Here is a 64,981-nt window from a genome sequence, read left to right as displayed (position 1 = left end):
ATCTGAAATATCGGGTTTCTACCCGGCTGCGGAGCCAAAGGACTCCCACTTAGTCGTCTCACACGACTTCTGAACGTGATCCTTCTCTGAAACTAGTTGCGACTGGTTATCATGCCAATATGGCTCTAACAACCTCCTGATTTAACTGATCGGGTCCATATGTCGCATCTTATCATCATCCAATGCAAGACTAAAAGTGATTGCTACCTAACCAATGGTAGCCTTACATCACAAACGACCTTAAGCAATCTATTGCTTCCCTGATCTCATAACTGTAGTGGCGCTCCTACAGTCTTATCACTGGCTCAACCAGATCTAATCCATCTGGGTAATACCGAAATCCAATATGTGGATTTCCATATCCTCACTGCTGCACCCGAACTGGTGGGTACTCCTATTCTTCCCGCATCCTAACAACGCGCTCATGCTATCTACCAACCTAGTGAATGATGCGGCTACACCCATAGTCTTACATCACTCTATGCTACTAACTACTAGTGAATGCTACGGCTACCCCCGTAGTCTTACAACACTTTCCATACTAACTGACTGCTAGTGAATGCTACGGCTACTCCCGTAATCTTACAACACTTTCCATACTAACTGAATGCTAGTGAATGCTACGGCTACCCCCATAGTCTTACAACACTTTCCATACTAACTGACTGCTAGTGAATGCTACGACTACCCCCGTAGTCTTACAACACTTTCCTTACTACCTGATCGCTAGTGAATGCTACGGCTACCCCCGTAGTCTTACAACACTTCCCTTACTACCTGATCGCTAGTGAATGTTACGGCTACCCCCATAGTCTTACAACACTTTCCTTACTACCTGATCGCTAGTGAATGCTACGGCTACCCCCGTAGTCTTACAACACTTTCCATACCGGTCGAACATGTACTTGTCCTAACACACAACTGAACTCGAGTCCTAATCGGAACTCTAACCTGGTTCTCGGAACCTACTATCACATGACCCTACTGTATCAATACCGCACCCATGCCTGTGATCAAAGCGTCATAGTAAACCACGAAATCATCTACACCCTTTGGCAGGGTGAGAACGGTGCCTGGCACAACCACTGTCTGAGAGTCTCGAAGGCTGTCTACTGCTTAGGCCCCCAACGAAAGGCCACCGACTTCTTGGTCAGTCGGGTCAACGGAACCACAATCTTGGAGAAGTCCCGTAAAAATTTCCGGTAATAACCTGCTAGACCCAGGAAATCCCGAATCTCGGTTGGAGACCTCAGAATCTCCCACTACATCACGACCTCTATCTTAGCCGGATCGACCAGAATACCCTTCTGGTTGACAAGGCGCCTAATAGGTTGCACCTCGCGCAACCGGAACTATCGTTTGGATAAATATATAAAAAGTCTCTCCCCCACTTAGATTTGACTAAGTCTTCACGGTACGTGCAACTTGAAGGATTCCCAATCCTTCTTACTTCACAATAGTCCATTGCTGACAACATGTGCTTACCCATGCTAGCGATCACTTACCAGTTAAACCTTAAGATCGCCCATCCTCTGAAATCTTGAAGAGTACTCTTGAATCTGGTACAGTCTGACACCTCAGACTATCTCCCATGCTGCTCACTGAAGACCTTAATCTTCACTCTAGCTGACGAATCCTCTTTTCCACTTCCAATCTTGCAGCACCACTGAACTCTAACCGAACATAGCCCACGCGAGAAATGCAATTCTCTTGAAAATCCAATGACCAACGACTTATGCATCTAACACCCGCAACTGACATTAACATCTTCATGCTACCGGTCCTTTCCTAGAAATGGTAGTGCCTTGAACTCCAAAGTTCATCCATAGACAATTGTCGTCCATATCGGAACCGTGATAGAACCACTTAACGCTAACCTCACTGGAGAACTATCGCTCTAACCCTGACCGAATATCCTCTAAATAATACCCGCATAGATCGTGACGAATATCTGGAATGATAACAGTACATGCGGAACCAGCTTCGCAAAATGCATCCCTCTATGGGTTCATCAAGGACTTTTCGGCATGCAGGATGACATATATGATCCTTGGTAATCCAAAAACTAGCAGGAAACCGACCCGAGATCTAACTTATCCAACTCACTCATAACTCCAACATGATACGTATCCCCAACATCCATCTAGTAGCAATAGAAGATGACATACCCGCAACATCTGGAGGAATACTAATCACCTTCTGCTGACATGACCAACCCCGCTACCTTGTAGTAGCCTAAACCCACGGAGTGACAAACTCCCTTGTGCACTGTCCTGTATGTGCTGCACTGACTCAGGCCAAGCTGGTCTTTCACCTGATGATTAGAAGTCATGGGTCTCTTCCCGGGACCCTCTACTATATGCACCTATCACAACCCTCTCTTTCTAGGGTGCTCCAAACCGATCTTGCATTTGAAACCTCCTAGAAATCATATCCTTCAGGGTCTGACACCCTGCCACGCTCACTAACTCACTTGCCAATGGCTAAGCTGCAACAACATGGAACATCCTCTGTCCCTAAACTGGGTCACAAACTCTTCCTTGAAGCTTCTCAGATTATCCAAGACTCTCACCGATTCGAGTATGGATCATGTGCTTTCAGTAGTACGGGCCCAATTAGGGATGAGCTTTAGAACCGGAACCAGCTATATTATAAGAATCAGGAACCGGACCGCCAGTTCTAGCTCCGGTTCCGGTTCCGGTCCCGGTTTTTCGGTTATTTTTCAAATTAGAACCGGTTGAAATATTATAGATGATATGCTATCTTCTGGAGCTTGTAAATGATTCAATACTTAACAAAATTAAGACTTTTTACATTCTAAATTGAAGTACAAACACTAAATTACACGAACCCGATCCCATCATCAACATGCTCGGGTCCCTGATCCGAACCCGATCCCGAACCAGGTCCTGATCCCCCTGCTTCATGACGTGTGACCACCATTCTGAAAAATAATAATGCAATTGTCAGGATCATATATACCCCCGAAGGGTCTCACACACTCTCCAAGTTTCCAGGTTTCATCCTATCCCTCCTTGAATCGAGTACGGATCCTCTACTTTCAGTAGTACGTGCCCATACTACCTTCCACATCTATCCGTACTTTCCCCAAGGATTGCCTCGACTTCACCAGGTCCCTTTCACCGATGCTCTTTCCACTAATCACATCCTAGGCTTCCCTAGGGCACTCTCAGACCTACTCCCCGCCATCAGCTGCATTAGGAGTCCTTACCACGTCCCCCTAACTAGCTTGTGGATACCGTTACATATCCGTTCACCAATTAGTCGAATTTGGCCAGAACCCCTATAACGCAAAGCAAGCAACATTCGTGCGTTGAGTAACCAAACCAGGCATAACCCACACAGGCCATCCTACTGACTAAATAGTCCTAGCATACAGCTCATACAACAGGCATGTAAGGCATCCTTCCTAGATCCTTAGCCCTAGCTAGCATGCAATTCTCAAAATCATACATCAGGCACACAAGGCATCCTCCTAGATCCTTAGTCCTATTCTAGCATGCAATTTTCCGAATCAAAACCATACACCATAACATAACAAGTATGGGTATCTTGGGGAAAACTTACTTGAGCCTGGCCGGTCGCACGCATCACACACTTCGTCTTTCTTAAAACTTCCCATTTTAGATTTTAGAAAACAATTTTCCTTAAAAAAATCTTTTAGTCCCTCGGTTTGAGTCCATACACCCCCGAGGGTGTGTCCGAATCCCTCAAACCAAGGCTTTGATACCAACTTGTAACATCCCAAATTTCGAGGCCAAAAATTTCATTTTTAGAATTTAGCATGTAATAAGGCGTGTTACTAAAACATTGTCAAAGTTACATTAATTATAAAACATAAGGTCATGTCTCAAAACGATATCATCGGAACAAGAAAATCAGAGTACAATCCCAGAAAATCCAGTGCGGAAATCATGTGTGTGATGCGCCGCTACGCCGCCGACTCTTTCCCCTTTGATGAAGAAGTACCTGAAACCACAATTAAAATTGTAAGCACGAAGCTTAGTGAGTTCCCCCATCATACCACATACCATTCAATGCCATCGGTATCTTTCAACCGATAATCATCTTCGGTATCTTTCAACCGATAATCATCATCGGTATCTTACAACCGGTAATCATCATCAGTATCTTTCAACCGGTAACTGGGGTCTATTCCACCCCTACTACTACTAACATATAACAACAAGGTATAAGCATATAATCAGGCATATCCGAGTACTGACGTACTCTTCGGTCCTAAAAGACCATTGTCAAGGAAAAACTATCCCTATCATACGCATAACATATCATATAGAAATATCTCATAACCAAACACGTATCCATACCAAGATAATTATCATGAAGACAATCATCTTCTAAAATACTCCTACTTGGTGGGCCGACATTGTGGCCTTAGACCCACCCTTATTGGAAGGTAACTCACCTCAAAAGGCTGACTGCTAAAAAGCTGATCCGCAAATGTCTGACAGCTGCTCCGGGGATCCCCCCCAGCTATATTCCCATAAAACACTTAATTAGACATTGATACTAATCCTAGGGTAAATGACTATTTTACCCCTGACCGATTCCAAACCAAAGTCAAGTCAAAGTCAACTTCCAGTTGACCCGACTCGCCGAGTTGGCTTGCCAACTCATCGAGTTCATATCCAGCCGATTGACCTTACTCCCATCTCTACTCGTCGAGTTAGCCATTGACTCGACGAGTTCTCTTCCTAACTGAATACACAATGGTCCTTCATCCAACTCGCCGAGTTGCATGAACAACTCGTCGAGTTAATCTTCATCCGATGAACACGTTCTGTCCTCGACTCGCCGAGTTGATGAACAACTCGCCGAGTTTTATGAAGATTGCCTTGGACCCGCCGAGTCAGGGCATTGACTCGCCGAGTCCCTCCATTGATGAGTCTGGCTTCCGACTCACTGAGTCCACCTATGGCTCACTGCTCTACTCGCCTACTCGAAAAAGGGAAAAATCAGGGACTCGCGACTCGACTCGCCGAGTTCGAAGAACAACTCGCCGAGTCGTATCCATGCAATCTCTCTACACTCGATTCTGCTTGAATCCAGTGCATTCCATTCATAGATATGGGTTCCTAGGACTCAGTTAACACGTAAAGTTTCCAACTTTACGTGTATATAATCATCCATGGGGATTCTAAGGCTCAAAACACACAAAAGGGGGTAGATCTAGGGCTTTCATGCAATATGGCCCCATAAAGGTATTAGATCTAGGCTTCTGGAACTCGAACATAGCCAGATCTAGCAGCTATTCAGCCCATTATGATCCCTATACCATTGACAAGCTTGGAAATGGGTCAAAGATAGCTTAATGGTGTTCTAATGGGGATTCGAGCATAGAAACAGAATAGATCCGAATTGTACCTCAATGAACTCTGGATTAAGTCCTAGATTCTTGCTCTTCACCTTCTTTTTTGGTCTTTCCTTCCTTCTCTTCTTCAAACTCCAAGGAACAAGCACAAGATCACTTTATATCACAAAGAGAGGGTTAGGGTTCGGTATATGATGCTCTGAGTGATGGAGGCTAACTTGGGGCGCATAAAGGGGGTTTAAATAGGGTGCAAACCCCTAAAGTTAGGGTTTCTTCCAGACTGATGGACTCGCCGAGTCCATAATATGGACTCGCCGAGTCTCCAACTTAAACGTGCTCAAAATCCCGTCCCTACTCGGCGAGTCTAGCCTACAACTCGCCGAGTTCGAGGCTAAAAAAAGGTAAAATACTCAGATAAATCATACATACCAGGAACCAGGTGCTACAATATCGAAGTTGATTGTCATTTTGTTCATGAAAAGCTGCAAAATGGTTTGATTTCCTTATCTCATGTTCCAACTACCAAACAATTAGCAAATATTCTAACAAAGCCTTTGAATGGTGTTCAACATGGTGATGCTTCTTTCAATCTCAGGTTATCATCATACCTTCCAGCTTGAGGGGGGGGTGTGAGAGTTTATTTCTATCAAAGGATATATTTTGTAATTTTTCTGAAGATCAGGGTTTAAACTATAAATATTGGTAGTTAGTTAGTTAGATGAGCTTGTTAGAGATGGTAGTTGATTTCTGTTAATTATTCCATGCATATAAGTCTTTTCCTTTGTAAAAGTTGATTGATTCGATTCAATGGAATATAGAAATCTTTCAATCTCTCTCTCTCTCTCTCTCTCTCTCTCTCATCAATGATTCATTCATTTCTCAATTACAATAGATTTTCACTTACAATCCTTTTATTTACGTTAAGATGTGATCTTACCTTTCTATTTTTAATAACTTTTATTATTATATTAAGTTAAATATATCTACAACAAAAACTATATTATACTTACAATAATTTACATCTTTAAATTGTAAGAACATGATTTAATATTTTTTTTTTCAACTTATTCGTTCTCATTTAAGATTAAAATACATCATTTGGTGTATAAGCATTTGATTTAATGTGTATTGGATAAATAATGACACTAGTAACTATAGTGTGTGTATATAGTTACTAACAACCTACGTACGCCGTTAGTGTTAAGAGAAATGTCTTTCTACACTTTTTTTGTCTTATTGTGCAAGCACGAGTATAAAAACTTCTTTCTTCTACAACTCACCACATAACCATTTCAACTCCATTTTTACAGAGAAACTATCAATGAAGAACAACAATTCCGATCAACAACACTGTCCAACTAAAGCAAGTTCCAATCCATGGGGACTTTGCGCCTTACAGTTTAACGTTTGCAATCTTCCTAGTAACAATCATAACTATTTCAAAATTTGTCTGGGTAAACAATGATGTATCTACTCTTTAAAAGCTCTACACAGATTTCATGGCATTTGCATATTCATCGTCGACGGTACGCTGCTCCTTATAGGTAGCTCTCAAAGAAGAGATAAGTTGGTGTGGTATAGAGATAAAATTATAAGGATCTCTGTTTTTGCTGCATCAATCGGCTCCTCACTCTTTTCCTTTTATAAGGCGAAACACAACACATTTGGTACGATCGTTATTGGTATTATCATCAAAATTTTGGGAAAATTTCACATCTTCATGGCTACTGTTATCGTGATTGACATTATCATTTTCAAATCTATCGTCTCCTCAAGGCGAAACACAATACTTTTGGTACGATCGTTGTTGGTATTATCACTGAATTTTTGGGAAATTTTCACATCGTCATGGCTACTCTGATTGTAATTGGAATTATAAGGACTCCACCCGTTTAAGAACCAACAATTGAAAGAGACAATGAAGGGCCAACTAATCCACCCATAAATGATAATCAACCATGAATGTACAACCAGCTTGAGGAGGATTGGGAAGCTTATTTAAGTGACATAAATTAATGTTGATTTAAGTTTTTCTATTAATTAACATTTTGTTTTCCTTCTTGTTTTCCCTAAATGCTTAGCATATTGTCATTCCATTTGAATCTCTTCGTTTGTTTGAATCTTAATGAAAAAACATTCATCTTTTAAAATAATTGATTATATAGTTGAGTTTGTGATGAATGAACATATTGATAAATAATTTAAATATTGTTTTTTTTTAAAACTAAATATTGAACTTGTCTGTGAGAATAAAATTCATTAGACAGTTTGAAGAAAATAACTATTGCGATGGCTCATGGACATATAGAAACGATGATTACTAAACTATTGCATAATTTTTACAATTTCAAATTTTTTTTACAGTTGAACCACGTACAAACTTGATAAGTAAATAACTAAAAAATATGTAGGAAAATATGTTTGAATTAGAATTATTTTATTTTACGTAGATATTAAACAAGGATAAATATATTTTTATACATCAAAATGATTGAACTTAATATCTTTTTTTATAAATCTTATATCATCAGTTATTTTTATGAATCTTTTATTTAAAGTTTTAATTTTATAATTTTATTTTTATATGAAGCATACATAAACATTATAATATTGCAGAATATGAAACGCTTTTGGATTTATTAATTTAACTTTGCCAGTTGTAGTTAGCCTCTTAAAGTTTAGAATTTTAAACATGAGATATTAAAACGAGTGTGTTAAACAGGCTAATTGATACATAAATTTTTAACTAGTTTAGAGATTTATTGATTTTCTGAATTTAAAAGATAGTTGTTATTGTGAAGAAAATGGTAAAAAGTTTACAATTTCAAGATTACCGTGAAATAGAAAAAAGGTTGTACATTTTATAGATGTGCTATTCGACACTTATAACTTTAATTGGTGTAGGAATTTGTTGATTGCTGGATTTTGAAAGAAATTTTATAAAAAAAATTTAAATTTAAACCTATAAAGATAATTTAATTTTAATATTTTTATAAAAGAACAACTTTATATATTTCATTCTCTTAGGCTAATGGATGGTGTTCTTTTAGAAATAAAGAGATGGTCACATCAATCAATAAGTTTTCACAAGCCTTAAGAAATAGTAAATTCCTAATAAGTGGGGAGAAGTATATATATATATATATATATATATATATATATATATATATATATATATATATATATATATATATATATATATATATATATATATATATAGAGAGAGAGAGAGAGAAGGATTGTGAGGAAGCATAGTGTCATGGGACGACTCAATCACCGTGTGTCATTTAGTGTTACTTCAACTAAGTCGGGATTTACTACGTTTCCTTGAGATGTAATAATGACTTGGAAAACAAGAGACTAAAGCTTTTATATTTACTACAAACGAAAGAGAACTTGTAATATAAGAACTCAAGAGAATACATAGCAACTTATGATGGTTTGGAGCAAATGAGCTCCTCCCCTGTTTATACTTCTTCTCTCCTCTCTAGGGAAGTTTCTAAAGATTACTCCATTAGTCTTTCATTCATGACTATTCTATAGTTTTCTGCTAAACTACATGTATTTACAAGACTATGAAAGGTGCTAGATCTTTCTTCAATGTCCTAGAGATATCTAGGATGTTCCAAGGTCTTTTGGTCCATTCTAGCACTCTCTCGAGTAGTCCGAAAGAGTGTAGAATCTCTAATGTGACATTAGCCTCACTCACGGATAGTCACATAGTCACAAGACAAAGTCGGTTGGGTAGTTAACAAATGAAGCTATATAGAGTTATAGTAACTAGAAGTTAATAATAGCATCATTAATAATGAAAAATAAAAATAAATAAATATAAAGATACTATTATCATTATTATTAGTAGTACTATTTGTTGTTTTCTTGTCAATATGAAAGATAATAGTATCCTGATGCACTTGAACAATTGTGGAGTGATAACCTAAAAAGAAGACAAAATGAAAAGATAATAAGCCAGTATAAGAGTTATTTTTCTAGAAAAATGAAGAGTGTGTTTGGTTGTGGAAAAATTTTCAGTTTTTCATGAAAATTTTCAAATGAAAATGAAAATTTTGAAAACTCGTTTGGTTAATTAGGTTTGCAAAAGTCTTCCAAGAAAATGAAAACTTTTTGTTTTCCAAATTATATGTAAATTAGAAAAGTGATTTTTATTTTTTAAAGTTTTCTAAAATTTTAAAATAGAAAAAGAAAATCCACCAGTTTCAAACAAAAATATTTTCTAAAATTGTCATTGAAAACTAATAATAAAAACTCAATTCTATTTTCTAAAAACGTTTTTTTAGAAAAACAAAAACAGTTTTCCACAAGCAAACGTACCTTAAGAGTTTTTATGTTTTGTCATTATTATCGTCATATGTAATTATTACCATTAACAGTTTGTATTTTATAACAAAAAATGTTTCAGATTTAAAGTGATTCGTGGTTACAAATTAATTATATTGATACAATTAGAAAACTGAGATCTCAAACAATGACCACATTTGAATAAGATTGCTTTGAGAAAGGTTTGTAGAGCTAAGTTCAAATGAGAGTTCAGAGAAATACGTGAACCTAAAAACTCGCTTTTAGATCAAATTAATTCGACGACTGTGATTTGTAAGCACGCCTAGTAGTTTGTAACCGTTTACAAATCATTATCGTCGAATGAACTTATCAAGGAATGTGATTGATTAGGTTTTTGGTTCTCACAATTTATTTGAACTTGACTCAAAGATTGTAATGATAAAATCAAGTTATATTTTGAAAAGCATTTCTAAGTTCATTTGTGCCAACAACTTGTTAAACTGTGTGGTTTTTAAGATATACAACCTAAACGTTAATTTTGAAATTACTTATATATTAATCCTAAAAGTAATTAGTAAATGAGGGGAATGCATAATGGTATATGCGTATTTTTGTGAATACAATTTGCACATAGCTAGAAAGAGAAAACTAATTCTTAATAACCTACAAAGGATCGATGATTAGATAAATATTCAGGAATCATGAAATGTATTTTGAAATTGATAATTCATTTCAGGTTTACAGAATAATAGTAATGAGAAAAATGTATGAGTTCTACTTTGCACACATGGACACGAAGAAATTGCTTGAATTTAAAAAATATTGAATGTACATGTGGTACTGATTTTTCCGCAAGTTCCTACACCATCCAAACATATTTGTAGAGAAGTGTAAGCAAAAACACTATGATAGAGTATCTACAATGCATAGTTTAATTGAAAAATATACATTTAATGAATTAAACTCGGTTTTTTAAGTTCAAATTATATGTTCAATTGAACTTTTTTGTAGAGTTCAATGCATTAAACTTTATATATACATCTAGTTGTTTACTATATTCGAAAAACTTGAACTTTCAAAATCAAAGCTTTCTCAAGTTTCTCTACAACCAATCCCACTGAGGGTCGTTGTTTCCGATCATTCTGCAAGCACTAATATGCAATATCTGAGACCATATTCTAGGAATCAGAGGCCATTTGTTTCTTCAAATCATGATCAATTATATCATTCAAATTTCCTTTTTCATAGCAGGTCTGGGCTAGTTGGGGTAAGAATCATTGTTCACCGTCTATGTTCGTTAAGCACACACTCCCATATAAAATTTCAAACTATACAACGCCAAATGAATAAATATCTGACTCTTTTGTGAGGATACTTGTATTCATATACATATGATCGCAATAAACTGGTGTTCCATTGTAACACCGTAAATTTCAAAATAATTTTTCGCATAATATAAAAACATATTCATTTAATTTTTCATAAAACATCAGTGTTTGAAACTCCAATCAATGTCATACAATAAATCCCAAGATCACATATCATAAAAATCCCATGTGTGTATACTGATCAAGCCGACGCCTTCCCACGGTCATCACTAGTACCTGAAACAATAAACACCAACACTGTAAGCACAAAGCTTAGTGAGTTCCCCAAAATACCACACATAACACATATTAGCCACTCGAGGCTATAACTCTGTGGGTCCGTAGACCCTACTCTGTGAACCCTCTGGTTCTACTCTGGGAACCTTCCGGTTCCAACTCTATAAGCATGCACAACATAAATCACATAGAAATAATGCAGTACAACACATAACATACATATAGCATACAAATACTCTGTCACATAACTCTGGTTACCTACTCAAGGTAAAGTATAGTGAGAAGACTCACCTCGTGTATCTCGATAACTCGCGAATCCTAGAAATCACTCGCGCTCGATCCTCCGAGCTATAATCCTCCTATAACATCATATACCTCTAATTAACACTTTCACAACTAAGGTTGACTACCCCTATCAAGTCAACACTGGTAAACTCTAGTCAACGGTCAACTTTGACCGGACTCGGCGAGTGCACTAAAGCGACTCGGCGAGTCTATACGTGTTCACTGACTCCCTAGGATCCTCTCTTGACACGTCGAGTACTTCCCTGACTCGACGAGTTCCACTTGGCATGAATCGCGGGGCCACCACGACTCAACTCGCCGAGTCTCAAGAACAACTCGGCGAGTTCCAGTTTGACTCAGTCCACCTGTCAACCCTCTCTGACTCTCCCTGACTCACTGAGTCAACCTTAACTCGGTAAGACCACTCGCTGAGTGGTTATGGACAATCTTCATGCTACTCGCCGAGTCTGTTCTTCGTACTCGGCGAGTCTAAGCCATGCATGAACTCAAACTCACTCCTGAGGTCAGATCCGCTCTAGTAACTCATAGATCCAGTCCCTCCAAGCACATTCATCATGTAAAGTTACAATCTTGGCTACCATGCATCGCCTACAAGGCTTCTTTTGGTGAAATGACATCTAAAATGGTAACCTAAGTCCACAACTCAAAAGGAAAGGCATAAAGCAGAGCATTTGGGATTCTCTGGACCTACTAATGTCCAGATCTAGGTACCAATTCCCCATGGGACCTCTCACACTCCAATTACAAGGTAAACAAGGCATGAAGAAACCCTAGATTTGACCATATCAATAAAAACACGAGAATAAGCTTTGAATATTACCTCAAATAGCCTCCTCTGTCGAAATGAAAGTAGATCCAAGCTCCCTAACTCTCCTAGCTTGGCCTTCCTCTTCCCTTCTTGCAAACACACACAAGGATGGTGAATAATGGCCTGTTTTCTCACTCACAAGGACTCACAGATGCTCTGGTGCTCTCAAGGTCGAAGGTAGCCGCAATGAAGGGTTATAAGGTCCTTTAAATAGGGCGCAGGGCCGGGAAATTAGGGTTTCATTAAACAGCGTGGACTCGCCGAGTCCGGACGTGAACCCGCGTCCAAATCCGCGATCCTACTCGGCAAGTCTAGGCTCCTACTCGCCGAGTCTCCTCACAATTTACCAGAAATATATAAATGAATAATACCTGGGAATCCGGGCTGTTACAATTCTCCCCCACTAGAACTAGACTTCGCCCTCGAAGTCTCGCTCTGCAAATAACTCTGGAGGCTGCTCACACATCTCACGCTCCGGTTCCCAAGTCATCTCGGACCCCTCCGATGCTGCCACTGAACCAAAACCAGGGGTACCTCCTTGTTCCTCAGAACCTTTATTTTCCGATCTCTGATTGCCACTGGTCTCTCAGCATAATTCAGGCTCGCATCCACCTGAATATCCTCTAATGGAACCACTGTCGACTCATCGGCTATACACTTCCTCAGCTGCAACACATGAAAAGGTTCGTGAATCTGCCCCAACTCTGCTGGCAAATCCAAACGATAGGCTACCCGGCCTACCCTCGCGACTACCCGGAATGGACCAATATATTGGGGCCCCAACTTGCCCCTCTTCCTAAATCGAATCACTCCTTCCAAGGAGAGACCTTCAGGAGCACAAGGTCGCCGACCTGAAACTCAAGCTCGGACCGGCGTCTGTCTGCATAACTCTTCTGACGACTCTGAGCGGTCAACAACCTCTGTCTGACCTGCTGGATCTGCTCTGTCGTCTGAAGCACGATCTCTGTACTACCCATCACGCGCTGTCCAACCTCTCCCCAACAAATGGGGGTCCGACACCTCCTCCCATACAACAGCTCAAAGGGCGGCATACCAATGCTTGAATGATGGATGTTGTTGTAGGAAAACTCTGCCAAGGGAAAATATGCATCCCAACTACCCTCGAAATCCAGCACACATGCCCGGAGCATGTCCTCGAGCGTCTGAATCGTCCGCTCACTCTGACCGTCTGTCTGGGGATGATATGCGGTACTAAAATGCAGCCTAGTACCCAACTCCTCATGAAACTTCTTCTAGAACCTGGAAGTGAAATGCACATCTCGGTCTGAAACAATCGAGATCGACACCCCATGCCGAGATACCACTTCCCTCACGTACACCTCTGCCAATTTCTCTGCTGAAGAACTCTCGCTGATAGCAAGAAAGTGAGCGCTCTTTGTCAACCTATCCACAATCACCCAAATTGCATCAACTCCCCTGGTAGTCCTTGGCAATTTGGTGATAAAATCCATGGTGATCTGTTCCCACTTCCATTCGGGAACCTCCAACGGCTGCAACTTACCATGCGGCCTCTGGTGCTCGGCCTTAACCCTACGGTAGGTCAAGCACCTCTCAACAAACCACGCAACATCCCTCTTCATACAGGGCCACCAATGCTCATTCCTCAGGTCCAAATACATCTTAGTGGCCCCAGGATGGATCGAAAATTTCGACCGATGAGCCTCTTCCATCAAAATTGTACGCGTTCCTCCCACGTACGACACCCAGATACGCCCCTGAAATGTCATAAGCCCCCGACCATCGATAACGAACTCTGAAACCAAACCAACAACCCACTCTTTCTTCTGCATCTCAGGTTGCACAGCCTCGGCCTGTGCCCCACGAATGGCGTCCAACACTAGAGCGATCACAGTCAATCTCAAACATACATCCCGCAACGGGGTGCTCTCCGCCCTGCGGCTCAGTGCATCGGATACAACATTAGCCTTGCATGGGTGGTACATGATCTTACAATCATAATCCTTGACCACATCCAACCACCTTCTATGTCGCATATTTAGGTTGGGCTGATCCATCAAATATTTCAAACTCTTATGGTCCGTGTATATCGTACACCGAACCCCATATAGGTAGTGACGCCAAATCTTGAGGGCGAACACCACTGCCCCCAACTCTAGATCATGGGTGGGATATCTCATCTCATGCGGCTTCAGCTGCGTCGATGCATATGCTATCACATGCCCTCTCTGCATCAGCACCGTCCCCAACCCCAAAATCTATGCGTCACAGTATACCACAAAGTCCTCCATCCCTTCTGGGAGGGCTAACACCGGGGCTTCACATAACCTTTGGCGAAGTGTCTCAAAGGAGGCATGCTGCTCGGGGCCCCATGAAAAAGCAACACCCTTTCGGGTCAACCTGGTGAGTGGCACTGCGATTTTAGAGAAATCCTTGATAAATCTCCGATAATACGCTGCCAACCCTAGGAAACTCCTGATCTCGGAGGGTGACCTCGGCACCTCCCAACTCATCACCTCCTCAACTTTGGCCGGGTCGACCAATATCCCTTTCTGGTTAACAAGATGTCATAAGAACTGGACCTCCCGCAACCAGAAATCACACTTGGAGAATTTCGCATAAAGCCTCTCCGATCTCAGAACTCCGAGAACCTCTCTCAAATGCTCGTCATGCTGCTCTCTAGATCTCGAATATACCAGAATGTCGTCGATAAATACAATCACCGATCGATCCAGCATCGGCTTGCACACTCGGTTCATGAGATCCATGAACACTTCCGAGGCATTGGTGAGCCCAAAAGGCATCACCACAAACTCGTAATGCCCATAACGTGTCCTGAACGCTGTCTTCTGGATGTCCTCATCTCGCACCCTCACCTGATGATATCCAGACCTCAAATCGATCTTGGAGAACCAAGACGCTCCCTGCAACTGATCGAACAAATCGTCGATCCTCGGCAACGGGTAACGGTTCTTGACCGTCAGCTTGTTCAACTCCCGGTAGTCAATGCACATCCAGTGTGAACCATCCTTCTTCTTGACGAACAAAATAGGCGCTCCCCACAGCGAGCTGCTCGGCCGAATAAACCCCTTCCCCAGCAGCTCCTGAAGCTGCGAGGATAACTCTTGCATCTCTGGAGGTGCAAGGCGATAAGGCACCTTAGCGATAGGCGCGGCCCCCGGAACCAAATCGATACTAAACTCCACTTGCCTCACAGGAGGCACACCCGACAACTCCTCAGGAAATACATCAGGGAACTCACGCACTACCGGAACCTCCTCAACAGACCTCGGTCTCTCAGAATCCGCCCGCGTATCCATCACATATGCCACAAAACCCTTACAGCCCTGCTGTAGACACTGCCTTGCCCTAGCGGCCGAACAAAACGCTGATCCAGAACGTGTACCCTCGCCGTACACCGTAAGAACTCCCCCACTAGGGTCTCGTATGGTCACCAGCTGTCGCTCGCAGTCGATAACCGCACCGAATCTGCTCAACCAGTCCATGCCCACAATGACACAGACATCACCCATCACAATAGGAACCAGATCAATCGGGAACTCAACACCGAAAATCTCGACTACGCACCCTCGGAGAACCTCCATGGCATATATCACCCTCTCGTCAGCTATGGAAACTCTCAGAGGCCGACTCAATGCCTCACGACTAACACTGATATGCTGACTAAAAGCCAAAGATACAAAAGACCGACTCGCACCCGAGTCAAATAACACCAAGGCAGGTACCGAATTCACAAAAAAGTACCTACGCACAACATAATATAAGCATAATATCACAACATCAAAATAAATACACGAAAGAATACATACTAGCCACGACGTCGGGTGCTGCGCGGACCTCCTCCGCGGTCAACTGAAAAGCTCTCCCTCATGCTCTCGGCGCCTCGGCCTTCACTGGCCGACTCTCAGTAGCTCTAATGGCGGCAGGGGCAGATCCCTGAGGTGCTCCTTAAGATGACCCTCGTAATTGCGGACACTCTGCCTTCTGGTGTCCGGTCTGGTTGCAGTGAAAACACACCGCAAACCCCTTGGGGCAGTCCTTGGCCATGTGCCCCTCCTTGCCACACTTGTAGCAAGATCCCGCTCTACAGACTCCATCATGACCCTTGCCACACTTCCCACAAGTGCGGCCCTTCTGGCTCCCTGGTTTGGGATCAGCGGGCTTGGCCCGCTTGGCTGCCGGCTGAGACTGTGCCGGTAGCCGATCCCTCCCCTGAGACTCCGCCTCCTCCCTGGCCTGAGTCTCTAGCTCAATCTCCCTCTTCCGGGCATTTTCCTGAAGCTCGACAAATGTCCGATACGAGGAGTTCGCCGCGAACTCCCGAATGTCTCGCCTCAAGATACTCAAATATCGGCTCATACGTGCCTGCTCCGTGGACACGTGCTCAGGGCAGAACATCGCCCTCTCATGGAACATCCTGGTAATCACCGTAACAGACTCAGTACCCTGCTTGAGGGTCAGAAACTCCTGGGCCAAACGCTCCCTCTCCACCTGGGGAACGTACTCATCCCGGAACATGGCAGTGAACCTCTCCCAGGTCACTGCCGCAAGCTCAGCAGGCGTAAAGTGCGCCGTCACAAACTTCCACCAGTCCTTCATTCCCAAGCAAAACTGGTTCAATGCGAACCGAACCCTCAAATGCTCAGGAGTTGAGCAAGTGAAGAAACACCCCTCTATGTCAGAAATCCATCTCATAGCCGCCACCGGGTCCTGGGTCCCATCAAACTCTGGTGGTTTTGTGTTGCTGAACTCTCGGAACAGCAACGCATCACCACCCTGCGACCTCACGGCAGCAATAGCTGCGGTAGCCGTTGCAACAGCAGCCTCAGAAAGAGCGGCATAACGCTCGTCGAAGGTCTCAATCAACGTGGTCTTAATAGACCCGAACATCTCTGGTATCTCTGCCCTGATGGCCACAGCCACCTCCTCATGGATGATCTGGCGGATCTCCTCATCACTGGTCTCACTGCTCTCAGGCATCAGATGTGTCCTCACCATGATATACCTCTGAAATACAACATACGATAAATTAGAATCCATTCGAGCATACTCACACTCGACAACTCTTCCCTCCTTGATCCTTGGTATTCCAAAGATTCCTACTTGGGCTGTACACCGCTCCGGTGCTTTCAGTAGTACGGGTCCAATACTACTGTCCGCACCATATCAGAATACACCCCAAGTCCTCCTCTTCGGATACCAAATTCCAAGTACTCTATCATGCACAATCCACTCTCTAAAAAATCTCTCATAAGCCCCTCGCTGCTACCTACTCACTCTCAAGCATCTCATAGCAGCTCACTTCTCCCTAGGCTAAGGCATCACAAATCAGGCCACTCTAGTCCTAATAGGAGTACCTAGCCTACTCTAGCATGAGAATACATCATATCAACATCAATATCACATAACATGAGGGTATTTTGGGAAATCACCGTTCGGGCACGGACTGATCGTACACACAACTCTGCTCTGCGTTCTTCCAAAAATCTTTTATTCTTTTTGAAAATACTGCTCAAATCCTCAGTTTGAGTTCAAATACGCCCGAAGGTGTACTCGAATCCCTCAAACCAAGGCTCTGATACCAACTTGTAACACCGTGAATTTCAATATAATTTTTCGCATAATATAAAAACATATTCATTTAATTTTTCATAAAACATCAGTGTTTGAAACTCCAATCAATGTCATACAATAAATCCCAAGATCACATATCATAAAAATCCCATGTGTGTGTACTGATCAAGCCGGCGCCTTCCCACGGTCATCACTAGTACCTGAAACAATAAACACCAACACTGTAAGCACAAAGCTTAGTGAGTTCCCCAAAATACCACACATAACACATATTAGCCACTCGAGGCTATAACTCTGTGGGTCCGTAGACCCTACTCTGTTAACCCTCTGGTTCTACTCTGGGAACCTTCCGGTTCCAACTCTATAAGCATGCACATCATAAATCACATAGAAATAATGCAGTACAACACATAACATACATATAGCATACAAATACTCTGTCACATAACTCTGATTACCTACTCAAGGTAAAGTATAGTGAGAAGACTCACCTCGTGTATCTCGATAACTCGCGAATCCCAGAAATCACTCGCGCTCGATCCTCCGAGCTATAATCCTCCTATGACATCATATACCTCTAATTAACACTTTCACAACTAAGGTTGACTACCCCTATCAAGTCAACACTGGTCAACTCTAGTCAACGGTCAACGGTCAACTTTGACCGGACTCGGCGAGTGCACTAAAGCGACTCGGCGAGTCTATACGTGTTCACTGACTCCCTAGGATCCTCTCTTGACACGTCGAGTACTTCCCTGACTCGACGAGTTCCACCTGACATGAATCGCGGGGCCACCACGACTCAACTCGCCGAGTCTCAAGAACAACTCGGCGAGTTCCAGTTTGACTCAGTCCACCTGTCAACCCTCTCTGACTCTCCCTGACTCACTGAGTCAACCCTTAACTCGGTAAGACCACTCGCTGAGTGGTTATGGACAATCTTCATGCTACTCGCCGAGTCTGTTCTTCGTACTCGGCAAGTCTAAGCCATGCATGAACTCAAACTCACTCCTGAGGTCAGATCCGCTCTAGTAACTCATAGATCCAGTCCTTCCAAGCACATTCATCACGTAAAGTTACAATCTTGGCTACCATGCATCGCCTACAAGGCTTCTTTTGGTGAAATGACATCTAAAATGGTAACCTAAGTCCACAACTCAAAAGGAAAGGCATAAAGCAGAGCATTTGGGACTCTCTGGACCTACTAATGTCCAGATCTAGGTACCAATTCCCCATGGGACCTCTCACACTCCAATTACAAGGTAAACAAGGCATGAAGAAACCCTAGATTTGACCATATCAATAAAAACACGAGAATAAGCTCTGAATATTACCTCAAATAGCCTCCTCTGTCGAAATGAAAGTAGATCCAAGCTCCCCAACTCTCCTCGCTTGGCCTTCCTCTTCCCTTCTTGCAAACACACACAAGGATGGTGAATAATGGCCTCTTTTCTCACTCACAAGGACTTACAGATGCTCTGGTGCTCTCAAGGTCGAAGGTAGCCGAAATGAAGGGTTATAAGGTCCTTTAAATAGGGCTCAAGGCCGGGAAATTAGGGTCTCATTAAGCAGCGTGGACTCGTCGAGTCCACTCTTGGACTCGTCGAGTCCGGACGCGAACCCGCGTCCAAATCCGCGATCCTACTCGGCGAGTCTAGGCTCCAACTCGCCGAGTCTCCTCACAATTTACCAGAAATAAATAAATGAATAATACCTGGGAATCCGGGCTGTTACATCCATCAACATTTTTAATTAGATAAATTTCATTTTCATTTGCATAACCTATCTTGGAAAGACCCATATCTGAAATCATAGCTTTCTAGTTGTGATCTAATAGAATATTCACACTCTTTATATCCTTGTGGATAACTCTATGATTTTCTGCAACATGGTTATGAAGATAATCCAAACCCCATGTTGGTCCAATACATATAATTATTTGTTGCTTCCATGTTTATGGAAACGTGGTATTAGACATATCAAATATAATAAATAAATATTCAATTTTAATATTGTAATTAAACAATAATCCAAATTAGATAGAAGATTTAAATATTCAGATTTATCCAGATAAAATAATATTTTAAAAATGATGTTTATCCCTAGATTTTCAAAATCAGTAAAAATTCAGAAGAACCTGAAAACCAGTAAGCGCGCTAGGCTAAGTAGATGGGCGCATCACACTTGTGATTAATATGTTTCTTTTGATTTTTGTTTGTCACAAAGTTTTGTACCATAACATAAACAATTAGTCTTTGAGACCATTATTAGGGATTGTTGACATGGAGTAAACATTACATAGGTAGCAGAAAAATCAAATTTGATATACCTAAGTGTACATGCTATCTAGGATCTATGTTTTACTATTATAGCATCCTACTTTGAAAAATGACATAGAGTAAAATTTACTAACCTCTTGATGACTTCCTTGTGATCTGTACATGCCAACTTAGTTACAAGATGAAGGATGCGATGTAACGCCCGTAGATCCGGGCTAGTCAATTTAGAGATAATAGGGGTCGAAAACGACTTTTCGACAAAAGATTATTTATAATAAATAATCTTAACCAAGTTGTATAATATGTCTCAAGGGTTCTGTACATATAAAGAACGCCGAAATCTGAGTTATAACGAAGAAGTTATGGCCTGTCGAAGTTTTCGGCAAAACCGGCACGACATCGGGAGACGTAAATAGTGAATTTAAGATAGATGACTTTTTAGCCTTAGGGATCTAAATGAAAGTTGTAGAATACGTCTCCACCTATGCGTGGATATAAAGAACATCAAAAACGGAGTTCGTATGCAAAAGTTATGGCATTCCGAAAATTTAGCTTTAAAAAAAACCCTAAACAAGCCAATTCACGACGTGAGAATTATGACGCTTACGAAATTCTGTCATAATTCGGAATCTAGAAGCTGCGAGAGGATAAGATCCAATTCACGACGTGAGAATTATGACGGTTACGACATTCTGTCATAACTCGGAATCTAGAAGCTGCGAGAGGATAAGATCGAATTCACGATGTGAGTCTTATGACACTCACGACGTGAGTGTCATAAAAACTTACTATAAATAGCATGCGAGCCATTCCGAAAATCTCACACCTTTCTTCATTTATTCTCTCTAAACTTTGTCTCTCTAAGGGTTTTAACCCTTCCCTAAGCCTAGGTGATCCCCTAGCACCCTAAGGAAGCCCCGAGGCCCTCGGAGTCCCGAGAAAAAAAAAGAGTCTTATGGTTTCGAAACACTGCTCCAAATAAAGCCCGCTTTTTTTTTTTTTTTTTTTTTTTTTTTTTTTTTTTTTAAATCCGCTGTAAGTGAGCTACGCTTACGCAATTTTCAATATAACTTTCAAATAATTATAGTAATGTTATTAGGTCCTTAAAATAATTATTTGGGCTATTATTATGAGTTATATTGAGTGTTATTTAACGCTTATATAATAAGAATAATAGTCAGACTATTAATTTGTTGCGGTTATCGTTAGACTAAACCCTAGTGGTATTAATACTAGGTTTTAAAATTGTTTTGAGAATATCGAAGCGCTGTCCGAGTGCTGAGTCACCACCGTATCAAGTGAGTGCATAGTTACTTTCATCTTACACATAGATATGAAGTATTTTATATAAATTAAGTGCTATGTGTGCATATTATCTGAATACTTGTTGTCTATGTTGGATGAACGATTTTATACATGTTTTAAATGATTTAAACTATATATGTATTTTATATCTACGATAATGTTGGGGTAAAACATGGGTAGATGTAATAGATGGAATATGAGTTGGATGATGAGTTGAGAGGTGTTATAGACCACGAGATGAGGGTGAGAGGTGGACGATGTGAGAAGCCTTTTCCCAAACGATGGCCCCGTTATTCAGCAGAGTATGGATGACAACCACAGACTATTCTAGACAGTCCAGTGGAACACTAGCAAGCTCGCAACCTGTAGGTGTTGTGAACGATGTGTTCACCCGGTGTACTCTAAACCTAGGTGATCGTGCAGACTTGATGCCTAAACCCTGGTGATGCAGACTTGATACCTAAACCTTGGTGATCATGCAGACTTGATGCCTAAACCCTGACGACCATGCAGAGTTAGTACCCGTTGTGTAAACTGTGGCAACGATGGACTTCGTGCCGATTCCTTAGGACGATCCTTAGGAATGAGTAAACGAGAAATAACTGATTCTTAGGGTAGATCCTTAAGGATAAAGAAGATAATGGGGATGGGTAGTTGGGTTGATTGTTTGATTGTTTAAACATAATAATTATATTATTGTGGGTTGAAAACCCTATGTACTCACCAGGTTTCCCAACCTGACCCACTCAGTTTATTTATATCACAGGTGTTGATATGAAGTCACATTACACTGAGAGATTAAAGAGATGTAGATCACTAGTGTAAATAAAAGTAAGTTCTGTTTATGCTTATGTTTCTGTATTGACGATGACATCCCAAACGTTTTGAAATGAATAAAATACGTTCCTTCGAAAATGTTTTAATAACGTATTTGTCATGTTTTTCTGGGAACAAATTCCCCAACATTTTATGAAAAGAAGTACTCTGATTTTTAAAAAGCATAAACAAAATCGGTCTTTTCTGGCCGTGAAGATGGGGATGTCACATGCGACATCCCCAATTTCACGACCAGAAAAGACCGATTTGTTTATGCTTTATTTAAAATCAGTATATCCTTTTGAAGAATAATATTACAGAACTTGTTCCCAAATATGATAAAGATATTATCAAAGCATTTCCGAAGAAATATATTTTAATTATATTAAAAACTTTGGGATCTCATCGTCAATACAATACATAAGCATAAACAAAAATAATACATGCCTTACAAACATTTATTATGTTACTGGCCTATAATCCATAAATTTCTCATCTGATCATCACACTTGTGCTCTTGTGCCATTACCTGTAATACAAGAAACTGAATGGGTCAGGCTTGGGAGCCTGGTAAGCACATACGACTTTCAACCCACAATAATTAAATTCTTTATTTTCATCAAATCATTCAACCGGATTACTCGTTCGCGTTATCCTGACTCTCTGTCCCTAAAGCATCTAATTCAACGGACCTGTCCTAAGGATTATCTTCAGGATAGACAATAATGCTTAAGGGATTCCTAGTAATATATATCAATAAGGCAACCATGGGAGGGGGGGGGGGGGATGGAGTGCACCTTGTGAACACTTAGTTCAAAATCACCTACAGGTTGTGAGCATGCCATCATTCCACTGGACCGGATCATCTTTAAAGTCAAAGCCCCTCATCATCTATTTCATCTTTCATCTCTCATCATCTATATCATCTTTCATCTACCCTTCTTTACCCAATATATTTATTGGTATATAAAAAAACATATACATTTTAAATCAAGTAAAACATGTATAGATTGTTCATCTTGCATAGATATTAGGAACATAGATAATAGAAACATATAACATGTAATTATCTTAAATACTTCATATCTATGTGTAAGATGAAAATAACTATACACTAACTTGTTAAAGTGACGACTCGAAATTCGGACAACGTTTCGCTTCCAACAACTTTTCACTTCTAACAACTTTCTTTTCCTTTGACGTAACCTAGTATCATTATCACTAAGTCTTAGTCCAATATTTATTGCGACTAATTATTAGTCTAGATTCACCATTAATTCAATGTCTACTAGTATATAGATGATAAGGGACAACCAGGTAAGATCATATCGGAGGTAGGTATACTGTTTGGAAAGCCCACTTTAAACACCTCACTAAATCTAGCCTTGTCATCATCCCCGTAAGTAGATAAATTAATATAGCGACTTGGAATCACTGATAAATCTTTTTTAGAGGTTCATAATAACGATAATAAATTTAAACATAAGTTACAGTTGAAGCGTAATAGGTGTAGCTGAACTTACAGGGTTTCTAGCGAAAACATAGAACTCCGTGGTCAGAACTTTGTCGCTGAATCTTTCTTCTAAAAAGATTCTTGTAGCGCTTCAGCGCTCACCTTACTATACTAAAACTACAAAAATAGAAGTCGAATGAAGAGGGACCGAAATGCTCAAGGATAAGAAGAGAAAGACTCTTTAATCAAGAGAATGGTGCAAGAAATATGAGAGCCTAGAGCCTCATATTTATAGTAATTGAATTTTCAAAAAACACCATTTATAGTTACTTAAACGACCTTATACTTATTTAAACGACCAAACGCCAATTTATATTACTACTTTAAATAGATTTAACGATATTTTTACTAAACTAATATCAAAAGTATTCAATATTAGTCTTTATATAAATATGTATACATATATATGATTTATACTTTATTTTAATACGTAAATATGATATAATAAATTATAACTTGTTCGTAGGAACTCCATTTTTGATGTTATTTATATCAACGTGTAGCTATCGATAAGATCTACAACTTTCATTCAGAATCCGTCAACTAATTTTGATTTTATTTTTGAAGTTATATTTTAATAGGCTTAGATTGTTAAAGTCCGTTAAAAATTCATAACTTTGTCATCCAACGCCCGTTTTCGTCTATCTTTTTATCGTTGAACTCCTACTAACTAGATCCTCAACTCTCATTTAGATTGTATCGGCTAAAAATCGACCGACCTAAAATTTGATTTCTAAGTTGTATACCGTTATGTTGAATCTTATAAATATCATAACTTCCTCTAACGAAATCAGATTTAGATGTTCTTTATATGCATGTTCTGGGTTTGACGACTACTACGACTTTCATTTAGACCCCTTAGGCTAAAAAGTAATTTATCAAAAAATTACTTTTTACGATACCCATAGCCGTATCAAATTAATCACGAAACTTCAACATGTCACAACTTCTCCGTTATAAGTCAGATTGGAGTGTTCCTTATATCTTCGGAATCATTGTCACGACTACTTCAACTTTATTCAAGGATATTAGGTCTAATTATTATTCTATTTTAGACGCTTATTTTATTCCTATTTTATTATATCGTTATAAGCACGTATATTGCACATACATCACATAATGCTCAAATAATTCTCTTTTATTACATCAAATATGTTACAATTATTGACTCTAACCATGACATCATGTTATTAATGCATAGTGGGAAACGTAGAAGTTACAAAGGATCCAAAAGACAATCCCTATAATGGAATCGACACACAACACCAAAAGAAAGAAGGAAATAAAACAATCTAGGGTTTATACTAAAATCACCAAAACCCTAAGAGAGAGAAGGTGCGATTTTCATACAAGGAGAATGGAGAGAGAGAGAGAGAGATGTGGACGATTTCTATAAGAGATTGATTAATATCTAGGTTTTAACCCTAACAATCTATTTGTAGGCAAACAAAAAATATTCTAGAAGGATACAAACTCTAAGGTTTTATCCTAATCCTTTCCTTATTTCAAAATTTCCATATCCTTGTCAAAGGAATACCAAAACCCTCCATGCCCTCTTTCCAAGGGGTTATGTAATATCGTAATTAATCTCTTGGATTAATTAGTATTAAACCTCTTTAACTAATTAAATCCTTTTAATTATTTTATTAAATAATTTCTAATCAATTTATTAATTCCTTAATAAATTAATACATTAGTAATATTCGTTTCCTTATGCTATTTAGTTCATCAGGTCAACCTAAAAGGACCCTGCTATTATTGTAAATATTACCAAAACAGACTTTGGACACCATTTCCAATAATTATTGTTATATATATATATATATATATATATATATATTTTAATGTCATGTATCTCAGTTTACAATTAACAAGAAAAGATGATAGATGGAATTTAGAAGAGAAGAGATAGTGAGTGGAGTGGATCTTGTCAAGTTCCTTATTAATGATATTGATGTAATTCATATTTGCTTGCTATGGTTTGTAGGATTCTTAATGGTAGCACCTTATGTTTTAATTGTAAATGTTTTTGTGAGGCTAAGTTTTTGTTAAATACAGGTTAATCCCCGAAATAATTTTATAACCATAACTTTGAAAAAGTTTGAAATTTTTGGGGTGTTACATTATAGGTACTAGGGAGGGGTATTTATAGCTTGTGGTTGCTTGGAGATAAAGTTGATTTGAATTGGCGACAAAATAAATATAATAATTAAATAATCCAATTTGTCTATATTCAAATCCCTTTCCTTATAAAGCTTTGGACAAAAATCCTAAGCCTTATCTTAAGTTGATATTCTTCTACCCTTTCAGGGATCTAGAACCTTCCATTATTCAACTATTAAATTATTAGCATTTAGTCCTTGCACTTTGAGTTAATTCAAAATTAATTCTAAGCTAGTTTCTAATAAATTTATCATCTCATGAACATTAATAAACTATTTATTTATCTCTCTCATTACATTATAATACTATTTGGATCATTGAGGGAAACCCGAAAAAGACCTTGTTATTAATGGAAAATCTTACCAATTAGTTATGACATTACACACTATTCCAGCACCATGAGCTTTGGTCACTGGTTTTTGAAATGGTCACTCTCTTTCCAACATGTGACGTCCATTATGTTGTTTTGTCTGCTTATCATTCTTGACTTTGATCTTCCATTATCGCTATCCCTTCTATTGGAGCCCCTTCAAATGTCTTCAATACTTAGGAGTATGCTGGAAGTTTTTCTAGTACTTCTCCTACATACATCCTCACCAAGGATATAAGGAAATATGAAGTAGTTAAATCCAAAGACAATGGAAGAAGATTATGTTGAATGAAGCATTAGAATCCTAGAATCAGATATATACATGCAAAAAGATGCTTTTAGCCTGTAATAAGGTATGCAATCCATTTTATCCCCTTCTATAAGTTTGGTACTTATTTAGCTTACATAGTTTTTACAATCTACGGAAAACAACCTTCAACCAAAACCTTTCCATGTAGAATCTGAATCATGGGACCCTTAAAAAAGAAAAAAAATGAAAAAATAAGGAGGGATTGTATTTGGACATCGATTGGCTTATGTTGATTCTTTAGCATGAATCTTTTAATCTTAATTTCTTCTACTTTTTCTTTCTAATCTCTTGTTGATCTTTGCTTGTTGTGAATATGACTTACATAATGTGTATGTCACTTCGATGCTGTGACATATAATGAATTTATACTACTAAAAGTTAGAGTTAGAGATGCAATATTTAGATTTAGTGTATCGGGAGACTCTTTTATTTTTTGGCCTTATTAGTACTTGTGCTTTTCCTGTGGCTTGATGCTTGATCGGGACATCCATGGCATAACTAAAAAAAAGAAACATGTACAATTTATTTAAATGTTTTAATTTATATGAGATTTTTCTGTTGCCAAGTATTTAAGGAAAATATGTTTTTAGGAAAATAAAAGAAATTTTAAACTAGGCCAAAGTTTGGGGATGTCAAAGTCAACTGCAGTCAAAGTTGGTCAACTTTTGACAACATTAAAAATGAATTTTTATCTAACTATAAACCTTTATAACTTCTTTATACAAATTACGATTGACCTGATTATTATTACTTCATGTTATTTATATCAAATGCTTTTCTTTGATATTTTATAATCTTTATTCAGACATCCGGAAATCATCATTTCAAAGATCCAAAGTAGGCCTCTTGGGATGGTGGTACGTTTTTCACAAACTTAAAATTTTTTCAAACTTTTTTTTGATTCATGGAAACATTTTCTTTAACTTTAAACGTCCATAACTAGTTCATATGAACTCAAATTTAGTTCTTTCTTTTATATAATGGATTCTTTATCATGTCAACTACAACTTTCATTTCGTTTTCATTTTGTTCTATTTTTTTTTCTCATATTCGTTCAAGAACAATCTCAATTTTGTTGATTGCTTGTTGATATCTTTTGATTTCTTCTATAACTATCCGGATTTCGCTTTCGACGTCGGCACAACATACGTAAATATTATAAGTTATAACATTCCCAAACATTACACCGTGGAAATTTTACTTGATCAATAATGACACTTAATTCCGGTATGGAATTACCATTATGGATTTACACTTATATTTTTTACATATTACTAGAGAGATGCAGATGGAAGACAACTTTACCAACATAAATTATTGCGTGAGGGGAACGGCCGGTTGGGTACCTAAGGAATGAAGTTATATACAGTTCTACTAACTAGTGATAATAGTAACATCAATAGTAGATATAAAAATAATAAATATAAAAATATTATTATTAATACTATTATTTGTTGTTTTCTTGTCAATATCAAAGATAATAGTATTGTGATGCCCTCCAACAATTGTGAAGTGGTAACCTACAAAAAAAAAAGCAAAATGAAAAGATTAGTATAAGAGGTTTTTTTCTAGAAAAATCAAGACTTTTCGTGTTTTTTCTTATTATGGTTATAAAATGTATTAACAATTGGTATTTTATAACAAAAAAATGTTTCAAATTTAAGTGATTTGTGATTACGAATTAATTATATTGATATAATTAGAAGTCGAGAACCCAAACAATGATCATATTTGATTAAGATTGCCTGGATAAAGGTTTGTAGAGCCAAATTAAAATGAGAGCTCAAAGAAATACGAGAACCTAAGAACTTGATTTTAGATCAATTGGACGGACGTGATTTGTAAGCACGCTTCCTAGTTTGTAACTGCTACAAATCATGTCCGCCTAGTGAACTTGATCCAGGAACCTCAATCAGGTTTTTGGTTCTCATTCCTTTTCCAGCCTCATTTGAATTTGACTCAAAGATTGTAATATTAAGAAAATAAAAACAATTTATGTTTTGAAAAGCATTTCTCTAGACTAGTGGCATGAGTAAACATCTAACAAACGTAACAATAATCATGAAACATTTATTGTATTTACTTTGTAACAACCTAATATTAGAAGTTAATTTCAAATAAGGTAATAGATATATAGTTTCAAATCAAAATTTAACGGTATATAAAAAGAGATTTTTTAATATGTATCCTAAGTAAACATATAAAAAACATTAATTATAAGGAATATTACCATAATTAAACGTGATAAATATTAATTACAAATAATATTCTTTATAATTAATATATTTTACATTTAGTTATGGTAATATTACACAACTAATGTTTATAATATTTAATTATAATAATATTTCTTATAATTAATACTTCAATTCACATGGGTATCTTCTTTTGCTAGAGATGGACGGTTCTGTGTGGCAGCTCTATGGAAAAGAATTGAAAGAGCATCATTTCCGGTATGTGACGGAATCTTCCCGTGGATTAAACTGGTTACATTAAAAGTATTGGGCTTTATTTGGAGAGCGAAACAAAGTCGAATACCCCCAGCTGAAGCACTCAAAACCAAGGGAGTTACAATGGACTCAACTATCTGTGGTGCCTGTAATATGACTGATGAAACAGGTGACCATATTCTTGCAACATGCACGTTGGCGAGGGATGTATTACGAATGATCCTTCATTGGTGTGGTTTACCGGAGACGGATTTTCATTCAGTGTCGGACATAATTGATTATGCATCTAGATGAGGAAACTGTCCTAAGAAGAGGAGTAGATTAACTGCGATCTTATTTGGTACCATATGGTGTTTATGGAGAGCCCGGAATGACAGGATTTTTAAAAAAATTGTCTTAAATTCAGAGAGAATAGTGAGGGCTGTAAAATCTTTGACATATGTGTGGATTAAACATATGGGAGCAAATAATAGTATAAATTGGAGAGTATGGAACTCCTCCCTTTTATTCTATTGATGTATTGTAACTATATTCTCTACTAGCTGCTTGCTAGTGGAGTTATTTTTATTTTTATATATCACATATTGCCGGTTCAAAAGAAAAACATATTATTGCTTTTTATGTCTCCTTATGACATATTAGAAAATCTTTTTTTATATACCGTTAAATTTTGATTTGAAACTCTATATCTATTACCTTATTTGAAACTAACTTCTAATATTAGGTTGTTACAAAGTAAATACAATAAATGTTTCATGATTATTGTTACTTTTGTTAGATGTTTACTCATGCCACTAGTCTAGAGAAATGCTTTTCAAAACATAAATTGTTTTTATTTTTTAATATTCCCATATAAAATAACCTTAAGTTCATCTGTGCTAACTTGTTAAAATATGGTTTTTAAGATATAGAACCTAAACTGAAATTATTTATATATTATTGTAAATTGAGGGGAAAGTATATGGGTATTTTTGTGTGTATAATTTACACATAGAAAGAGAAAACTAATTCACAATAACCTACAAAGAATGACTAGATTCAGGAATCATGAAATGGATTTTGAAATTGATAATTCATTTCAGGTTTGATGAATAATTGTAATGAGAAAAGCGTATGAGTTATACTTTTGTGCACATGGACATGAAGGAATTGCTTGAATTTAAAAACATATTAAACCTACATACCGATTTTTCGTCAACTTCCTGCACCATCCAAACAAATTTGAAGAGAAGTGTAAGAAATCAACACTATGAGAGAATCCACAAATGCATGGTTTAATCAAAGCTTGAACTTACTTGCAAATCCAAAGCTTTCTCAAGTTTCTCTACCACCAATCCCATTGAGGGTCGCTGTTTCCGATCATTCTGCAAGCACTGATATGCAATCTTTGAGACCATATTCAAGGAATCTGAGGCCATTTGTTTCTTCAAATCATGATCAATTATATCATTTAAATTTCCCCTTTCGTAGCAGGTCTGGGCTAGTTTGGGTAAGAATCGCTCTTCACCATCTACGTTCATGAAGCACGGCCTCCCACATAAGACTTCAAACAACACCACCCCAAATGAATAAACATCCGACTCTTTTGTGAGGATACCTGTTTTCATGTACACAGGATCACAATACCCATGTGTGCCAGCAACATTTGTAATGAGATAACTCTCATTTTCATTTGCACGACCTATCTTGGAAAGACCCAGATCTGAAATCATAGCTTTCCAGTTGTGATCTAATAGAATATTCGCACTCTTTATATCCCTGTGGATAACTCTATGATTTTCTGCAACATGGTTATGAAGATAATCCAAACCCCGTGCTGCTCCAATGCATATACTGATTCGTTGCTTCCATGTGAGTGGAAACGTTGTATTAGACATACTTAGGTACCTGTCGAGGCTTCCATAACTTGCGTACTCGTAAATAAGGATCTTCTCATCATCTTCATCACAGTAACCAAGAAGGGAGACTAGATTTGGATGTTTATAGCGGGAGAGTAATTGAATCTCTGTTAAGAACTCCTTAAGACCTTGACCAGAATGGTTATTATTATTTGGTAGTCGCTTCACAGCAACAGAGGTAAGTTTACCTGAAAGTGAGAGTTCTCCTTTATAAACATAGCCAAATCCACCACTTCCGATCAAGGTTGTGAAGTTTTTAGTGGCGAATTTAATATCTCTAAAGGGTACATGGAGGTGTTGTGACTCTCTAATGAGCGACATTAAAGGAAAAATGTAGAGCTTAAGAGTGAAATGAAAAGGAAAAGACGCCCAGACAAATTATGTCAAATGAAGGAACAGGAATGTGGAATGATGAAACCAGGAGGCTGGTATTAATTGAATCATTATTGTTTTTATTATTAAATTTTTTTAGAATGTTCATCAACTGTAGACTTTCTTTAATAAACGCAAAGTAAACCCTCTTGGTACTTTTCATTGATCATACTAATATATGATGGCGATTGCACTTGTTGGAAACTATCAACAAAATTTACCAATATCGTAAGCCTAAAAAATAATATAAACTGATCAAGTGGACTGACTAAACAACCCAGAAGACTGCACGAATTAAGGAACGACTAATGAAAACCATCAAAACCAGAATCCTTTAAATGAAAACCTCCCAACACTTTGTGAAGAAGTCAAACTTACGATTGTTTTCATTAAATCTTTTAACCTGCCAATCACTAAACTATTCATAACCCCTTATGTTCTTTAGCTGACACCAGGTAGGCTTTTGAGAACAAATCAGAGTTGATATTAATTATGTTGGATATATTTTGGGGACTGCAAGTTAGACGAGAGGGTGTACATGCCCGGCGAGGTGATGAGTCACTTTCGTGGCAGCTCCTTCCCCTGCCACGTTCCTATGATCTCTAATTAACTTGAACGATGGATGGATACGTCTCCTCAATCCTCCATCTTAACCACACAATTCTACTTTTTTGTGAAGACCCATCCACCATCAAAACCATGTCGTAACACCCTTGTGCAAATTGCAAACCTACTGACTACAACGTCACTTCCACAAACCCTATGCAACGATACTTTTTTTTTTTTTTTTTTTTTTTTTTAAAGATTTTAGATTTATGATTTGATCAGTTTTAGACGTTTAGATTTATTTATTTATTATTAATTTTTTCAATTTTGGTTTTTTAAATCCTAATAGATTTTGATTTCATTTGTTTGATTAAGAGTTAAAACTAATGGACACGATCTAAAGCCCGGATTCTTTGAACTTATTTTGTTTGATGAAAATATTGGATCTTGCGATCATCTCTTATTTATTTATTTATTTGTTTAAAACATGAGGTAACTTTTGAATTTAAAGAGTTTTGTTTAAAGCTAAACGTTAAAAGTTTGTGGTGTCAAACGATAATATTTGTTTAAAATGAAACGTTTTGTTAAACACTAGAATTTAAAAGCTCTCAAACATTGTCAAACGCTTTGTGTCAAACACACCATAAAACTTAATAAAGTGATGTAAAGGATTTCAAATTGACAGTGGATATGGTCGAAAGCCACGTTCTTTGATTGTTTGTGTTGGTGACTTCATTTTTCGTTTTGAAATTGATAAAATCTAGAGGTGCATAATCAACAACTTTGATTTTTTGTGATAAAAGACTACAAGGACAATATCTGGTAGGGCGTAGCGAAGGGAGAATACGACGAGAGCTACGATAGTGGTGATGTGAGATGCGGATGTGTGACTACCGTTTGACATCCATCAAAACCTAGGTTAGTACTAAACTCGAACCCCACCTCTTGCATGTACAAAAATAACCTAATTGTAGATGCTATAATCGAAATACATCCTTAAGAACAATTAGTAGTTAGCTAGCTTGTACTAAGCAATCACATGGATATGTCATATGTGAATGCTTCAACTATGTTATAAAGTGCCCAAAGATCAAATCTCATAACTTGTAACAAAATATGATGAATCATATTGAAAAAAAATAATAAACAAAATACATGGAATGCTTAATTAAATTAATTAAGTATTTAGCTAGTTAACTAATTAAAATAAACTTAACTATAATATGATTAAATCATAAGCTAAAAACTTATTTACATTCATTAGAATTCAGATTGTGGATTAATTACATGATTCAAGTATTACAAATTAACCTTTATATATAATTTTTTTTATTTAATTTTTATAAAATATAACCACCAACATTTATAAATCATACTAATTACTAAGAAAATCCTCTTCTCTCTCCTTCTCTCCAATCAAAACTCGGCCACCTCTCTCTCTATGTATGTATTTGTGTGTGTGTGTGTATATATATATATATATATATATATATATATATATATATATATATATATATATATATATATATATATATATCTTACTTGAAAACCTACATTTCCACTTAGTTACTTCATTTCCTCCGCTCCATCCAACTTCTAACCATAAAGAAAGTTTTCTTTCACAAAAATCTAGCAATATTTTTCCTAAGACCCATGGAATTTTGAATATTCTTGGGTGTTCTTGAAGCCCAAAAACAAATCTAGGTAAGGGACTTCACTCTATCCTTCACCCTCTTCATTTACATGCAAGTTCAAACATGTTTTCTCATCATTTTCGGATTCTATGCCATTTTAGTGGCTAGAATCTTTTTGCCCCATCTTAGTGTTTGTAGTTTTTCACCAAAAACATCTTGGATGTTACAAAGATGGCAAGAATCCATGATCAAACTGAAGTGAGACTAAAGATCAACACATGCAAGCCCTAGTTAACATCAAAATCGGGTTTTGAAAAGTTTGGTTTCATTTAGCTTTGTTGCATGCAAGTTCTAGTGGTTAGAAACAAGTTTTATGCAAAACACATCTAGTATAAAGTTCTTTTTTCTCAACCTAACCAAAAGACACAAAAATCTTTGGAGTAAACAAGAATTTGAACACATTTGCTTAAGTTTATCTTTGTAAAGCAATCTGGCAGATTTAAACACCTGAATTTGGAAGACCATAACTTACTCAATTCTTAACAAAACCAAATGATTCTTTTCTAGAATTTAGCATTTTGAGTTAGTTTTCAAACCGAAGTGGTTTTACTGAAAAACTCAAAGATTTCGACGTTCAAAATATTGAAAATGCTCGATACACGCTCTTTTTCTGTCTTCAAATCACATTTACTACTTGACTATTCTTTAGCTCCTAGAATATTGTGTTTCCTTTCTTGTTTTTATGTTTTACCTATATAGGCTTTCTTTGTAATTCTTTACTCATGATATAAAAAAACAAAGAAATCAATTACTCTGAGAATCTTTATGGTATTAGAGCAATTTTATCACGCTCAGTCCACACTACACTCTAAATCGCCAAAATCCAAAGCCTGCATGGCCGGCGACGACAAAAACAAAAACAAAGGTGCAGATGATGGAAGTACTCTTGACCATAACTCTCCTTACTACCTCCACCCTTCCGACTATCCGAGACAAATGAATGTTAAGATGCATTGACCGACAACAACTATCTTGATTGGGTCCAGGAGATGGAAAACTTCTTGTTTGCTAAGAACAAGATAGGGTTTATTGATGAGACTATCAAGAAACCATAGAAGGCCAATGCCAATCACATGGCATGGATGGGATGCGATGCAATGATCAAAGGGTGGCTCACCATGGCTATGGAGAAAGATATACGAGGAAGTGTGAAATACGCCAATTATGCTACAGAAATATGGTCAGACCTCCAAGAATAGTTTGGGAAGGAAAGTGCACCCTGTGCATACGAGCTTAAACAATCTATTTCTAAAACCAGACAAGATGGAATGATGGTTTCGACTTATTACACGAAACTTCATGGACTATGGGTTGAAATGCAATCTTTTCTTCCCACTCCAAAGTGCCTGTGTAATAGTTGTACCTGTGGTCTTGGGAAGGCACTCAAGTAACTTCGTGAAAAGGAAACTTTACGAGTTTCTTATGGGTTTGGATGGAGATTTATCCGTCATTAGAACCCAAATACTTGCTATGAAGCCCATCCCGTCACTAGGAAATGCCTAGCATTTGGTAGCCAAATACGAATAACAAAGATCCAACCAGTGGAAAAAGAACCATTAATGAAGCTGTTGCATTCCAAGCATCTGTGAAGCGAAGTGTTAATCCCAACAAAGTCATATATAAAAGTGAAAAACCCACTATCACTATGATTTTTGTAACAGAGATGGACACACACACACACGAGATGAATGTTTCAAGTGAATTGGCTATCTAGAGTGGTGGCCGGGGAAAAATAAACAGGAAAAAGGAATACCGGAGGCAGCATGTGCAAAGTTAACAACAACTTCGTCGGGGACCTAAGAAAAGAACAATACAAACAATTTCTAAAGCATTTTACTCTGGAAAGTGAGACGACACAACGTGATACACCTTGAACGGCCAACATGGCAGGTAAATCTAATCGTGATGATGAATGGATTGTCGACTCAGGATGCACATAACACATAACGCATAGATCATACATTCTTGAAGTAAGAACCGTTTCAAGCAAAGAGATACCTGTTACTATACCAAATGGAGAAAATGTACCAGTTGAAGGAAGAATGAATCACATACTGGTAAATAGAACAAAAGTGCAAGATATTTTGCATGTTCCAAAATATAATTGTAACCTTCTATATGTTAGTAAATTTTCGAAGGATTTAAAGTGTTCCGTAACTTTTTCCCTGATTTCTTTGTCATGCAAGGTGCAACATCCCAAAAATACCACCCAATTTTTTTTTGGAAACTTTACTAAACCATAATATCAAATATTAGAAGATAAAAACTATGAATCGTGTATCTCAAAATGTCATAATAAATTTATCAAATCGAAACTAGTGTCAGGATCATATCAAAATATCAGAGTTTAACTCCCAGGCTAAATTGTGGTGTGTGCCATGCCATCATCCCGAGCCCTTCCCTTTGCTAGCTGAAGTACTTGAAACCAAAAACTGAAACTGTAAGGACAAAGCTTAGTGAGCTCCCCCAAACTACCATATACCATACAATAACATATAAGCACATACTGGGCCTTGCCCGCTCCATCGGACCGAAGTCCGGAATTAACTAGGGCCTCGCCCACTGCATCGGACCGAAGTCCGGAACTGTATCAGACCGAATTCCGGAACTAACTAGGGCCTTGCTCACTGCATCGGACCGAAGTCCGGTACTGCGTTGGACCGAAGTCTGGTACTGCGTTGGACCGAAGTTCAGAACTAACTAGGGCCTCGCCCACTGCATGAGACCGATGTCCGGAACTATCTAGGGCCTCGCCCACTGCATTGGACCGAAGTCTGGAACTGACTGATCATAGCATAACCTGGCTGTATACTGCATCAGACCGTAGTCCGGAACACATAACACATAACCTGGCTGTATCACAAAGACATCAAGCATACTGAACTACTGCATCGGACCGTAGTCCGGAACTACTGCTAACTAAACGGGCCATCATTGTGGCCGTAGACCCGTTCCTACTAGAAGGAAAACTCACCTCATAAGGCGGACTGTTGAAATGCTGATCGGGAACTGTCTGACTGCTGCTCTGGCAACTCCCCAACTATAATTCCCAAAAGACAGTTAATCAAACAATGATAACTAATCTTAGGGTAAAATGACTATTTTACCCCTAGTCAAAGTCAACAACTAGTTGACCTGACTCGCAGAGTTGGGCCGTCAACTCGTCGAGTCCCTATCTTTCCTTCTATTTCCTTACCCGACTCTACTCGCCGAGTTTAGCCACACTCGATGAGGTGCTCTTCCTTATTGATCTCGTGCCAACCTTCATCCGACTCGCCGAGTTATATGATCAACTCATCGAGTTCACCTTCAACATAAGAACACGTCCAGTTTGTGACTCGCCGAGTTGTATGAACAACTTGTCGAGTCTGTTCTTACGGGTAAGGAGATTACCTTGGACTCGCCGAGTCAGGGCGTAGAATCGCCGAGTCCCTCTACACTCAGATCCATGACTTAACTCACGAAGTCCTTACTCCACTCACTAAACATACTCTCTACTACTGAACCACGAATCCATGACTCACGACCTGACTCGCCGAGTCAGAAGAACGACTTGCCGAGTCCTTTGCATGCAATTTCTATTCAGTCGATTCTACTCAGCTTCAGTGCATCCAATTCATAGATCTGGGTTTCTGGGACTATTTGAACACGTAAAGTTGCTAACTTTATGTGTATCTAAGAGGCAATGAAGCAATGACACTCAAACTTGGCTATTTTAGGAGGTTACTTGACTAGAACCAAGCCATGGCTACCAAAAGGCGGCCTTCTTGAGCTCCTGGAGCTCAAGAGAGGCTAGATCTGAGATATGGCTCGATCACAAAGCTTCATCACTAGGGATTTGGGGTTTTTGAGCTCAAAACCAACAATTTGGGGACAAACTAGATCTAGTAGTACAGTAATCAAGGTGAAAGCTTTATTACCAGAAAGGATGGCTAAAGAGGAGTATAATCTAGATCTACTTCTTCTTCCTTGAGTTCTTCTACCTTCTCCTTCTTCTTCTTGCTCAACAATGCACCGAAAATTCCTTCACAAGGGCAAAGATCACTCACACACACTTCAAGGAGGCTAGGGTTTTAGGAATAAGTCTCAGGAACGGGGTGTTAAAACTCTCCCCCACTTATCTTAGACTTCGTCCTCAAAGTATGCTTCTACTGAATTTGAAAATAACTCTGGATAATGCTCCCTCATCTCCTCCTCGGTCTCTCATGTCCACTCCGAACCCTTTCGGTGCTGCCACTGCACCTTCACTTGCTGAACCACCTTGTTCCTCAAGGTCTTCGTCTTCCGATCCAAGATCGAAACTGGTCTCTCGATGTAATTCAAGCTGTTGTCAACCAGAATATCCTCCAATAGTACAACTGCTGGCTCATCCACTAAACACTTCCGTAACTGAGACACATGGAAAGTGTTGTGGATCTGGCTAAGCTCTGCTGGAAGATCTAACCGATAAGTAACCCGACCCACCTGGGCCAAAACCCTAAAGGGACCAATGAACCTGGGTCCCAGCTTGCCCCTCCTCCGAAACCTGATGACACCCTTCCAGGGTGACACTTTTAGGAGGATCATATCGCCTACCTGAAACTCCAAATCAGAACGCCTCCTATCGACGTAACTCTTCTGCCGACTCTGAGCAGTCTGGAGCCGGCTACGAACCTGCTGTATCAACTCTATGGTCTTAAACACCACCTTAGTGCTCCCCATGACTCTCTGACCGACCTCGCCCCAACAGATTGGGGTCCTACACTTCCTCCCGTAGAGCATCTCAAAGGGAGTCTGGTCTACTAATGGAAGGTACGTATCCCAACTGCCACCAAAATCTAGGACATATATCTGAAGCATGTCCTCGAGAGTCTGAATCGTCCTCTCGCTCTGTCATTCGTCTGAGGGTGGCAAGTGGTGCTGAAAAAGAGACGAGTCCCCATCTCGTCATGGAACTGCTTATAAAATCTGGAAGTGAACTGGATGTCTCGATCTGATACTACCGAAATAGGCACTCCATATGTGCCAGAACCTCTCGCACATAAATATCGGCTAACTTCTCAGCCGATATGCTCTTCTAGATCGGTACGAAATGTGCGCTCTTGGTCAACCGATCCATTATGAACCAAATCGAATCAACTCCACGTGCAGTCTTGGGAAGCTTAGTAACAAAATCCAAGGTGATATCCTCCAATTTCCACATGAGAATATCTAATGGATGCATCCTGCCGTGGGGTCTCTGGTGCTCCGCCTTGACATTCTTGCAGGCCGGGCATCTCTCCACGTACGAAGCTACGTCCCGCTTCATGTAGGGCCACCAATAATCGGGTCGAAGATCTCTGTACATCTTCGTCACCCCTGGGTGGATGGAGAACCGAGACTTGTGGGCCTCATCCATCAACACCTGCCATACTCCTCCCCAGTACGACACCCAAACTCTCCCATGAAGGGTCAACAATCCTCGACTGTCATAATCGAAAGAAGCTACTTGGCCCACGATCCTCTCACACTTCTGTCTTTCCTCCTTTAGGCCCTCAACATGTACCTCTCTAATCTGCTCCAACAATGGAGTAATCACTGTCATCCTCAGAAATATATCTCTGATCGGGGCCGCTACCGCCTTGCGGCTCAGAGCATCGGCCACTACGTTGGCCTTGCCTGGATGGTAAAGGATCTCACAATCATAGTCCTTAACCACATCTAACCACCGATGCTGCCTCATGTTTAGATTCGGCTGATCCATGAGGTACCTCAGACTCTTGTGATCCATGTAAATGGTACAGCGGACCCCATAGAGGTAACATCTCCAAATCTTGAGGGCGAACACCACTGCCCCAACTCTAAATCGTACGTCAGATAGTTAGCCTCGTGAGGCTTCAACTGTCAAGAGGCATAAGCTATCACATGCCCTAGCTGCATCAACACTGCTCCCATACCTGTAATCGAAGCATCACAGTAGACTACGAAGTCATCCACTCCATCTGGAAGGGTAAGAATCGGTGCCTAACATAATCTATGTCTGAGGGTCTCAAATGTTGCTTGCTGCTCAGGCCCCTAGCGAAATGCCACCGACTTCCTGGTCAGTCGAGTGAGCGGAACTGCTATCTTGGAGAAATCCTGGATGAATCTCCTGTAGTACCTTGCCAACCCTAGGAAACTCCGAATCTCAGATGGAGACCTCGAGACCTCCCACTGCATCATGGCCTCTATCTTAGCCGGATCTACTAATATACCCTTCTGGTTGATGAGGTGTCCAAGGAACTGAATCTCATGCAACCAGAACTCACACTTGGAGAACTTCGCGAAAAGTTTCTCTCTCCTCAGCGTCTCTAACGCCTCTCTCAGGTGCTCCTCGTGCTGCTCCTGAGTCTTGGAATAAACCAAGATGTCGTCGATGAACACTATCACAGACCGATCTAACATCGGTTTGCATATGCGGGTTATGAGATCCATGCATGTGGTTGGTGCATTGGTGAGCCCAAATGGCATCACCACGAACTCATAATGACCATAGCGGGTCCTAAAAGCGGTCTTATGTATATCCTCACACCTGACCTGCATCTGATGATAACCGGAGCGCAAATCAATCTTGGAGAACCAAGATGCTCCCTAAAGCTGATCAAACAAGTTATCCATCCTCGGAAGTGGGTAACGGTTCTTCACCGTCACCTTGTTCAACTCCCAGTAATCTATACTCATATGGTGTGACCAATCCTTCTTCTTCAAAAACAGGATCGGGGCTCCCTATGGTGAATTGCTCGGTCTGATAAAACCCTTGTCTAGCAGCTCTTGCAGCTGCTTAGACAACTCCTGCATCTCGGGAGGAGCCAACCGATATGGTGCCTTGGCTATTGGAGCCGCACCAGGAACCAAGTCAATCCTGAACTCAACCTGTCTCTCAGGAGGTATCCTAGGCAAATCTTCTGGAAATACATTCAGGTACTCTCGTACTACCTGTACATCGTCAACTGTCACCTTGCCCTTCTCCCAGGCATCTAAAACATAGGCGACGTACCCCGCGCAACCCTGCTAAAAGTAGCGCCTTGTTCTCGCTGATGAACAAAGAATCGGCCCGCGTTGTGACCTATCACCCTGAATCACTAACTCTCCCCAATAAGAGTGCGAACCCTTACTAACTGTAGCTCACAATCAATCACTACCACATTAGGGCTCAGCCAATCCATACCCACTATGACCTTATTCCCTCGCAGAGGAATAAGAACCAGGTCTACTAAAAACTACTCATCAAATAACCGCAATGAACACCCACTATGTATCCTCATAACCCTGACGATCCTGTCATCAGCTATCTAAACCTCAAGTAGACAGTCTAGCTCCCCCGAAGCTCTGCTAAACCACTTGCTAAGCACAAGCGAGACAAATGATCGGGTGGCCCCCAAATCAAACAATATTGTAGCTGAAATGTTGTTCACTAAGAACGACCTTATATACAAACACATAACCATGAGCAAGAATCAATACTAAATACAGAGATAAGAGGAAAATACATACCTGTCACCACATCAGGAGTCACTCGTGCCTCCTCTGCTGTCATTTGGAAAGCTCTACTCTTCTCCACTGGCGCCTCAGCCCGACCCTGACGGTTGTCTATAATCCTCAAAGTAGTAGGGGCAGGTGTTGCCACCTTCCTTATTGTTGCTAAACTCGAGCACTAGGGCTTTTTATGTCCCCTCTGATTGTAATGGAAGCAAATCAGATCAGCTGTTGTGGTGGTGGTGGTAGTGATTGTACAATCCCTACTCATATGCTCGGTCCGACCGCACTTGTAGCAGCCGGAGATCCCTGCCTTGCACGTCCCATCGTGCAATCTCCCACACTTGCCACACCGATTGTGGCTCTACTGTCCTCTAGATCTGTGATCCGATACCTTGGGCTTTTTGCCTAAACTCTCTGTGCTAGATGCCGCCTCTGGCTTCCTTTTGTTCTCCATATACAAATCTATCTCTCTCTCACGAGCCCTCACAATCATGTCATCCAACGTTTTATAGCTGGACCGGCTCACAAACTATCTGATATCACTCCTCAACATCTCATGATAACGGGCCTTCTTCATCACCTCATCAGCCGTATACTGAGGAACGAGAAGAGCCCTCTCCCTGAACTTGGCGGTAATCTCCGCCATAGTCTCAGTAGTCTGAGTAAGATCCTGAAACTCCCTCGCTAACTACTGCACCTCGATAACTAGTGCGAACTCGGGTCGGAACCTGGTAGTGAAATCGGTACAGGTCATCGCATCAAAAGCTGCATCATCTCCCATGACATGTCCAATCTCCTCCCACCAATCCTGTGCCCTGTCCTTCAGGAGACAGGATGCTAGTCTGACCTTGTCCTCCTCGGGACATCTTTTGGTGCGGAATGCATTGGTGACATCCGCCAACCACCTGGTACTCGCAATGGGATCCCGCGCCCCATGGTAGTCAAGAGCTCGACGTGCTCTGAACTCCCTGAAAGTTAGGGTGTGTGACCCCATCATGGCCGCCACCTCAGCATAGAATGTGCTCAACTTCTCGTCCATCAGCTACAAAATACCCTCCTTTATCCAACCGAAGATCACAGGAGTTTGCTCGAGTATGATGCGAGTAACCTCTGCCAAGAAAAACTTCCTAGTCTACTCATCCAAATACTCGGCCCCCGAGCCTGATCCCGATCCCTCATCGGCACCTGAACTGCCGACTACTGGTCTAGGGCATAAAATCACCATTCTAAAAACACATAATGACGAACTTCAGGAATACTGATATATTTTGAGGAATCGCTACTACTACAAGTTTCCTGCTTTCGTCTCAGCCTTCCTTGGTTCAAGTACGGATCCTCTGCTTTCAGTAGTACGAGCCCATACTACCTTCCACATCTATCTGTACTTTCCTCAAGAACTGCCTTGACTCCACCAAGTCCCTTCTACTGCCACTGATCTATGATACTCTCATCCTAGGCTTGCCCTAGGGAGATCTCCGACTCCATCCAACATAGTCCCCAACTGCTGAAGGCCTCCTTGTAATGCCAATTAGCCACCATATGGATACCATTACATGCAACGAGGCTCAGATAATCCTTCGAGTAAGGGACTCATCACTACAATGGTTAGGACTCAGACAAGAGCTACGCAATAGGGTCAAATCTAACACTCTGATATTATTCAACCCTGATTGCATGTGGCTTAACGTATCCACCTAATGGCTAACTTCCATCACTCCGGGTCCCACAAAGCACAAAGCAAGCAGAATTCAGACAAAGGAAACTAACTCAAGAAGGTTATATCCACATAACAAGATTTTGTACTAGCATATGATGCTAAGCTCCTACTTTCAGGCATAACCTAAACAGGATATCCTACTACTTGATACTAGCATGCAATTCTCGTAAAGCTGAAACACATATAACATGAACATAAGGCATCCTCCTAGATCCTTAGTCCTATTCTAGTATGATGTTCTACTGAAACTGACAATCATAACACAAACTTGTATGGGTAATTTGGGAGTACTTACTTGAGCTAGGTTGAGCGCATGCACCACACCCTTTTCTCTTTCCAAAGCTATTTTCTTCTTTTTAAGTTTCTTTTTCAGAATTGTTTTTGAAAATGTTTTTCTTTTAAAACCTTATACCATTTCCTTAGTTTGAGTTCAGACACACCCGAGGGTGTGCCCGAATCCCTCAAACCAAGGCTCTGATACCAACTTGTAACATCCTAAAAATACAACCCAAAAATTTTTGTCTGGAAACTTTACTAAACCATAATATCAAATATCAAAAGATAAAACCATGAATCGTGTATCTCAAAATGTCATAATAAATTTATCAAATCGAAACTAGTGTCAAGATCATATCAAAATATCAGAGTCTAACTCCCAAGCTAACTGTGGTGTGTGCCATGCCATCATCCCAAGCCCTTCCCTTTGCTAGCTGAAGTACCTGAAACCAGAAACTGAAACTGTAAGCACGAAGCTTAGTGAGCTCCCCCAAACTACCACATACCATACAATAACATATAAGCACATACTGGGCCTTGCCCGCTACATCGGACCGAAGTCCGAAACAGACTAGGGCCTTGCCCACTGCATCGAATCGAAGTACGGAACTGCATCGGAGCGAAGTCCGGAACTAACTAGGGCCTCGCCCACTGCATCGTACCGATGTCCGGAACTGACTGATCATAGCATAACATAATCAAGGCATATAACATAAACATATATACTGCATACTTCATCCTCTTCATTTACATGCAAGTTCAAACATGTTTTCTCATCATTTTCGGATTCTATGCCATTTTAGTGGCTAGAATCTTTTTTCCCCATCTTAGTGTTTGTAGTTTTTCACCAAAAACATCTTGGATGTTACAAAGATGGCAAGAATCCATGATCAAACTGAAGTGAGACTAAAGATGAACACATGCAAGCCCTAGTTAACATCAAAATCGGGTTTTGAAAAGTTTGGTTTCATTTAGCTTTGTTGCATGCAAGTTCTAGTGGTTAGAAACAAGTTTTATGCAAAACACATCTAGTATAAAGTTCTTTTTATCTCAACCTAACCAAAAGACACAAAAATCTTTGGAGTAAACAAGAATTTGAACACATTTGCTTAAGTTTATCTTTGTAAAGCAATCTGGCAGATTTAAACACTTGAATTTGGAAGACCATAACTTACTCAATTCTTAACAAAACGAAATGATTCTTTTCTAGAATTTAGCATTTTGAGTTAGTTTTCAAACCGAAGTGGTTTTACTGAAAAACCCAAAGATTTCGACGTTCAAAATATTGAAAATGCTCGATACACGCTCTTTTTCTGTCTTCAAATCACATTTACTACTTGACTATTCTTTAGCTCCTAGAATATTGTGTTTCCTTTCTTGTTTTTATGTTTTACCTATATAGGCTTTCTTTGTAATTCTTTACTCATGATATAAAAAAACAAAGAAATCAATTACTCTGAGAATCTTTATGGTATTAGAGCAATTTTATCACGCTCAGTCCACACTTCACTATAAATCCCCAAAATCCAAAGGCTTTATGGCCGGCGATGACAAAAACAAAAACAAAGGTGAAGACGATGGAAGTACTCTTGACCATAACTGTCCTTACTACCTCCACCCTTCCAACTATCCGAGACAAATGAATGTTAAGATGGATTGACCGAAAACAACTATCTTGATTGGGTATAGGAGATGGAAAACTTCTTGTTTGCTAAGAACAAGATAGGGTTTATTGACGGGACTATCAAGAAACCATAGAAGGCCAATGCCAATCACTTGGAATGGATGCGATGCGATGTAATGATCAAAGGGTGGCTCACCATGGCTTTGGAGAAAGATATACGAGGAAGTGTGAAATACGCCAATTATGCTACAGAAATATGGTCAGACCTCCAAGAATAGTTTGGGAAGGAAAGTGCACCCTGTGCATACGAGCTTAAACAATCTATTTCTAAAACCAGACAAGATGGAATGATGGTTTCGACTTATTACACGAAACTTCATGGACTATGGGATGAAATGCAATCTTTTCTTCCCACTCCAAAGTTCCTGTGTAATAGTTGTACCTGTGGTCTTGGGAAGGCACTCAAGTAACTTCGTGAAAAGGAAACTTTACGAGTTTCCTATGGGTTTGGATGGTGATTTATTCGTCATTAGAACCAAAATACTTGCTATGAAGCCCATCCCGTCACTAGGAAATGCTTGCGTTTGGTAGCCAAAAACGAAAAACAAAGATCCATAACCAGTGGAAAAAGAACCACTAATGAAGCTGTTGCATTCCAAGCATCTGTGAAGCGAAGTGTTAATTCCAACAAAGCCATATATAAAAGTGAAAAACCCACTCGTCACTGTGATTTCTTTAACAGAGATGGACACACACACGTGAGGGATGTTTCAAGTGAATTGGCTATATAGAGTGGTGGACGGGGAAAAATAAACAGGAAAAAGGAATACCGGAGGCAGCATGTGCAAAGTTAACAACAACTTCGTCGGGGACCTAAGAAAAGAACAATACAAACAATTTCTAAAGCATTTTACTTTGGAAAGTGAGACGACACAACGTGATACACCTTGAACGGCCAACATGGCAGGTAAATCTAATCGTGATGATGAATGGATTGTCGACTCAGGATGCACATAACACATAACGCATAGATCATACATTCTTGAAGTAAGAACCGGTTCAAGCAAAGAGATACCTGTTACTATACCAAATGGAGAAAATGTACCGGTTGAAGGAAGAATGAATCACATACTGGTAAATAGAACAAAAGTGCAAGATATTTTGCATGTTCCAAAATATAATTGTAACCTTCTATATGTTAGTAAAATTTTGAAGGATTTAAAGTGTTCCGTAACTTTTTTCCCTGATTTCTTTGTCATGCAAGGTGCAACATCCCAAAAATACCACCCAATTTTTTTTTGGAAACTTTACTAAACCATAATATCAAATATTAGAAGATAAAAACTATGAATCATGTATCTCAAAATGTCATAATAAATTTATCAAATCGAAACTAGTGTCAGGATCATATCAAAATATCAGAGTCTAACTCCCAGGCTAAATTGTGGTGTGTGCCATGCCATCATCCCGAGCCCTTCCCTTTGCTAGCTGAAGTACCTGAAACCACAAACTAAAACTGTAAGCATGAATCTTAGTGAGCTCCCCCAAACTACCACATACCATACAATAACATATAAGCACATACTGGGCCTTGCCCGCTACATCGGACCGATGTCCGGAACTGACTAGGGCCTCGCCCACTGCATCGGACCGAAGTCCAGAATTGCATCGGATCGAATTCCGGAACTAACTAGGGCCTTGCCCACTGCAGCAGACTGAAGTTTGGAACTGCATCGGACCAAAGTACGGAACTAACTAGGGCCTCGCCCACTGTATCGGACCGAAGTCCGGAACTGCATCAGACCGAAGTCCAGAACTAACTAGGGCCTTGCCCACTGCATCGGACCAAAGTCCAGAACTAACTGATCATAGCATAACATAATTAAGGCATATAACATAAACATATATATTACATATTGCATCGGACCATAGTCTGGAACACATAACACATAACCTGCCTGTGTCACAAAGACATCAAGCCTTCTGAAATACTACATCAGACCGTAATCCGGAACTACTACTAACTAAACATGCTGGCATTGTGGCCGTAGACCCGTTCCTACTAGAAGGAAAACTCACCTCGTAAGGCGGACTGTTGAAATGCTGATCGGGAACTGTCTGACTGCTGCTCCGGCAACTCCCCGACTACAATTCCCAGAAGATAGTTAATCAAACAATGATAACTAATCTTAGGGTAAAATGACTATTTTACCCCTAGTCAAAGTCAACAACCAGTTGACCTGACTCGCAGAGTTGGGCCGTCAACTCGTCGAGTCCCTATCTTTCCTTCTATTTCCTTACCCAACTCTACTCGCCGAGTTTAGCCACACTCGACGAGTTGCTCTTCCTTATTGATCTCGTGCCAACCTTCATTCGACTCGCCGAGTTATATGATCAACTCGTCGAGTTCACCTTCAACATAAGAACACGTCCAGTCTGTGACTCGCCGAGTTGTATGAACAACTTGTCGAGTCTGTTCTTACGGGTAAGGAGATTACCTTGGACTCGCCGAGTCAGGGGGTAGACTCGCCTAGTCCCTCTAAACTCAGATCCATGACTTAACTGATGGGTTTTATACAAACAATCCTATGTGTGCATGATACCCTAGATTTGGATTTATGTTTTGCTATTAGATACACAACATTATGAACACAAGAATAAAACCCTAAAGTACAATGCTATTTTCAAAATTAATATACAACGTTAGATTACATACCTCTTGTTGTTATATTGCAATAACAACTTAAATCTTCAAACCCTTAGTCTTGAAAGCAAGCACCACAAGTGTAGTGCCTCTAATGGCTCACAAACACCACAAGCAATTGGAGAGGCTTTAGAGAGAGAAGGGAAGAGGTGGGAATTCTTCCTTGGGACCTCTTAGGAGTATGTACTCGAATTCTCAAGGCCTAGGGGTCTTTATATAGGGTTTAGATTAGGGTTTCAGTCCTTATCCTTATCCAGTTGCTTGCCCATCAAGCAACCACAAGATAAGCCTTGAAAAAACCTTATCTCTTGGAATTTGGACAATTTAAGGATATTCTTATCCTTGAATTCGTCCATCCTTTAATAAGGATAACTATTGCCTTATCTTGCAACTATGTCATAATTAGAATTCAGCCCCTCTAGTTTAATTAATTACACTTGATCACAAAATTAATTCCTAATTAATTATTGACCAATATTAATTAAACAAATATGATTTCTCCTTTAATATATTATTCTTATAACATATTAATAAATCATAATAACCTCTCTCTCTATTTAATTTCTCCAGCCAAGTTTCTTTGGTGAAGGAAACCCAAAAGGACCATGCACAATCGGGTCAAGTACTTACCAAATATGGTTACGGGCTTAGACACTAATCCAACAGTCTCCCACTTGGATAAGTCTAGTAACCACAAATGCAATGTAAAACTCGATTGGAAATCGTAGCTCTCAAAGACGCTGTCAAATTCTGATCTTATCAGTAACCTGTCCTTTAGATAAGGGATCGTATAGTCCTCTGTTTAGATATTGTGCAGACAATCTCATGGAACTAATTGTCAAGCAGTTGGTTTCTCGATCTCAGATTCATTTGACATAGAACTTAATTTGAGCACATCAATTCAGTCCTGACCGGGCCCGGCACATAAGTCAAATCAAATCATCGAGCGGCCGTGATATCGCTTTTACCCTCTTAGGATAAAAGTAACAGATAAACTTCGACTTATATGCATTCACTTATCCACTAATCAACTATACACAACAATGCGTTTTATAACATCAATTTACTGATGCGGTTTCACATTATCAATGCACAATCAATTAGTAAATAATAAACCATATATCTAGGTTTTAAGACCATATGATATTATCGTCTTGCGATCACCTTTTTTTTATCACATTCCATAAGGTGATCCCAGCAAGCGCGGGTTTATTCCAATGCTCAAAACTTGTTCATATGCACTCATGAACGTTGCAGCAAACCTTTGCTATGTCTAACACCTTTTAGAAACTCTACATACCAATTCATGACAATCTTCATTCATACCTACTTCCAACATATGAACGATTGTGGACCATTCGAATAATTCGATTATTCTTAATAACTCAATTATTCAGGAAGTCAAAACATGCAAATTGAAACAATAGTTAAACAATTAACACAAGATAGTAACTTTACTTATAAATAATACTCCTTTATTTAATCATCAAATGTCAATTACATTTATCTATTATATGTTTCTAAAACTATCTAATCTAAACTAGTATCATCCTTCAGCTCAATGCTCCTAGCGTGCTGCAAGTGCTTAACCCTACTCAGTCCCTTCGTAAGCGGATATGCTGGGTTATCTTCTGATGATATCCTCTTAACCACGAGGTGTCCTTCTTCTACTTGATGTCTAATAAAGTGATACTTTCTGTCGATATGCCGAGATCTACCATGATCCCTCGGTTCCTTGGTCAAGGCAACCGTTCCTTCATTATCACAGAAAATTTCCATATGCTCCTTTATGGTAGGCACAACTCCAAGGTCACCAATGAAGTTCTTCAACCATATCGCCTCCTTTGACGCTTCGCTCGCTGCAATGTACTCTGATTCGCACGTTGAATCAACTACAGTTTCCTGCTTGGAACTTTTCCAAGTTACCGCTCCTCCATTTAGGGTAAAGACCCAGCCCGTCTACGAACGGTAGTTATCCCTGTCGGTCTGAAAGCTGGCGTCACTATACCCTCGCACCTTCAAGTCATCACTCCCTCCGAGGACTAAAAACAATTCTTTGGTCCTCCGAAGGTACTTAAGGATATTCTTAACCGGAATCCAATGGGCTCTGCCAGGGTTCCCTTGATATCTACTAACCATGCTTAAAGCAAAGGCTACATCAGGGCGAGTAAGAGTCATAGCATACATGATTGAGCCAACTGCGGAAACGTATGGAACTTGGCTCATTTCTGCTATCTCAGCTTCGGTACTCGGACTTTGAGTCTTACTCAACTTGGCATTACTTTGTATTGGTAATTCTCCCTTCTTCGAATTTTCCATACTAAAACGTTTTAGTACTTTATCTAAGTAAGTGTTCTAACTAAGTCCTATTATTCTCTTACTTCGTTCTCTCACTATCCTTATTCCCAAAATATAGGAAGCCTCTCCGAGGTCCTTCATAGTGAAACACCTCCCGAGCCAGGACTTAACCTCCTGCAGTGTCGGGATGTCGTTTCCTATGAGTAGTATGTCATCGACATACAAAACGAGGAAGCTAACTATACTCCCACTGGCTTTGACATATACACATGATTCATCTTCGCTTCGTACAAATCCAAACTCTTTGATTTTCTCATCGAAACAAAGATTCCATCTGCGAGACACTTGCTTAAGCCTATAAATGGACTTCTCAAGCTTGCACACTCTATTTGGATGCTTCGTATCGACAAAACCCTCTGGCTGAGCCATGTAAACATCCTCAGCCAACTTCCCATTAAGAAAAGCAGTCTTGACATCCATCTGCCATATTTCATAATCATGAAATGTAGCAATGGCTAGCATCACCCTAATAGACTTTATTTTCGCAACTGGTGAGAAGGTCTCATCATAGTCAACTCCGGGAGTTTGAGTAAAGCCCTTCGCAACCAATCGCGCCTTATATGTGTGTACATTTCCATCCACGTCGGTCTTCTTCTTGAAGATCCATTTGCACCCAACGGTCTTACGTCCGGGCACATTATCAACCAAATTCCAAACTTGGTTGTCATACGTTTCCCCTTCGGTAGTAATATGAAAACCATGAAACTAGGGTTGAACTCTAGCTCTTTCGGAACGTCTAAGAGGTAAGGACCCGTCAATCGGTTCAACCAGAGTTTCCTCCTCGGGTTGAGTGCTAGCAGTAGAGGTTCCTTTATCACTCGACTCTTGAATCTCTTCAAGCTCGATTTGCCTCCCACTGTCTCTTTGGCTTATGAGTTTTCGCTCTCGAAAAACCCCTCTCCTTGCAACGAAGACAACATTGTCACTCGGTCTATAGAAGAGATATCCAAAGGATTTCTGCGGGTAGACGATGAAAATACATCGCTCACTACAAGGTTCGAGCTTGTCGTGAGTATCTCGTCTTATGAAAGCCTCGCAACCCCAAACCTTGATATGTGCCAACAAGGGAGCTTTCCCTGTCCACATCTCATGAGGTGTTTTGGCAACCTTCTTCGTAGGGACTAGGTTAAGGATATGGGCGGCAGTCTCTAAGGCATACCCCCAGAAAGAGGTAGGTAGTGAAGCACGACTCATCATAGAACGAACCATGTCCAACAAGGTTTGATTACGCCTTTCTGCCACACCATTCAACTGCGGTGCGAAACGATTCCGCATTCTTTAAGATAATCGTGGAATTCATGACTTAGGTACTCTCCTCCTCGATCGGATCGAAGCATCTTGATTTTCCTGCCCAATTGATTCTCCACTTCATGTTTGAATTCTTTGAACTTTTCAAACGTTTCTGACTTTTTCTTGATTAAGCAAATATACCCATATATACTATAATCATTGGTGAAAGTCACATAGAAGCGGTTCACATCCTTTGTGGTAGATCTAAAGGGTCCACATACATCGGTATGTATGAGGTCCAATAAACCCTCACCCCTTTCACATGTACTAGTGAAGGGTGACTTGGTCATCTTTCCAAGTAAACAAGACTCGCATGTGTCATCTTCCCTAAGGTCGAATGACTCCGACACTCCATCCTTTTGGAGTTGGGCTATGCGCTTCTTGTTGACATGTCCAAGACGACAATGCCACAAGGATGCTTTATCCATACTATTAGAAGAATCCATGCATAAAACATCATTTCCTAGGTTATCTACAATCATAACAGTTTCATAAATTCCATTACATAGTATTGCTTCAAAATATAAGACACCATTTAGATAAGCACAAATAGAACCATTCTCATTATTAAAAGAAAATCTAAATCCTTGTCTAAACAAACCATGAAACGAAATGATGTTTCTTGCCATTTCTGGCGAATAGCAACAATTATTCAAATCTAAACATAAATCATTACTAAGCACTAAAGAATACACTCCAATCTTGGTCACAGGCGACGATCTTCTGTTCCCCATGATTAGATTTATTCTTCCATGCTCCACATCCCTATTTCTTCTTAGTCCCTGCAATTCAGAACAAATGTGGTAACCACACCCGGTATCAAGAACCCAAGAAATAGCATGAGGTGAATCATTAGATTTAATTGTATAAATACCTACGAAAGATGGCTTGATCTTTCCTTCCTTGATAGCTTGTAGGTATTCTGGGCAGCTTCTCTTCTAATGCCCTATTTTGTGGCAATGGTGGCACTCTGCCTCCTTTGGGTTAGGATAGGGGTAGCAGGATCAACTTTGGTTCCACTAGAAGAGGCACCATCTCGAGACTTAACTTTGCGATGGTTCTTAGACGAAGCCTTCCTCTTCTTTCCTCTTCCTTGCCTAATGGCCAAAACAGGAGTAGCGGGTGGATTGGGAGTTGGTGCAACAGACTTGTCCTTGAGGTTGCTCTCAGCAACCCTTAGGAGACCTTGGAGTTTGCTCAGGGTGACCTCTTCCTTGTTCATGTGGTAGGTCATCCGAAATTGGTTGTAATACAGAGGTAAGGAATGAAGCACCGTGTCGATAGCCAAATCTTCCCCAAAGTCGACATTCAACTTGCGAAGATGATCGACATACCTTTGCATCTTTTGCAGGTGCACGGTTAAAGATTCTCCATGAACCATCTTAGCGGAGATCATGTTAGTGAAGATCTCATAACGTTCCTGCCTCACGTTTTGATGGTATCTCTCCAATAAGTCTTGGTGCATTTTGTACGGATACATGTCCTCATAGGACTTTTGGAATTCGGAGTTCATTATGGCTATCAAGATGCAATGAACCTTCATTGCATCACGTTCATGAGTCTCAAAAGCAGTCATTTCAGCCGGAGTAGCGATTTCTGGGTTGATCTTCTCGAGCTTTTCATCAAGGACATACTCCTTGTCCTCGTAGCGAGCAATTGTGCGAATGTATCTTATCCATTCGCTAAAGTTCGTTCCATCGAAAGTAACCTTTTGGCAAAGGCTCATCAATGTGAATGAACTCGCAGCAGCGTTGTTTGTGTTCGACATCTACAAATAGAAAGGACAAAGATAGATTAGAATTTGAATCCCTAATTATCACCCAACATGAAAAATTAGGGCTAGGATCCAACAACATTATTTACATGTTAGAAAATGGATGCCGTAATCCAACATGCAAACAATTTGAAGGTAAGTGAATGACGATTCACTAATTCTCCACCATGAAAACCTAACTTTAAGTTCTAAATGTATTGAGAATTCCTAGGTTTCGATGAGATTCATTGAACTTTTCAATGGCATGTTTAAATCTCGATATGCCCCTCTCGTTTGTGACTGGGATACCGAGGATCACAAAGTGGGTGTGAATAACCATGCAAATGTACATGGTGCCGTCATTGTAACAATCACCTATTCGATGTGCCGGTAAACCACACACGCTCCATCGAACTATGATAAACAATGAATCACCCTTTACCACCTTTGCTTAGAACCAATTAGTGTGCCGGTAAACCACGCACGCTCCACTAACTTCTTAGCAAGGGTGCAAAGTGTAATTTCATGGGATTGCATCAATTCACTTTTCCTAAAGTAACTAGGATTGAGAATTTTGAAAAACATGTAGTTACTTTGTATTCTTATATTATACTCACTACAAGAAAAAAGGCCTTTTACGACGCTCATTGCGCGTCGTAAATGGCTCAGACGACGCGCAAATGCGTGTCAAGGAAGGCCATGTCATAAAGATAGACGACGCGCATTTACGACGCGCATTTACGACACGCATTTACGACGCGCGGTTACGACACGCAATGCGTATCAAGGAAGGCCCTGTCATAAAGGAAGACGACACGCATTTGCGTGTCGTAACCTTACGACGCGCGTGTTAATGACACGCAATGCGTATCAAGAAAGCCCCTGTCAAGAAAGGCCATGTCATAAATGAAGATGACACACATTTTTGCGTATCGTAATTTTTAATTAAAAAAAAATATATATATATATTTATGGATTTACTTATTTTCATATTAAATTTGCATTTTATGTCACATAATGGAAAATAAAATACCATATACAAATAATACAATGCATTGCACAAAAGTTAATGTTATACAAATAATCATTCGAATAGTAGACAAATGTAATACTACAAATAATCATTCCAATAGTAGACAAATGTAAGATTTCAACATTTTTTATATAATTAACTAAATTATTAGCCAAATTTCCTAAAATACCAACATACTTTTCTATGAAGAGCATTAACACTATTCTTTTCCATCAAAAACTTCAAAACCTGCATAATTAATTTAATGTTTAATCAGCTACAGGTCAATAAGGTAGGTTTAAGCAAAAGAGGTTCATAGTAGTAAGATTTTACTTACCACTGTTGTTAATGACATTGAAAGAAGCAGCCCAACAAACACCCCCTCAGAAGGATTATTACTAAATGAAACCACAAACAAAGTTAAAAAGTCAAGTATTTTGTGACAACCCCGGAACCAGGGGCAAGGCTGTTTTTACCCATGGTATGACCTAATACATGATAATAAAGACTTGTTTAACAAAAAGAAAAATGATTTCTCACGTGACATCACTATTAAGAATTGATGAAAGAGGGTACTCCACACTGTATTGCCAACAAGCTTGACACCAACACCTAAAAGCTGGAAAAAACAATAACATAAATAAAAATAAATATAAGATTTGAGATAACAGATGCATAATTCACATGTCTACTTTTACCAATTTATTTTATGCAACATATATGCAGCTGACATGAATGAATTATACAACAAGTTAGGAGTAAAATAAGGGATGGTTGCATATTTAGTATGATAAATAAAGAGATTTGTGGCATAAGGGTGCATAAATAATAAAAAGCAGAAAGGAAGAGGAAAGCTGACTTACATAATCAGCAAATTTCTGAATTGGTGCTTTTAACATAATACATAAGAGTGGTCCCGAAGGGATAGCTGGCAGCAAAAAATCTCAGGCAAAAAAAATTCCAGGAGAAAACAGTTAGTACCTCAAAAGCAAAGGTTTTATAGGGTTAGGCATGCACCTGCAAGACAGGGACTAAGATTATAAGTGATGTGAATGGGACATAGTAATTAAAGGAATTTTTGTTACCATTGTTCCATGCATAGTGGTTGGGGTAGAGTGTTTTTCCATCACTGTTAACACGGAAGGGTCCAAGTTCTTCCATGGCTCCATATCCAAACAACAAGCATCCTAGCCCAGTAGAATACCTTCATTAATAGTGGTTCGATCTTACTCTAAATTTTGGTGCATTTGGATGATGATCTTTAGAATCTCCATTCTGATTCATGAATATTCTAATTAATTTGGTATTGTAGAATGTAGATTGGTATCTGCATTATTAAAGTTCATAGGACTTACTACTGACTCACTTTTCTTTTTTTAATCATTAGCCTTATGCAGCTCTCAAAGCTAGAGAATATCTTGATAAGCCTGCAATACATGAGACAATGGTGAAGGTATGTAGATTATATTTTATATTTCCTACACAAATATAGACAACTGTATGCTGATGTCATTATGCAGGTTAGCGCTTATCTGCTTGGAGAATACAACCATCTTTTGGCCAGACGACCTGGGTGTAGCCCAAAGGACATTTTTGTCATTATACATGAGAAGCTTCCTCTTGTATCGTGAGTATTTCTATTTCTATACATCTATGTTTTCTTTTGTGATCATCATCTATTTTTTTTTTGTTTCTACAGGACTCCAACAATAATATCCATTCTTCTCTCAACATACGCAAAGATTTTGATGCACTCTCAACCACCAGATCCCGAATTACAAAACCAGATCTGGGTAATATTCAACAAGTGAGTTTATAATAAATAGGAGCTACACTTTTTTTTTGTATATGCAAAATTTGATAATATTTAATTTCACACACATTGACAGATATGAAACATGCATTGATACTGAGATACAACAAAGAGCTGTACAGCTATTCATTTTCAATAGCACACTTGCAAAAATTTTAAACTTTTAAAACCCATCTTAGAAGGACTAAAGGTTAGAAAGGAGAAGTAATGAAGCTATGAGTTGAGAAAAGAGTATTCACAGCAAGGTCTCTAAAACAGACCTGCTGTTCAAAACGGATTTACTCCAAAATCTAAAACAGAAACATAGCTTTAACTAAATTTTATAGAAAACTATGATTGTTCAGGATTCCAGAACTATAAAGAACTCCTTCTAACTCCAAAGGATGAATTAAATATGAATTTTACAAAAAGGTGTATCACTTCTATCTCCAACAAGACAGTCAAGTGAGGTTGGCCAATTCTACCCAACTTGTGAGTAGAATTCGTCCATACCAAAATTCAGAGAAGTAAAGGACATACAAATGAAAGTCTCAGAGTTGGAATTGAATGAAAAGCATTTCCCAAGCTCCGGATATAAAATTCACATTGTGGACAATCAAAACACTAGTAAAAGCTGGTGACTGCCCACTGATCTGGAATCTGGATCAATTCTAACCAATTTATAATTGGAAATAACACTCCATCTGCTCCAGATCTTAAATTCATAATATCAGGAACATATAGAAACTTGGAATCACTCTGGATCCTTTTCCAAGCCTTATAAATGATGAAAACAAAATGACATATCAGAACAGACCCGGATCAGACCTAACAGCAAAGATTCCATTCTTGCACATAGATAAAGTCCTTACCAGTGAAGTTGGGCTGCTTAAGAAAGTTAGCCAACTCAATTTGTGAACTTTGGGAACTGGTTTGGGGTCCGTTTGAGTTCTATAGCTCAAGGTATGATTTTTACAATATGACTATAGATCTGATGGAAAACAGAATCATAGCCACCCGTGATTCCATTGTTAAAAAAAAGTTCTACTAAGAACTGATACAGATACAAGACATGAAATCTAAGTAAACCATTGAGATGAACATGTAGTCAACATTTCATAGATGTAAACATGATATCCCATGCCTCTAACATGGAACATGATATACACATATCAAAACTTTTAATTGAATTTACAAATACATACACTAGCCAAAATCAAGGGATATAAAGTACCTTAGTTGATGACTTGAGTAGTGAACTACAGTCATTTTCTGTGCAATCCATCATGTAGATCATTGGAACTGGGTAAAAGAAGAATAAAAACCAATGAGTGGACAGAAAAAAAAAGTAAACAGGTAAAAGGAGCTAAACAGAAAGTTATACCAAATGAAAATACAAATGCCATCTACGCCTTACCATTCCTTGAATGTCTGATATCAATATCATCAGAGAGTAGCTGGAAGCCTAAATCTTTAGCAAGTGAAAGAGGACATTTTGGGACCAAACTAAAAAAAAAAACTAGCTGCACTCAGGGCCAGAAGTGTAGTTTACTATATCTTCTTTATAAACCATCATCTGGAATTAATTTTCACAAAATAAAAAAAAAACATATAAGGTTTTCTCAAGTATCAACTATAAAAAATAAAAACCAATTTCCACTGATCTCGATTGATGTTACTGCTATTCAGATGAAAGAAGAAGAGGAGAGAAGTAAAACAGAGAAAGGAAAAGAAGGAGCTACTGTGGATCTTATGCAAGTGCTTCTTGCCAGCACTAAAGAAGTTAAGGAACAAAATGATGGGTTTGTTGATGTGGTGAAGAAAACCAAAGGAAATAATGGAAATTTGTTTTCAAAAGAAGCTACAGGGGGGAAAAACAGTTTTCGAGTCAGGGGCATCAAGGGAATTTCTCGAAAAATGAAGGTTCAGGGGTTTTTGCTGGAACAGTTGACCTGTTCTTTCAAGCTCCCCATCATCCCTCTCATGCAAATCATTCTTCTGTAAAACTACATGAACAGGTGTGATTCCAAATAGAAAACAAATTGACCACAAGATTAGGAAAAAACTCATTTAAGAAACGAGTTGGGTGAAATTAAATGGAAAATAGAAAACAACTTCTGGTACATGTACAGATGAGAAATATATAATGTAAAATTTCAAAGAACATTGAGGAAGAGTAAAGATTAGTGAGAAAAACCTACCTCCAACGATGGATTTTCATGTGTATTCATCTTTTAGGTCACCTATTTCAATGCACTCTCATTTTAATTTTTAAAACCTGTAAGCACATACAAATTAGGGTTTTTTCGTATGGAGAAAGAGGAACGGTAGTGGTGGTGCGGTGTGCATTGCTAATGGTGATGGTGTAGTGGCTGGTGTGATGGTGGTCATAAAGAGCATTTTAGAAAGAGAGAGAGAAGGGTGGTTGCAGTGGTTTAAGAGAGGAGCAACAATGACGATTTGGAGTGGTAAGTGGGTCTAATGGTGGCGGTGCGGTCGTCTGACGTGCGAGGACCGACAATGGTGAGGGAGAGAGAGAGAGAGAGAGAGAGAGAGACAGAGAGAAGAACGATTGAAAGAAGGTAGAGGAGAGCATGGCGGGGTTTTTAATTTTTTCAGAATTTCATTTCCCCCTTTCCCCCACTATTAAAGGATGGAACGCGCGTTCCATTAAAAAATATAAAGCGACATCCGTAGACGACGCGCATTTTATTATAGGTGCCCTCCGTGTTTTTTTTAGACACTAATTTAAGGGCGCGCAATAATGCGTGTCTTCTATCCTTAAATTTTTTGAAGAGATGACATTTTTCTAATGTCACTCACCTTTGCGTAACATAGATCAATGAACGTCGTATTTTGCGCGTCGTAAAAGGCCTTTTTTCTTGTAGTGACTTTTAATGAGAAGATGAGGTTGCCCTATCTTACCCGTTCGGCTAACGACCCTTCACCAGTCAAGCAAGCGGTGGGTGTGAGTGTACACCCATTAAGCGCCATTTTATAGGCAGCAACCTTATACCCGCCTTATAGACTGGCTTCGTGAATGAGGCCTACTAACGGTAAGACTAGCATTTTAATTATACATATATATTTATTAAGCTTGTAATAATATAATAGTATAGAGTGTATTTTAAACATTTCAAAATACTAGGGTTTTAATTAAAATTTTCAAAATTTAATACCATTTAAATTAAATTTTTTTAAATATTAAAACTCTTGATTTAATAATTATCTTAAATTAAACTATTAATTTCAAATTATCAAATCATAAGGGATTATCTAAATCATATGGATAATTACCATTTAAACATTTAAGTTATCCTAATCCCTTAAATCCCTCTATAAATTTCGAAAATAGGGATGGGATAATTCAAGATCATTAATTACCATATTTATGTAACATCCCCAAAATCTCGGCTACAAAAGACCGATTTTCATTTATGCTTTTAAATAATTTCAGAGTAAATCCTTTTGATTTGAAAGAGTTGCGGAATTTGTTCCCAAAACAAAACATGATAAAATAATATTTATCAAAGCATTTCATCAAGAGATGCATTTTCATTATATAATCAAAACTCGGGATGTCATATTCCGATACAGACCATAAAGCATAAACGACAACATTACAAGTCATTCAACAAATATATACATATACAGACTTGTAAACAAAACAACTTGATGATTCAACCATCTTATGCCCTCGCACCACTACCTGTAATACAAATAAAACTGAGTGGGTCAGGCTTGGGAGCCTGGTGAGCATATATGGTTTTCAACCCACAATAAATAAGTTATATTTAATTTCACCAACCAATCACTATCCCGATTACCCATTCCCGTTATCCTCACTTTACGTCCCTAAAATAACATCTATCTCAAGGGACCTAATCTAGGATTTTCATCGGGACGGACATCACTGCGAAGGGGTTTCCTCAACAATAGATATCCTAAAGGCAACCATGAGGGGGATAGAGTACACCGGTGAACACATCGTTCACAACACCTACAGGTTATGAACCTGCTAGCGTTCCACTGGACTGTCTAGAAAGAGTCCGTGGTCGTTATCCATACTCCGCTGAATAACTAGATCAACAACAACAACAACATCGAGGCCTCTCATCTGTTTATTACACACCAACTATCTACCCATGTTCTACCCAACATATTAGTAGATAAAATATATACTTTCATACATAGTTTAAAACCTGTATATCATTCTCATTCAATATATATTCCACATAACAGATGAGGCATACCCACGTAACACGTATTTCATAGAAAGCAATTCAGATCTATGAGATGGAATAAAGTGAATATCCATTCACGCATACAATCACAAAATATACACATAACAAGTATATTGCATAAAATACTTCATAGTTACTTGTTAGAAGAAAGTAACTACACCCTCACACATATAAACCACAATTTACTTAATACACTCAAACCACACTTGTATTATTATCGTGTTTATGAAAGGTAGTATACACTCACTTGATCAGAAGACGATCGAATAGCACTACGACTTGCAGAAGTAGTAATCCTCAGCAGATCTGGAAGATCTCTACAAAAATCAAACTTCTCGCGGGCAGAGTTTCGGCTCGGGAACTGCACTTCTCGGGATCTTCGGGATCTCGGGACTTGCCTCAGGGCTCGAGAATAATACCGGGGCTTCGGGGTATTTCTGGCACGCAAAACGATGCAAAACGGGAGAGAGAAGAGAAGAAATTGGCAAAAGACTCGGCTGCCTTCGGATTCCTTTTATAGAGGCTGGAGCCTCGGAGTACGCGGGGCGTACAGGCATATGCAGGGCGTACTGGCCTCCGAAATCGTCACTGCATGCGTTATCCGAAGTGTCGACACTCTTCGGAGTACGCGGGGCGTACGTCGGATCGGACCGCTGACTCGTCTTCGGATAAGGCCGGAATTTAAGATTAAAAATAAATACAAAATAATTAATAAACTTCGGAAATTCATATCTTCTTCATACGAACTCCGTTTTCGACGTTCTTTATATCCACGCGAAGGTGAGACTACGCTCTACAACTTTCGTTTAGACTCCGTCGGCTAATTTCGACTTTATTTTTATTATTTATTTTTAATAGGCCGCGACATAAACTTTCGTTATAAATTTATAACTTCTTCGTTTGACGTCCGTTCTTGCCTAACTTTTTATTGCTTCGATACTAACAACGAGACCTTCGATCCTCGTTTAGAATGCTTCGGCTAAAAACCGCTCGATCTCAAATCGAGTATTTCAGGCTGCATACCGCTAAGTTGAAAGTTCGATAAATCATAACATCCTCATACGAAGTCAGATTTGGGCGTTCTATATATATTCGGAAACCTCGTTTCAACTACTACAACATTAACCAAAGATATTAAGTTTATTTTTCACTTAAATTTTGACGCTTATTTTTATTCTTAATTAATCAGACCACATAATTAAGCAATTAAGCACAAAACACATAATACTCAAATAATACATTCTTATTATTTCAAAACGGGTTACAAAGGTTAACCTAGACTATTACATTGCTAAAAATGGTAAGCCCGGAAACACAGGCGTTACAATTCTCTCCACCTTGGAATGATTCCGTCCCCGGAATCACACATCAACAAACAAATGCGGATAGCGACCCATCATGTCACTCTCCGTCTCCTAGGTGAGATTCGGCCCATTCGTGTGTTTCCATCGGACAAGCACTAACCCAACCATCTTGCGTCGCAATTTCTTAGTCTTTCGGTCAACGATTGCCTCTGGTTCCTCAATCAACCTTTTGTTCTCTTCAATTCTCAATTCAGAAATCGGAATTATGTCGGGAACCTCTCCCGTGAACTTCCTCAAATAACACACATGAAAAGTGTTATGAATTCCATTCAGTTCTTCTGGTAGTTCGAGCTTGTAAGCTTGGTTCCCAATCCTCTGAAGAACTTTAAACGGTCCAATAAACCTTGGACTGAACTATCCCCTTTTACCAAATCTTATAAGTCCCTTCCACGGCGAGACTTTAAGCAAAACCGAATCCCCAACCTCAAAAGTCATCGGTCTTCGCTTCGTGTCAGCATAGCTCTTTTGACGATCCTGAGCTGCTAACATTCTTTCTCTAATTATTTTCAACTTTTTAGCAGTTTGATGAACCAATTCCGGTCCCATAAACTGCTTTTCCTCAGCCTCAAGCCAACAAGATGGCGTACGACACTTCTGTCTATACAATGCTTGATAAGGTGCCATCTTAATGCTCGAGTGGAAACTATTATTATAGGAAAATTTTACCAATGGTAAATGTTCATCCCAATTACCTAGGAATTCCAAGGTACATGCTCTCAGCATATCTTCAAGCGTTTGTATCGTTCGTTCGCTCTGACCATCAGTCTGCGGATGGTAAGCTGTACTTAAACACAACTTAGTACCCAATTCCTCTTGTAGACTTTTCCAAAATCGTGAGGTGAAACGGCTATCACGATCCGACACAATAGTTAACGGAACACCGTGAAGCCTCACAATTTCCTTCACGTAAGAAATCGCAAGCTTTTCCATAGACCATTTCTCCTTGGCCGCTATGAAATGTGCACTCTTAGTGAATTGATCAATGACCACCCAAATCATGTCGTGACCATTCTTTGTTCTGGGCAGTTTAGTGACAAAATCCATAGCAATGTCTTCCCACTTACCCATAGGCACATGCAAAGGTTCTAAACTACCATACGGTTTCTGATGTTGTGTCTTTACTCTCGCGCAAGTCACGCACTCAGCCACATACTTTGCAACATCAAGCTTCATCGTCGGCCACCAGTAGTAGGGTTTCAGGTCCTTATACATTTTAGTGCTACCCGGATGAATCGAGTACATGGTTTTGTGAGCTTCTTCCATCAGAAGACCTCTAATTCCTCCGGACTTAGGTACCCAAATCCGATCTTGGAACACCTTCAGTCCGTGACTGTTTACACCGAACACCAACGTTTTGTCCAAACGTTCCTCCTTTCGGTCATTCTTTTCAGAAGCTTCCTCTTGAGCTTTCTTTATACTTTCCACAATAGTCGAGACAACTTCAATTCTCAACGCTCTTGGCCTTTTCCTTTCAAGATTGACTTTACGACTGAGAGCATCAGCAACAACATTAGCTTTACCGGGGTGGTAAAGTATCTCACAGTCATAGTCTTTAAGTAATTCCAGCCAACGTCGTTGCCTCGTATTCAATTCCTTCTGATTAAAGAGATATTGGAGACTCTTATGATCAGTGAAAAGTTTTCACTTCGTGCCATAGAGGTAATGCCTCCATATTTTCAGAGCGAAAACTACCGCTGCCAGCTCCAAATCATGAGTCGGGTAATTCTTTTCATGCTCTTTCAGTTGTCGAGACGCATATGCTATCACCTTTTCTCTTTGGGTCAAAACACAACCCAATCCAACCCCAGACGCATCGCTATAAACAGCGAAGTCTTCAACCCCATCGGGTAGAGAAAGTATCGGTGCCTCGCATAGCTTCTTCTTTAGCTTCTCGAATGCTTCTTTATGCTTATCACTCCAAGCATAAGTAGCTTCTTTGTGGGTCAAAGTTGACAATGGACTAGCAATCGAAGAAAAGCCTTGGATAAACCTTCGGTAATATCCAGCTAATCCCAAAAAGCTTCGAATCTCCGTGGGACTTTTCGGTTGCTCCCACTTTGTCACAGCTTCAATCTTTGCTGGATCAACCATTATCCCTTCTTGGTTGACCACGTGACCCAAGAATTGGACTTCACGAATCCAAAAATCACATTTGGAGAACTTAGCATACAACTTCTCCTTCTTCAAGACTTCCAACACTTCTCGCAAGTGTCTGCCATGCTCCTCCTGACTTTTCGAGTAAATCAGAATGTCGTCTATGAACACTATCACGGATTTATCAAGGAATGGATTACAAACCCTATTCATTAAATTCATGAATGCTGCAGGAGCATTGGTTAGTCCAAACGACATAACCAAGAACTCGTAGTGTCCATATCTAGTTCTGAATGCAGTCTTCTCTATATCCTGCTCTCTTACTTTCAGCTGATGATATCCTGACCTTAGATCGATCTTCGAGAAATAGCTCGAACCTTGCAATTGATCAAACAGGTCATCAATCCTTGGCAACGGATATCTATTCTTTATTGTTGCCTTGTTCAGCTCTCGGTAATCAATGCACATTCTCATACTTCCATCTTTCTTCTTTACAAATAACACCGGAGCTCCCCAGGGTGATGAAGTAGGTCTAATGAAACCGTTGTCCAATAACTCCTGAAGTTGCATCATTAGCTCCTTCATCTCCGTCGGTGCTAATCGATAAGGTGCTTTCGCAATTGGCGTTATTCCTGGCAACAAGTCAATACGGAATTCCACTTGTCGATCAGGCGGTAATCCAGGAAGATCTTCGGGAAATACTTCCGGATACTTACACACGACTGGAATATTCTGCATCACCTTCTTTTCCTTCTTAGAATCAATCACGAATGCTAGATATGATGTACACCCCTTGGTCAAACATTTTCTGGCTTTCATCAATGAAATGATTCTAGAATTCACTCTGCGTTTGTCCCCGTACACCATAAACGAATCTTTCCCAGGCGGGTTTACTTTGACTATTTTCTTCTTGCATAAAATTTCGGCGTCGTTGGCGCTAAGCCAATCCATTCCAAGCACGATGTCGAAACCATTAAGTTCTATAGGCAATAATTCCTCGTGGAACTTATTCCCATTCAGATCAATTAAGATGTTTTTCATACGATGGCTAACATGTACAAACTTGCCACTAGCAACTTCGACTAATAAGGCATCATCTAGTCTAACAACAGGCAAAGCTAGCTTTCTACCAAATTCATGCGATATAAATGAGTAGTTGGCTCCAGAATCAAATAAAATTTGGGCAGGCAATTCGTTAACGAGAAAGGTACCTGAAGCGACATCATCTTCATCTTTAGCAGCTTCCAGTGTCATCTGGAATGCTCTCGCCTTTGGCTTTGGTGGAATGTTGGGTCTAGCTGCCCCCTTCTTCTTCGGGCAGTCCCTCGACATGTGTCCCTCCTCACCACAACCATAGCAAACTTTCTTAGTGAGGGTACATTCATTGGCATAGTGCCCCGGCTTTCCACACTTGTAGCATGTATTCGCCACCTCACATCTTCCATGATGCTTCTTCTTACATTTGTCGCACCACTTCGCTTCACCTCCACTTCCCCTCGAACCAGACTTCGAGAACTTGTTTTTCTTGTTGGACCCTGAAGTTCCATCGAACTTCCTGTTTTCTCCAACATCTATCCTTTCCAGACCCTTTTCCTTCTGCTGGGCCTCCACATTCTT

The 64,981-nt window shown here is 39.4% G+C and overlaps 1 protein-coding gene and 1 long non-coding RNA gene across 2 annotated transcripts; both read right to left on the bottom strand.

Moving 5' to 3' along the window:
- Positions 1–27,929: 27,929 nt before the first annotated feature.
- LOC111893339 (putative receptor-like protein kinase At5g39000) lies at positions 27,930–31,411 on the bottom strand. Its single transcript, XM_042899853.2, has 3 exons — positions 30,446–31,411; positions 30,335–30,352; positions 27,930–28,220 (listed from the first exon to the last, which is right to left on the bottom strand). The coding sequence occupies exons 1-3, from the start codon at positions 31,367–31,369 to the stop codon at positions 28,047–28,049; spliced, it is 1,116 nt and encodes a 371-aa protein (XP_042755787.1). The 5' UTR covers positions 31,370–31,411; the 3' UTR covers positions 27,930–28,046.
- Positions 31,412–54,219: 22,808 nt separating this feature from the next.
- On the bottom strand, positions 54,220–55,430 carry LOC111901515 (uncharacterized). Its single transcript, XR_008229987.1, has 4 exons — positions 55,237–55,430; positions 54,956–55,145; positions 54,734–54,887; positions 54,220–54,489 (listed from the first exon to the last, which is right to left on the bottom strand). It is a non-coding gene; the product is annotated as an uncharacterized LOC111901515 (long non-coding RNA).
- Between the last annotated feature and the right edge of the window lie 9,551 nt (positions 55,431–64,981).

Source organism: Lactuca sativa, chromosome 2 (genome assembly GCF_002870075.4).
Source record: "Lactuca sativa cultivar Salinas chromosome 2, Lsat_Salinas_v11, whole genome shotgun sequence".
NCBI lineage: Eukaryota > Viridiplantae > Streptophyta > Magnoliopsida > Asterales > Asteraceae > Lactuca > Lactuca sativa.
This window is presented reverse-complemented; position numbering and strand designations above follow the sequence as displayed.

Excerpts from the sequence above, each read along its gene's own strand:
- LOC111893339 (XM_042899853.2), bottom strand. The coding sequence starts at position 31,369 with ATGTCGCTCATTAGAGAGTCACAACACCTCCATGTACCCTTTAGAGAT.